The 70,732-nt window shown below is 49.3% G+C and overlaps 2 protein-coding genes across 3 annotated transcripts; both read left to right on the top strand.

The window, feature by feature from the left end:
- Positions 1–17,370: 17,370 nt before the first annotated feature.
- Positions 17,371–31,217, top strand: STC2 (stanniocalcin 2). Its single transcript, XM_080398559.1, has 4 exons — positions 17,371–18,930; positions 21,091–21,233; positions 23,736–23,947; positions 27,573–31,217. Exons 1-4 carry the CDS (start codon positions 18,780–18,782, stop codon positions 27,958–27,960), a joined length of 894 nt encoding a protein of 297 aa, XP_080254685.1. The 5' UTR covers positions 17,371–18,779; the 3' UTR covers positions 27,961–31,217.
- A 10,552-nt stretch (positions 31,218–41,769) lies between these two features.
- NKX2-5 (NK2 homeobox 5) lies at positions 41,770–63,802 on the top strand. 2 transcript variants are annotated; one of them, XM_080398558.1, is made up of 3 exons: positions 41,770–57,016; positions 57,863–61,676; positions 62,389–63,802. In XM_080398558.1, exons 2-3 carry the CDS (start codon positions 61,382–61,384, stop codon positions 62,994–62,996), a joined length of 903 nt encoding a protein of 300 aa, XP_080254684.1. In that variant the 5' UTR covers positions 41,770–57,016; positions 57,863–61,381; the 3' UTR covers positions 62,997–63,802. The 2 variants fall into 2 exon arrangements, with proteins under 2 accessions (XP_080254684.1, XP_080254683.1); XM_080398557.1 differs by having other exon boundaries at positions 41,770–61,676.
- Positions 63,803–70,732: the final 6,930 nt, after the last annotated feature.

Below are 70,732 nucleotides of genomic sequence, written 5' to 3'. Positions count from 1 at the left end.
AAAACACTTGCATCCCTCCCCAAGCTAAATATTTTCTGAAGTACCAACTGCCAACGCTGGCAGCCCCGCCACCCTTGTTAGGTGATAAATTAACGCTCACGCTCCATCGTGCGCCTTGCCAAGGCAGGCAGGGTTCAGCCAGCCAAAGCCTCGCTTTGTCCAAACTGCACCCACCCTCTAGTGGGATGAGGGAAAAGTGCTGCTCCAGACTGCCAGCCTCTCCCACACGTGCTTTATCCTGCAGCACAGGACGATGTGCCATAATAGCGAAAGAACAATCATACAGGATAAACACGCTAAGATTTTGCTTTCTTTGCTCCCCTCAGCCCTCCAGACACCTGCTAGGTACGCGTTAATAAGGCACGTGAGCTCTAAGACATGATTACAGCCCCAGTGAGTTTCACCAAAAAGCTTCAGGAGCAATCTTTTCTTTCCAGCTTTGCCTGGCATCTTTTTGAGTCAGTGCCATTTTAACTAGTTTCACAGGTGACTAAGCAGCGATGAGGCCAGTGAATTAGCGGCCATCATTATACCTTTCTTCTGCTATAAAAAAAAAAAACCACACACAATACAAAACCAAAAATGCTTAGAAAAAAATACACCCAGTCCATTTTCTTCTATGTACTAGACAGACCCATACAATTGACTGTAAAAAGTGGAAAAGTGGAATGTTGCTGCTAAACAAAGGAGTACTGCAGTTGTGGTACTATCTGTGCAAAAGCAGCAAAACTGTAAGCAGGTTTCAACCCATGACCTAGGTCAGCTGTACAAAAATACAGGCAATCCTTAAGGCAAACTGCTCTTGAAAGTGTTTGCAACAAAGAAGGCCAGATCTTGCTTCCCACAGCCCAGGAGGAGACAGAGCAAGATGCTCTGCAAGGGATAGACAAGCAGGACCAAGGGAGACAGCAGAGCAGCACCCCCAGCTAGGGATGCAGCCCCCCAGTACCTGGGCAAGAGCTGAGCGAGTCCAGTAGCCACAGCCAGGGTCAGCCACAGTCCAGAACCTCAGGTAAGCCCAACTCAAGCCAGAAGATGAAGGTGCAAGGCTAAGCACGAGAGCCCCACACCACCATTGGCTGAGCCTAAACACAGATGAGGACCAGCAGGCACAGGGTGTGTGGACAGGGCTCAGGTGGAGCTGCTTAGGGCAGCCAGAGCCTGCCAGCACCCCCTGAGGTCTGGCAAACCTATTTATAAACCCAAACTAACAATCCCCAGTGAATTTAGGTGAGTCACATTAGGTCCAAAAGAAAGAAGTAAAGATTTACAGTAAAGATGCAAAGTGAAAAGCCATTAATAAATAGATTCTATTCTCAAATACAAAGATGGAGCTTGCAAATAAATCCACTACCTTTAGCAGTAAACCTTGATGAAAGCTGGAGATAAAGACTTGACTCTACAAACAGCGATGCCTTTTACTAGCCTATTTTGTCCACTGCATGCACGATAGCAAGGTGAAGGACAGAAACAAAGCGGGCAAGGCCATAAAAAGAAACATAGGAACTGAAATCATTGAGCAGGACTGAGGAGAGCATGATCCCTTCCTCAACGTGATGCAATCAGCAGCCTACTAAGCAGGCTCGGATCTAGAATGGAAACAGCATGAAGCGCACCAGGGGGAGGATAAAAATGAAGCTATCGTTCACAGAGCACATGGTCCTACCAGGAAATACAGAAACCTCGGACTGGTCTGGCACTCTGTCTCTCCCTCCCTATGGGTCTTCTGCAGAAAGCATAGCCTGTGCGCCCACGAGGTGATGAAATCCCTAATGCTGTATGGCACATGGGGAATTCAGGGGATTGCAAAACAGGATGTTTCTTGGAGGAAATACAGTCGCAGCAAGCAAAAGCTTTGAGTACGGTACATCTCACAATGATGTAAGAGCTTGATTATGCATCTCACTTAAAGCCCAGCTTAGGGGTTTAGATCTAGTAGAACTAATAGGCAACACCTGCTGCGATGAAAACAATTTCCGCCCCCGAACTCTAGCAGAAGTGTTTATCTTTTGAGTTAGAAAATATTTCTCCAATGTCTGAACAAGACTCCAGGGACAGGAACATATGCCCAGAACTGATGTTTCTCCGTATTAGATAGCTTATAAAAATGAGAATTAGAAAAACCTGGTATCATCAGACATCTCGTCCAATAAAGTCATTAAATGGAAAGTACAGGAAGGTTCTGTTAGCGTTTCCCCTCCCTGCCACTGTAGTCCTAGTTGTTCTTTGTAGCGCAGAAACAGAGGCTACTGAAAAAGCTTGCCTGGGTAAATTCTGAGTTCAAAATTCAGGGCTTTTCCAGACCTGTCCCTCACAAAACTACCATGGGCTTCAGTGGAAGCTTTACCCAAATATCGGCCTCAGGACTTGGGCCTCTTGGTTTTAGTTACTAATTTGATTATTAAAGGTTAAACAGAGCTGTTGACAGTACAAACGATTTTCTTACGTAAGCAGTGAAAGGGAGAGTGTCAGATATACAAGATAAAACAATACTGCCAAGTCAAGGCAATATAGGTTACGGGTGAACGTCCTTTCACAGAACGTACTGCACCAAATCCCAAGTTTTGCCCTCTTCCTCCGGCAAAACTCCCATTTAAATCAACCGGAGCTCAGTGTGATCAAGAAGCAGAGTCAAGCCTAAGGACGGACCTCGGCGTTCAGCCATGGTCGTTACAAGGGCTTTAAGAGATGGTAGCTGTTGAAAACACAAAAGTTCTACATTTTTTGTTCTTACAGAACAAAACCTGTGAGCAGTGAAAGGTCGTCGAAAAACACATGCTCTGCTTTGCACTGAGAAAGGACAAGGCACAGGTCCCAGGCTTGACCAGCAAAGCTGCAGCGTGAAGCATTGCTTCATTTTTAACTTAGGTGGACTGTTTGTCCTAATAACGTCTTAGAATGGTAAGACCAACCTCCCCTGCAGACGTAACTGCTGCACAGATTCATTATCTAATTCCCACGAAATACCACAACTGCAAACGAAGTGCTTCAGCCTGTCAGTTATACACATACAACCCTTAACAATAAACCCCTCGGCGACAGGAATGTCAGGGAGGGCACATAGGGCTTTCCTCCCATACTTTCTGCTACGACATTCTTTATCTAAACCTTAGACACAAACCAGGGACTTTTTTTTTAATTCTTGACCAAAAATAATAACAGCAAATTATATTTTTAAATTATATAAGTGATACTTAAAAATAATAACGATCCAGTCGAAGGCAAACTGTTCTCGGTTCAGTCTAACAACATTTCATTAGTTTGGTGATTAAGTAACAAGCCAAAAGTTAACTTCCTGGAAAATCTACTGTTGTTATAATGAAATTGCACTGTCAGAGCCGTACTGTAGTTCTGTCTTTAATAACAATGCAACAGACATTGAGGGAAATTCCTGTGGTCGTCTGTCCTATTCAGATACAGTTATCATCCAATAGATCATCAGCTGTACAATAGTCAATGGTGTTGCAAAGTTTTTGACACAGTTAACACATTAACACATAAGACAAATGTCGGATTTGAGCCAATTCTCACCAAAGCCAATGGAAAACTCCAACAGAGTTGTACTGGGCACAGGGATGGTGTCACACGTATTGTCAATCACGTAGCAAACAAGACAATCACAGCAGCTCCCTTCTGACATCAGCGTCTGCCTCTACTCCGAGGCTTTGGCAGCGCCTCGTGAAGGACTGGCTCTCTTTCTCCTGCTTCTTTTTAACAGCCTGAGACTCACTGGGGCTTGGGTTTTTGGCATAGGGCACTCAAAAGCACATTGTCAGGGTTCACAGAACTGAAGTCTGAATTGTTTTTGTCTTTTCTTCATAAATATCATATACTTTTTAAAGTGTGATTTGATTTTTACCCTTATGCTTTACCCATATATATATATATTTTATTTTTTTTTTAAATAAAGAAGCAACAAGCCCTTGCTTTACTACCAACCCCACTTTCATAAATCACAGGCCAGCTCCAATCACGTACTACTGCAGCGTGGTCATGTCAGCAAACATGCCGGTATATCTAACAATGGAATGTATTTTCTGAACAAATGTTTCATAAAGCTCACATCATTCTCTGAGTTCATTGGGACTGATCTGCTCAGAAAAGGAATATCATGGATGGAAAGCACACTGTTCCTTCACAGTCACAGTACTAACACAGCAATAAACTATCTCAACTGACACATCAAGCTTAAAGCAACAAAATCATTGTGCAAATGGTACACAGAAATACCAAAACTCCCAGTTTAAAATAAAAGCTAAAAAATAACGGAAGAAAGATAGACTGTATGTTAATTGTTATGGCACTGATACCTGCTGGGTTGCAGATCCAAATGAATGAGTGGGCAAGAGAACCTGATCCTAGAAATACGCTCACGAAGACCTGAGTAGGAGTCTAAATCCAAGATAATTTTCCCTTTTTGTAAAATCAGGGCTTCAAGCAGAAGGAAACGTGTACATTTTCCTATTAATATGGGAAAATATTATCCCAGGGCTGAAGAGGCAGAGACAAAACAGATAATAGGTGTCAATGAGTTCCGAACGAAGCCTATCTCTCCCTTCCCCTCTGCTCTTTCCCATCCCTAACACCACCCAAATTTGCTGCTACCCAGGATTTCGTGTTTTAGCACATCTGCAGCAGCCCCTGCTGCAGGGACAAGGCTGGGAGGTGGGCACCCCAGCAGGGAGTTGCATGCCCTCCATCCCCACCCAGGAGCTCGGCAGAGGCCGGAGCTGTGCCGGCGGGGCAGCAGGTTGGCAGCTGAGCCTGTTTCCTGGTGCCGTGCCGCTCTGGCAGATGCGGTGCCGGAGGCAGGCTTGCTCCCGTGGAGGCTGTGCCCCATCCTCTCCTGCCGGGATCCAGGGGACTGTCCTAGCAGCGGGTGTAGTACGTGGGAACATGCTTCCCCTCTCCAGTGCGCTTCCCTCAGCAGACTCTTGCTGTGTTGCATCTGTTTCTGACAGAGATCCCAGCTTTTGGCCTAATGCAGTACTTCAACAGCGCTTGGTTAAGTTGCCCTGGGAATACAGCCCGTGCAAGCACTGACTGAAGGAGATTTCCAGTCTCCTGTCCCAGAGCTTTCAAAGGAAAAGTGTTAAAAAAAGATGATAAGCAGGTAAATGGCTACGACAACCCATCAGGATCAGCCACATAACACCAGCACCCATTATCAAACTTTGCCCAACATAATACCCTCAGCCCCAAAGTTTAAATCACTAAAATAATCTCTTTTAATCAGGTGGAAATGTATTGTGAGGGACTTCTTTTTATTGCCCTGCAAAGAACACAATCAACATTTTTTTTTTAGCTGAAATTCATAGAATACTGCCTGGTTTACATGGAGAAGTGGGAAGCGAAGACTCCCTGCAGTGTGCCTGCAGAGGGAAAGTACTTCTTAGAAAGGGCCAAGTTCAGGATTTCAGCCTGCACTTTAAGCAGGGGCTAAAAGTCCTGCCTGCTGGAATTGTGAAATCTCTGTAAAGCAAGTTTATAAGCAAGTATTAGCACAGCTGGCAAAGGCTTTCAGCTAGGACAACGTTTTTCTACTGGTGAAGACATGCAGGAGGGGGCAGATGAAGAAGTCTGCAAAAGCACATCGAATGGGGGGCTGTGTGGACCGGAGGGCTGCTGAGAAGCCATTGCCATGTTCATGAAGGATGTTAGGTCCTTATACCAAAATGCTTTAGCAACAGCTATTAGTAAAATATGTTTTTCTCTGTTCCCTGCATGGACTCGAGTTCTGCAGACAGCTACAATGATAGCCTTTTGGAATGCCAGACGGAGGAGATGGACCTGGCACACAACACACAATGGGGAGACTGGTTTGGTAGGTCCTGGTGGAGCACTTCAGCCCAGTGATGGACTGTGGAAGCAGCTTGTACTGAGCTGAACACAAAACTCGTAATGGGAAAAGATGCGTGCTCTTACAAGGGCTCCATTTCAAAAGCTTTTGTGAAAAGTCAGGTCATAAACAACTGAAAGAAGGAACTTCAAAATCTACTTTGGTGAAGAAAAAGCAGGTACGGAATGAACCTGGATTAGACAGATTCCCTCAGGGAAGGAGAAATAGGGGTCTCGTTAAAGCACCAGCTGTTAATTCCCATCTGTATGTAATTTCCATTCCTATAGCCCTTCCAAAAAGGATCATTAGTGAACTGGCTGAAAACTGGAGGAGACCCAAGTGCAAACTTGTGGTAGGTGTCCCACAGCTCGGAGGAGACCGTCTGTTTCCCATGTGGGTTTGAGGCCAGATGACATTTCTAGGCAGCGTAGAGGCAAAGGTCACCAGTGACAGCATTGCCCAAGTGTAGGGAAACCACACTGGGGAAAACGAGAAGCTGCTGAAGCAGCAGAGTCACCATCAGCAACTGTTCCCAAGGCCCAGGTGAAACGCTGGCTGCTGGGCTGCCGTTGAAGGCATGACATGGCTTGGAAGCCACATCGCTGATCAGAAATAACTGACCCATGGAAAACATGCACAGCTGAAGTACCTGGGAACTGCGAGAAGTAAATAAACGAATTATCAGCTGCATCAGGAGAAACCCATCTCTTAGTGAAGTTCATGTCTGTGTAAGGGGTGGATTTTTAATAAAATGATCATTATCTCTAGTGCTGTGGGGTTTTGAGTGACCTCCACGTCAGCCGCCTGTTGTCTTACCACTGTGAACTGCAGCTAAATTAGCTGAGTAAGGTGCTGTTTTGGAGTGAGTTCATTTGTCTGTTAACTCCGCTAATACATTTTCTCCTGAATATCTTTCAGACATTTCCAGTGGATGGGAATAAGAACAAGTGCTGACTTGGGGGGCAATTCATGGTTTCCCCACTGTTCATCCAGGGTGACAGAGATGAACGGAGTCCCCATGGGGACTCCAAGTACAATTGTGGTGAAGCCTCCTCATGAAACCCATCCATGACACAAAGGATTCTCCATGTGTTTATATAATTTCTAGTGACTGGTGGGAATTAGCTGTTCCCTGCTGGACCAGTTCGTGCTGGCCCAAAGACTGTACTCTGCAGCAGAATGACATGACCAAGTGGCAGGTGTCTGGTGGAAAGTTATGTCACAGGGAAAGAGTTCAGTGTACCTGGTGTCACAGGAGAAGAGGCTGGCTCTGAAATAGTTCAGTGAGCCAAAGACTGGCAGACGTGACAGCAGAAGGAAGAGAAACGATGTAGTGAGAAAAGCGGCTCTCACGAAATGCTAGTCCCTCCTCAGGAAATTAAGAAGTTAGAAACTAGCCCTTATCCAAAATCAGGCTGTGCTCAAACCAGAGAGAGCTCTACAGAAGCTCTGTCATCATCACACTGGTCAGATGGCAATGAAAGAGAAAAAAATCACATCCTGGAGCACAGCCAGAGGCAACTACCTTAACTGCCCTCAGCAGACCCAATTGCAGCAGTAAGAAATGCCAAGAGATAGTTAGGCATATGCATTGACTGTTGAAACCTTCATTTACAAACAAATCTACTGTTATCTCCACGTAGCAGACACCCAGGATAAAACACCAAGAGTGAAATATGTTTGCAGTTTAGATATGGTGCCAACAGACTAAAACAGTACCCAAATATCAAGGCAAAACAGCGATACCCTGCTCTACTGAATGTCATTCAAACCCATAAATGTTCAAGAGATAACGTCAGAGAATGACCCACAATCTAACCCAAGATTTGAGAAATGTAAACATCTTTGCTTAGATTATGTTGTTTGTGTCCTTAAAACACAGAGGGAACTTTTGGTAGGAGAGTAATGGACTCCAAATCATTTTAATGAGATAAAGTTTAAATGTGCAGGGACTAGACATCAATTTGAGAGAAATCACATCCTCCTGCTGGGACGTTTAGTCGTCTGTCTATTTCTGGAGAAACACCTTGGAACACTAAGGTGCTGGAGCTGTCTGTAGGCTCCAGGCAATTGTACAGGTTTGCTCAAAACTTCACAGAAGAGGCACAGAACTATTATGTCAGCTAATTAATAGAGATTTTTGACTGGAAAAAGGCATACTCCATGCTCTTTAGACAGTTAAAATTGCCTAAAGTCAATCCATTCTCATTTATCTTAATTCAGAGGACTTCAAAACCGAGCTGATCTCAAGTCCATCTAATCTCTCCCAAAATACCTTCAAGATGATGATGATCTGCATTTGAACCAGTTGAGATGACTGGTAGGCAGAGATTGTGCCACCTGAAGAATCTATAAAGATTTTGAGAGCAAAAATCCAGTATTCTGCTACTAAACTGCAAGACGTTCAATGTGAAGACCAGGAGTAAGTTTGGACTTGCCTGGGGTGTGCTATATTCCCTCTGCTTCCCCTGTTTTTTTCAGGATGAGTAACACGCCCAAACTGCTGAATTGAGCCTCCCAAGGCTGGGTCTCTGTTGTTAGGTTTGTTGATGCACAAAATACAACCCCGGCTCCCTGACTTGTTCTTGCGTAACACTGTCACAAGGCCAGTGAGAATCTGTTCTCACCGCTCTTTAGCCAGCTGAGGACATCTGCACTGAACGCTGCTTTCCAGGCACATGGGGAGGAATGTGTATACGTACAGTATGCATAGACATGTATACCCATACATCCAAGGGGTGCCCTGGATTGTTCTGTGTAAGGAGTGCTCTGCTGGGGGTACACTGTGGTTTCCATACCTAACAAATCGTACCCAGCAATGAAGGAACTGAACAGTCTATTTTTTTGCAAATGCAAACCCGAAGATTTTGGCCTGCTTAGTACACTGAGCCTGCCACACACATTCATTGAAAGAAAGGCAAATGCTGAGGGAACTCCTTAACCCTCCCAGACCGATGCAGAAAAGAATTTGGAAATACCCCAGTGTGTTCCAGCAGCCTATAGTGGGAGACTGGCTGTGGAAGAAGAATTGCTGGTATGATCTCAGGACTCAACCCACTGCAGTCAGACAGTCTGCCCACAATGCTGGGCCCAGCCAAGACAATACAAGCTCTATACTCACTGATAATCCAGACCCAAATACAAACAACATCCCCACGCCTGACTACACTACTCAAGTGGGCAGATGAACGTGGAAGCATAACATAGCTAGCAGGCTATCTGGTCTCCTAGTTTTAACACAAGAGAAATTTCTTTGCTGCTTTCAAAAACTCCTAATGGGGCCAGTTGAAATGATGGATGTAAACAGCTCCTCCAGCCACAGGCAGTGCTGGATATTCCCATGAGTACTAAGCTCCTGTGTGTATTACACGGCTGCCTCTATTCAGGAAGCTAAAAAGAAGTTCAGTCCTGCTTGTATATGCTGGAATCATTGCATACAGTGTTCCCATAAATCATATAAATGAGCAGTACTATGTCACTAGTTAGGACAGTTGCTGTTATTATTGAAAAACCTTCTGGCAATCCAATCCTAGTGCCATCCAAGCCGAGGCTGGCCTCAGTGCAATTTATACTGGTCTTAAGGCTGTGCCCTGCAAACAGTTTCCCAGAAAGACTCTGGCAGCTAGACAGTCAGTATTAAGGCTGTTGTGCCCGTTCTCCATCATATTCCCCAACACGAGGGTGAGACAGGTTGACACAGAGCCATGTTACCAGCCACGTACCACCGGGAGCTGTGTCCTCCTCCAGGCTGCTCGTGCTCTGCTCCCCTGGAGCAAGGTCTGCTCCATGACTGCTACACAGCTAAGCCAGAGACAGCCGGCCTGTTTTCCACATGGGATGAAGCACCTCATGTGCACAGTGAGACTGGGGAGAACCAACCCCGGCCTTCCTGCTGGGGCATCATACACACAGATGAATCTCAGCAGATGCTCTCAAGGCACCCAGCAAAGCACGCTGATGAAAGAAGACACAAAAGCACAGGCAGTATTTACCTTGGCTAGTGGGCCATCAATTATCAGAACAGAAACTTGACTAAACATGAAGAGCTGGAAAGGCAGAGCAGAGTCCTGGGAAGCAGCAGAAGACCATGGACACCCTGCCTGTGGTCTCGTTCTGCACATTCCACCCTCCAGTCAGCTCTGTCTGAACCGCTTACCCAGAGTCCAATTTATTCCTGTGGATTTTCAAGAAATATGAACCCTAAAACAAGATGTACTGAAAGTTCAGTACATGGTATTAAAGCTAGTATCTGTCATGTCAGTTCTGCCTCTCCACTTTATTCATTCTGCTTGTTATTATCATCTGACTATAATCTACTCATAAACTATTGTTATGATTTTTTCCATGCCTATTAATTTCCTCAGTTATTGACTTGGTTTCCTGAGGCTATCAAAAAATAAAATATTTATATAAACACATCTCTGTTTTAAAATGGTCCCTAACTACTTATAAATGCAATATGACATCAACCAAAAATCAAAGCATATTTAGCACTTGGGACCCACTACTTGCCATGAAAACAGCTGCAGCTGAAATAGTGCCAGGAAAGGACCCACCCAACCCATATACAGAACACATTTAAATAAATACAGGTTCAAGTCTTGGTCCATAGATGGGCAAAACTCTTAAGCAGGTGGGAGAAGAACCACCTGAACAATAGCACGGGGGGGACGTGCATGCACCAGCCAGATGTGCACATACAGCTGTACGGTACTGCAGCACCACAGCTTGTTTGTTGTTGGACTGGTGAAAGACTGGAAGAATTGCATTCACGAAGGCGTTTCCAGAATAAAATCTGATTACACTAGGATAGAGAAGATGGCAAATATTATCTCTGAGGATTTTTCTCACAGAAAACAGCAGTTCTTCCATTTTGGGTTATAGATTTAAAGTAATTTCAAATAAGGAGAAAAAAAACCTTCTGAAATAATCCCTTCACAGACATGAGAAACTACCATGTACGGTCCCATGCTGATGCGCCCAGCTATAATCCAATCTTTGCTTTCTGCTGACTAGCTGAACTCTCGTGGTTTATTATGTCAGTGGAACCCCTGAAAAGAATTATAGCCTTTTATTCAGCTCCGAACCACGTATTATTATGAATGCTAAACTGGTTCAAATAGTCTATTGGTCCTGTTATAACATTAGACAAAGTCTTAAGTAATTACCTATCTCTTCAAAGAATGTGTTTTCATTGGCATCAGATCCCGCTGAAAGCAGGCATGCATGCTTGTGGATTCACTGTGCACAACGTCCCTGGAGCAAGCACATGGCGATGTACAAACAACCGGACAGAGCTCCCACCACCACAGCACTGCAAAACAAAAGGCTTCCACAGCAAAGAAAACCCTCATCTTAATTAATCATAATAAAACCACATTAAATGATGTCAGAATAAATACAGATAAAAGTGATGCAGGCAACATGCACATCATAGTGGCAAACCGCATGTTACTTTGTGATAAATAATAATTGAAGGTATTAATAAACTTAATTTGAAAAAAGATGCTAGCATCAGCCCTGAAAAAAGAAAGGCTCAGGCAGATTCCTGCATCCAAGTAGTCCCACTGGAATCAGTAGACCACATGACAGCACCAGGACTTTAATTTGTATTTTAAAAGTCACCTGCTCCAGTATTGGTAACTGCTTGTGTCACACCCGCACACCCGCAAAGCAGCAGGACCGTGGACTCTGCTCGCTGCAGCGAGCCCTGGTTTTTCTACATGCTGCCTGCAAGTCCTGCAAAACTGAGGAAAAGACTTGGGGAATCTTTCTTTCTCAACTGTCTGGGCTTGATGATTAACTAAGCTTTTTTTTTTTTTTTTTTTTAACGTGGATTTCAATCCACAGCTCTCGTTATTCCACAGGAAGGACACAAACCCGTAAACCATGTCACGTAGGCCATGAACACCGGTGTCTCTAAGCCAAGGGGGTTTAGAGGCTGTGCTGTGCGTCAGAGCATCTGCCTAGACCCCGTACGGTGAAATGAGAGGATCCATCAAGCAACTGTCATTAGGCCACGGGAACAGATCTACAGGTTAGTTCTTGTTCTGGTCTGCACTGAGAAGTCCCAAAGCCGTGGGAAGACCGTCTACACACACAAAGTCAAACGTGGTTTATGAGAAGCTGATGAGAGCCCAAGATAGGACTGTCTCACTGCTCTTACCCGCTCTGCAGAATTGCATTCAAATGTGTTGGGTCCAATGTGAAAACAAAAGCTGAGCCTTAATTCCAGCATCAGCTGTTGGCTGAAGTGAGTCAGTGGAGAACAAGCACAGGAGAGGCAGGCAAACCATCCGTTCCATGTGTATTTGCTGGCATCTGCACGGCCATTCACAGGAGAAGCAGATTCACTTTCAATCTGAGGTCAATCCAACGGAGAGCCACGACTGGCGGGTAGGACAATTTAAGATCATTATATTGTTTAGACTCTGATTCTGGAATCATTGTACTCTGCAGAGAGTCGTACTTTGTGGGCGGTGACTACGGTGCTATAATTACCACTATAATTACACTGGCATGTTTCCTTCTTGGCGAGCCCCATGGAATTACAGTCCCGTTACCTGACCTGGGTTTCTGATAGTCCTAGCATGATGGGCTACAGCATATTTTTTTTTGGCCTAGCCACAAGCTGGTAGGATTAGTACAAATTGGAAGGCCAGGAATGCCAAGATAGTTTCTTCCAAAGCAAAACAAAAATGTTGCCAATGTCCACTTTGACTGCAAGTATCACTTGTGGCTCCTTGAGGAGGTGAGGTGGAGAAGGGAGGCGAGGTGAAGGAGGAACCAAGGAACCAGAACGTCAGAAGAATCTGGCATTGCAAAGGTGAAGGACACCCTAGGACTAGCAAATCTCACCCATCTTCAATTTCTGCCTCACGTAACTGAATCATAAACACACATAAGCTGGGTGTGTCTGATAAAAATGTCAGCTGTGACACTAAACTATTTGTGTTGGGCTTTGGCACTAATATTGCAGTGGTAATTCTCATCTCTCCTGCAGCTATTGCTTCAGGATTTGATAGGTTCAAAAACACAAAAGCATCTTGTGCTGCAGGAGGAAGCCCGTTCATCGCTGGTCTTGATCCTGCCCATAACGAAGTACATGTTAACCTTGAATCATGTAAAACGAAGAGGTTGCTTTATGTAGCAGGTGCTCTTCAGATGGGAGACCCAGATAACTCCTTTTTGCTTTGTATGAAAGCATGCTTTTCCCAAAATCAAACAGGATTTCTGCAGAAGAGCAGAGCTCCCATGCTCCTCCGAGCAGGATCTGACACCGCATCCCTCGGTCAGAAGACGGAGCTCGCTGTGTCCCAGCAAGCCAATGTCTGGATGAAACCAGAGACTCCACTGCAAATCTTTTGCAGATTCTTCTTTTCCATATAACATGCAGAGGGATTCGACTTGGGTGAATCCGCTGAAAAATTCTCTGAGTCAAAGCCTCTTCTCAAAACTCTTTTCTCTACTTTCTGATGTGTTTTTCTCCCTGCTGATTTGGAGCCCGACCTGGGGATCTGGGTGTTACAGGATGTTCAGCACTTCTCCACGTCAAGCCGCAGCTGACTGAGGTAGCCACTTCACTCAAGGAAATTATTTGAGGTTTTCTGAGAGCCTCTTGACAGTAGGTAAAGATTGTTTCAGCTTGTGGGAGTGCCAGCTAGAACCCTTTATAACCTGAATGACATATAATGTCATAAAAACTGCTGCTAAAACTCACTCTGTCCTTTCAAGATTGCAATTTTGATGTCAATGTCTGTCTTTTCAACCATCAGATAGCAGCTCATCTGGGTAAGAACCAGCAAGTCGGAGATTGCCTATAAGTATCTCCTAACAAGAGTCCCGTCCATGTATTATTTTAGTTAGGAATGTAACTCAGCATGCCTTGCAGATCTCTTCCCCATTCTCTCCAGGGGGAAAAATTGTACTTCTGTGAGAAAAGGGGAGAAATAGAAGCTTCTGGCCAACACTCTTATCTGGTGACTAAGCAGCCTGCAGTCTGATATGTCTCAATCTGAGCAGCCACATTTTGACGACCCTTTCACACATAATTGCCCACAGAGCTTCCAATTTTCTTTAGCTAGTGCAGTAGTCGGAGAAATCACGACTGTTTGGCACTGTCTGCCTTATATTAGTTGTAATCACATCACATTTTTGTTTATATCCACAAGTAATAAAAACCATGCATATCTTTAGTTTGACTTAAAGAATAAAGTAAATACATAATTCTGGCAAATTGTTTGGAATTATAGTTTAACATCTGGTTCGGATATTCTGTAGTAAATTGTTGGCACCAACTTTGCCACTTTTTTTTTTTTTATTGAACCAAAATGTTCTCAGAAACATGTGGTTTTTGTCCAACTTCCATGTAATCCATTTTATGAAGGCCACAAAGCTTACGAAGTTTGAAACTTAAGCTACCTGGGCAGAAGGGATTGTTTCTGGACACTCATTACACAGCTGATTAACTGAGGAATAAACAATTCTGGCATGCAACCTAGCGTGTCTGTTGTTTTGGCTTTTTGTCTCAAGGAGTTGTCTTTCTTGAAATACCTCCCCAGGTACAATGTGTACATTCCACCCTGTTTTGCTCACAAATTACATACCTGTCTTTTATGTCAAGTCCAATATAGCTGCATCAGGTTTTCTTATTCCACATAAAAAGTAACCAATTACTTGAGTAAATACCTGTTTTAAAAATATCACAGAGTGGTTTCCTGCTGTTCTAAATACTAAAACGTTTGGCAGGGTTTCTGACGATCATAAATCTTTCAAATTGTTCATATTTTATCAAAGAAGCCAGACCATCTTTAAACATGGTGCATTACGCATTGAGACCATTTCTCAGATACCTGATTTTTAGACAAGCTATCAGGAAAAAAATGGCTGTCTAATTTTTAATTTAATTAGCTCTGCCTTTTCTTGCATTTCATTCTCTATGCCTTTATTGTCGACTTCTGCTTGTTCATCATAAAAAACTACAGTTGCCAGAGATTCAGAAATACTAAATTGATGATGATGGAGGAAAAGTGGCTTAAAATACAACCCTTTGAAGCTTCCCAACAGACCTACATTTACTGAGCCTAACAGGTTCTCCAGTGTCAAATCCCATTTCAGTCACTGTCAGCAGCTTTATTCACACCATCCGAGAACCAACTTGTGGGAATTAAATCAACACGTTCCCAGAGCAGGTCCCACACCAGGAGGAACCAAGTCCAACAGGCAGCTTCCTCCGCTCTCCCAACCACTTTCCCAGCGATGCTTTGCAGCTCTGGGCTGGCTTCGTAATGATGTGTCATTTGCAAGTCAGCACCTTGCACTAAGCCCCGAGGTGGGGAAATTACCCAGGAGAAGAGGCAACAATAAATTCCCCTGTCTTGCTTTTCTCGAGTCTGATGAAATCCCATTGTGCTGCTGGGGCTGCACAGCACAGCTGACTTTAACTCTACTGTGAAATGCGTTTAGTCACAGATAAAAAACCCATAATCCAGACCTCGGCACACCTTCCCCACAGCATCCTCTTCCCTTTTGAAGTCATCAGCCTCTCCGTCCTTCATAACTGGGTGTGCTCGCCCTCTCCCTGTGTGCTGGAGCCTTTTGCACAGCATTCCTAAGCCTTCACCTGCCTGCAACGGCCTCGCAGGGACAAAGCCCTGCTAATAATCATGAAAGTAGCTCATCTCCCCTAAAAACCCCAAACAACTGAAGGCTTCCCATTTAAAGACAGTTGCAAAATGCTCGGACTACTGCTTGATCATGTAAAGTTTTAATCAAAATATGAAACACTCTCAAAAAGTAAAACCTAGGTATGTTGGCTAAAGGGAACTCAAAAGTGTATTCCTAAAAGCCAACAGTTGTTCAAAACTGCTGGAAATATTTGTGATCCTCTCTGAAGTGTTACTCCTCAAACACGTCATCAAACGCCTGGCAATCGGACACCATCCTGCGATCAGGCGCCTGCGTCCACGCAAGCTCCCTGCCGCTGGAGCAAAGCTGCAGGCTCAGTGCCTCAGGATTCAGGCATCCCAAGTCTCCTGGAAACCAGCCTCTAAATCACTGGAATTGGTAACTATTCTATGAAATTACCTGGCACTCGAACGGGCAGTCAATCGTACTGCCAGGGAGCGAGTTACACCGGGCTCCAAAAGATGCCAAATTTGCTAGAGCATGACTCGCCTATCATGTGCATTTTTCCTGACTGTGCTCACCTTTAAAATGCAGGCGCAGCTTCTTGCCTTGCCAAGGAAGGGCTGAGTGGGACCAGATTCTCTAATCCCAGAAGCACCCTGATGGGTGACCTCGGGAGAGAAAAGCAGGGAAAAATCCTACAGCCGTGAGTGCCACCCGCCGCCCAGCAATGCCTGCCGAGCAGGGGACGGGGAACGCTCAACGCGCTGGCAGCCGGCACATTTCTTCACCAAACAGTGACACGAGGGGGTGCTATTTTCGGCACGGTTTTGGTAAAGAAAAGATGTGAAAATAACCTTGAATGGAGCAATTAATGCAATACGGGCTGAAGTGGAGGACGAGCCGCGCTAGGGCACCCAAGGCAGCGTGCTTCGAGGGCGCGCTCTGAGAAATGATGAGCCCTGGCTGGAGAAGTCAGCCAGAGGGAGCAGCACGGGGTCTGGCGCGCAAAGGATGTGCAGAATTCCTTTAAGTTGAAAGGGCAGAACCCATCCGAAAATTGTGACTTTAAAAAGAGGTAGAAAGATCGACGAAGAATGGTTGCAGGAGAGCATCTGACCTAAAGCAGCAGGGAAAAGGCATGAGGAGAAAGCGCAATCTGTGAGGCACAAGAGAAAGATGAAAATAGATAATGTGTTATATTAGTACATGGTGTATATACATATACAATATATATAATACGTGTATGAAACTTGCTGGTTAGGAACAGTACATTGGCTCTTACTTCCTCCCACGGAGGAGAAACTGCTCTCCCCTTAAATTCTGCCGTCCGTTACTCCCTTCTGTGCTGCTCCTGACTTCATTCAGTTCCCGGTCTTTGAACACTGGAGCTGAGAACTGTTAAAGTCAAGCTAGTTAGACCTTAGCAAAGGCAATTAAATAGCAAAACTCTTCAGCAGTATAAATAGTAAGAGAACAAGGACAAACGAAGGGCCACCAGGCACTCAGGGTGAGGTACAAATGAAGAAGAAAAACCTATTCCTTTAATAGCCCTGTTGTCAAAAAGGGCAGAGCCCATCCCAGGGGCACAGGGGCTTTGCAGACATCGGCGCTGGCACAGCAGGCTGCTCAGGGGGAAGCTGCAAGTTGCAGTTCACAAGGCAGCAGCATCCTGATAAAAGGGAATTTCCACCTGAGCTTGGCTCCACCGTGAAGAATTTCAATCTTAAAGAAGATGTTTCAAAGTCAAACCCTAAAGAATTATAAACTTCACACCACTCAGACCCAGCAAACAAACCTCCTGGCCTGGGACAAAATCAGGGAAGGCCCCGGGGCGGGAGGGGGGGGTGGGGGGGTGGAGAACCGACGGGGGTGTCTCGGGGGGCTGCAAGGGGGGTGTCAAAACGCGCCGGCTGGTGCACAGCCCTGGAGCCATGGTCCTGCAGCACGGTGTCACGTCCCGCCGAGGAGACCCTTGCTCGGGGAGGTGTGAGTGGATTTCCTCAAGTGCATTTTGACAGCTGTGAGGAAGCGGGCGGCAGCAGCAGCTGGAGACATTCCTGGCTGCGCCCACCCCCCCACCCCCCCCCCGGCGGGACCCCCCGCCCCCCGCACGGCCCAGCGCGCCCCGGGGCTCGGGGGCTGCTGGGGGGGGCAGAAGCCGCGTGGGGCCTGCGGGGTCTGATGAAACATCTGATGTGCATTACGGCAGGGCGAGGGGGGACACGCACGCCCCCTCCCCAGCGAGCGCGGCACTTCTCATCACCTGCTAGAGATTTCCCTACACACACCCCCCGCGCCACGCTCCCAGCTACCGGACAAAGGGGAGCAGCCAGAGCTGGCTGCGGGTTTGCTTCGCGGGGGGGAGGGGGGAGGGGCGGTGTTGCAAGGGCGATGCTCTCTCTCCCCGAGGGCGGCTGTTGGGGGAGGGGGGTGCCGAGGAAGGCTCACCCGGCCGGGTCCGCACTCGGGTACCACGTCCCCCTCCCAGCCCCCCCAGATGATGGATTTGGCCCAAGTCCCCTAGGAGCTCGCAGGGTACAAAATCCGGGGGGGGGGGGGGGGGGGGGGGGGCGGAGGGAGTGGAGGATTTCCAAGAAAGTCAGTGCAATTGCTCCTTCGGAGAGCGGCTGATTTTTACCTTTTTTTTTTTCTGTTTTAAATCAAGTCTCGCAATGAGACATCAGTGCCGCAGGGCAGCCGGCGCGGGCGGCCCGGCACGGGCACCCCCGCTGCTCCCGGCGCAAGGGCACCGGCGGCGCCTGGGGCGCCCCGAAGTTGCTTTCCCAGTCCCGGGGGGGCCGGCCTCCCGGTGCTGCCTCCCCCCTCCAAAGCAGCCCGCTCCTCCAAATCATCACAATCCCGCTTTTTCACCTTTTTTTTTTTTTCTCCCCCCCCCCCCCCCCGCCCATACCGCCGGGGGAAGGCACCTTCGCACCCCCTGGCCGCCGCCCGGGGCGCAGTCCCTGCCCGCTGCCCCCCGCACGCCCATCCCCCGCGGGGCGGGGGGGCCGGGGGGGCGGGCGGCTGCAACCTGCCGGCGGGGCAGGGCCGGCCCCCGGCGGGCGGGCGGAGCGGGGCGGCGGCTGCCATTGGCCGCGGCGCGGAGCGACACCTGCTCGGCTTCCTCATGCGAGTGACACCGGGGCTCGGCGGGGATATTTGAGGCACCCTCCGGCACCGCCGTCGCCACTCCGCGCTCGCCGCCGCGCCGGGCACATGCGGTTCGCGGGGCCGCGGCGAGGAGCGCGCTGGGCCCGGGTGCGGCACCCCGCGGGGGAGGACGCGGCGGCGGCGGGGGGAAGGCGCGACCATGTGCGCGGAGCTCCGCGGCAAGCTGCTGGCCCTGGCCCTGCTGCTCGCCAGCGCCCGGGCGGCGGCGGGCACTGAGGCCACGCACCCGCCGGAGGGGCCGCAGGACAGGACCCCGCAGCAGAAGGGGCGTCTGTCCCTGCAGAACACAGGTACGGGGGGCAGGGGGGTCCGTGCGTGTGTCCCCGGCGCTCCAGATGCACCGGGGGAATAGCCGCGTTGAGTTATGACAGGCGCTTTATTTCGGTGTCCGACTGTCAGGCATAAATCATCAGAGGAAATAAGAGCTGGCTGCTAATTACCTGTAAAGCCCGGCTTTGCCAAGCACGTGTTGCCCTTGCAACAGCCGCGGCAGCGCTCCGGGCCAAGCGGCTCCGCAGCCGCGCCGGGCACGCTACGTCGGTGCGGGGCGGGAGCGGGGCCGGGGGCGGCGGGAGCCCCGCCGAGGTGCCGGGCTGGGGAGGAGAAAGTTTCTCGGCGCAGCGTTTGAAACCGGGTCGAGGGGGGGGGGGACGGGGCGGGGGGGACGGGGACGGACGGGAGGGAAGGGGAAGCGGCTGGGAATGACTGGTGCTTTGCCTCCTCCATAGGGAGTCGTGCAATGATGCAACGGACCGGGGGTTTCTCTCCTCCTCTCCCGCCCCCTGCGCTCCCTCCTCCGGGTATTATCTGCCTAGAAAAAGAGAGCTGAGGCGTGCACTTTGCTGGATCGCTTCCCAGCCGTGCAAAGGGAGCGCGCGGGATCCAGACGCTTCCCTTCCCCACCCCCCACCCCCCCTTCCCCCTTTTTTTTTTTTTTTTTTTTGTTAACACTCTCAGTGCTGCGAGACGTGTTTAAACACACACGAGCAGGAATGCACGAATGCCCATTAGGGACTGCCACATGTGAATCACGGCACTGTGCAGTTCTCAGCACGCTGGAGCCAGGACATGTGATCCGGCAAAGGGTTTGCATCCGGATGCCAACACAAGCACCACAGCTGAGCTCCCGGCCCCCGAGCAGCCCGGCTCCGCGCTCCGCAGCGCTCCACAAAGAGCTCCATTTTCCCCCCCGCCCCCCCCCCTCGGTGCGCGCCTGTTTGCGCAGCTCTCCGCCTGGGGCTGAGCATCCCCGGGAGCCGACCCCGGGGCTCCCGCGTCCCACCCCCAGACACACCTCGGGGCAGGTAGAAGGGGGGGGGGGGGTGAAGGCAGCTGTAGTAATTCCGTTTTGAGCGGAGGGGGGGGGGGGGGCGGTTCGTGTGAACTCTGCATTTACACCCGCGGCTCCTCTCTGCCTTGCAGCGGCTTGAAATTAGACCGAAAGTTGCTGTAAAGACTTGCAAATGGACCGCATGGCGAAGGGGGAGGCTGGGGATGTCTGAGACACGCTGCGGTTCGAAGGGGGATTAGGCTGGCTCCCAAGGGCGAGCTTTAATTAAAGGTACCACTAGGGCACAGAGTACAGGAATTCTTAGCATCCTCAGTTCTGGTCTAAAAGCTGCCCCTGTTTAACTTTATCCCCGGGCTTTTTCAGCAACCACCTTCCCTCTGGCCATACTACTACATCCATATTTTTTTTAAAGGACCAGAAGCTGTCTTGTTAAGAATTAGGTTTTTTGGGGGTTGGGTTGTTGGTGGGTTTTTTTGGTGAGTATTAGACAGCTTTTTTTTACAGTATTGCATAACATCTGAAAGGACAGAATAAACACATATGTAATGGCTAGCTCCAGGAGATGTACTTTATGTACTACATGTATAAATACATATTTTTCAATTGATTTTTGCATAGGTGAGGACATAGTTTCGGCTTTATGCAACCCTCAGTGCAAAGGACACTACCAGTGGGAGTTTTACTATTAACTTCATAGACATCACAACTGGAAGCCCAGTAGTCTGTAAAAATTATCGTCCTAAATCACCAGAAACCAGCTCAAAGTACCAGAAACAAGAACTTTTAGCTGGCTGGGTCCTGGGCTTCTCCTTTTGGCACTCGGAGTTGACAGGGGGGCTTTGTACAAGTTGGACAGCAAAAATCATGCCTGTCCTTTGCTCCTGAGGAATGCAAAAGCATTAGACAGTTCTCAAGTGAAATAGCTTGACGTAAGCATAGTGGATTTGGCATTTACTTCTTGGATATTACTTTCATAACATAGTACACCCAAGTTTAGGCCTAATTTCTGCAAAAAGTGGGCATGCTGTGGGTACCAAAGCTTGTCATGTATCTTTTCTTGTGAACTGATAATGTTAGCAAAATAACTCCCTCTTTCCCTACTCACCACCAGCTCCTATGAACAGTTCTTCAAATTAACTGTAATCGATGCTCATTTTAGCTGAAATCCAGCACTGCCTGGTTAATGCTGGCGATGTGGGATGTGGAGTCTTTGAATGCTTTGAAAACAATTCTTGCGAGATCCGAGGCTTACACGAGATCTGCATGACATTCCTGCACAACGCTGGAAAATTCGATGCCCAGGTAACATGGTGAAATGTCCTACATGTCTGCTAGCTTATAATAATACACTTGGCATGTATTTTAGTTCCTTAACGCATCTTTGAAAAAAAAAAAAGTTACTGCTACTTAACAAATCTACTTTTGCACATGACCAGCTTCACTAAGAATTTTTCTGTCGATGGGACCAATTGAAACCCCAGAGTGGTAATAGAGCAGCAGTGTGTAACCTGTCATGGGAGACAGGCTGTCTCTAGCGATCCCTGGATCACTTCCACCTACTGTACCCAGGATCACTAAATCAGAACACTAACGTAGCTGGACACGGTTTTCAGAAACACTAGGCAGCTTCGGCTTCTGCCTTGTGTTTGTTCAAAGCTGATTCTCAAATGCAGCTTGGGCTCCCAGTCCATTTAGATGTATCAGAGTATTTCCCAACGTACAGTTACTAGAGTTGGTTCTAGAGACTTGCACACAACCAGTACAGGCAACCTCCTAAAACTGCTGTATCCAAACAAGTCTTTGGTTCAAGCACCAGCGTTAAAATACGTTGCTTAGATGGTATGTGGCATTAAGTTTGTCTCCTTCATTTTCTCCCCAGATCATTTATGTATCATTGAGACATCCTGTTATTATGTCTTCTAAACCTACTCTCACATTTCAATGTGGAGGGAAGAGAACATTACGACAGGCCAGTGGCATTTGGCTTGACCATGCAGTTTACAGTATAACTTGACTAAAAGCACCAGCTACATGGCACTGTTGAAAGCATGGTATGAAGTAGAGCTGTCTTTGGGATGCAGCCTGTTCCATCAGAGATGGTGGGACCACCCAGCAAGAAACACTTTTGAAGTGCTGGAGTTGTAGGGTCAAGTTGTCAAAGATGTTGGAAGGGTCTAGCTAGCCATTAAAACAGGAATCATTTCATCTATGGGTATGTGAAAACCTTCAACTTAATTTCCGAGTGGCTTCCAGAAGATACTCATTTATTCTTGTACAACGTTCTGTCAGTGAACAGAGTTGACCGAAGGAGTAAGCCCTGTTGGGAGGGGGGGAAGAGTGCCTGTGAGGGCTGAGCGTAGCCATCGCTGCCTGCTCCCTGGGATCCCCAGATATTGCCAATCAAATACAGCACATGCCACACCCAGGCTGCCTCCATCGCACTGCAGAGGTATTAAACCCCTGGAGCTTTATTGAATGTGGAGGTGACTTTAGCCTCTGCTACAACATGGCTTTTCATGGCTCATTTCTGTATTATCTGCAGTTATTTCAGGCTGTGTTAAATGACAAGACTAACACTGGCCAGGTTCTGTTCTCTGCTTTCTGCTCTTCTCTCTTTCTGAAACCTGACAGTTGATGTCAGATTTGGTTTATATAAGAATTTTTTTTATCCTTATTTGCCTACTGTGATGTGCATGTTCATTACTTAAGGGAAGGGCATGTAAGTGCCTTTAGTATGGGGAATAGAAAGGGATGACAACTGAAGCGGTTCTTTGATTGGCAAGAAATATTTCTGACTTGAAACAATCTGGGGACAACGTTTGCTTGCAGGTCTGGGTGAATCTTAATGTCAGTGGAGCTGTCCCAGTGTGCCCTTTGGATAAAGGATTACAAGAATTCGGTTTTCATGAAGCGCTTGTGTAAAATAATCTGAAGTTAATGAAGAGATGGAGGCAATGCAGGATGCTCAGCAAAGTAAAGGGAGCCTGAGCAGAGCTGTCAGACTGCACCAGATGCACCATGTGTTGCAGTTAGTGTCAGATAGCAGAGAGAAAAGGAAGGGATGGGTTTGATGCCCACTAAGCGAAAGAATGAAAGAATCAGAAACAGCAGTTAAAGAGATGCTGCTAAAGCAGCTTTCCTGTGACTTTTTAGTTTCTTGCTCTGATTTGCTTAATCTCACTTACAATTTCTTGCAGTAAACAGGCATCAAGACAGTGTAGCATTATCACTAGTGCTGATTTGAGTCCCTCTCTGAGGAAGCAGTAGAGAAAATACAGACAGCTGGGGAATGGGACAGGTGCCTATAGATGGTGCATTCCTGTCTATGAGTTTGCAAACGGGTTTTAAAATTAAAAGAAACCCTACTTTGCAGTTACTGAACGGGCATCTGCTTGTGGTCCTGGGGACCTCAGCCATGGCAGGATGTCCTCACCTTTGTGCAAACTTGCTGTGCTGCCACCTCAGAAGTGAATGAAGCCAGTAACTCAAGCACTGAATGATTTCTAGGTGCTTACTTTTGTGCTTTCCTTTGCTGGGCGTTCAGCTCTTGGAGCAGAGGAGACCCCAAAATACCAGTGAGGAAGCCCTGTGTGTTCAGCTCCACTGGGATAGCAAAGCCAGGTAACTTGGTGTGGCCTTTAAGGGCAGAGAAACAAAAAGAGAGGGGAAAAGCCTTTAAGTGATACCCTTAGCAATGTAATAATCCTTGACATTGTCCAACAGAGGAGCAGCTGGCTGGGCATAAATCAGCTGCTGTGCTTAATGGACAGAAATATAGACCTACTCCATTTCTTTTCTTCTCAGGGAAAATCTTTCATTAAAGACGCTCTGAAGTGTAAGGCTCATGCCTTGAGGCATAAATTCAGCTGCATCAGCCGTAAGTGCCCTGCCATTAAAGAGATGGTGTTCCAGTTACAGCGGGAGTGCTACCTGAAGCATGACCTCTGCTCCGCTGCCAAGGAGAACGTCCAGGTCATTGTGGAGATGATTCACTTCAAAGACCTGCTGCAGCATGAGTAAGTGCCTCCGTGCTAGTGCAGTCAGAGGCGTGGGAGCTCCTTCCAGGAGCGCAGTGGTGCCAATGGGCTGTGCACCTGCCCAAGAGCTGTTTCACCTCCTTCTGGCCTTAAGCGCATCTTGTTTTCCCATGTACAAGACCAAGGTAATGCTTTCTTCACAGGGCCCTTGAAGACTAGTTTGTTCAGAGGGTTAGATGTGGCTGTGGAAGGAGATGAAATGGGTTGAAGTTGGATCTGGCTCTTTATGTATGTATGACTCCTTGGTCCTGCTGTATGACTCCTTGGTCCTGCTGTTTCCAGAGGCATCTTGCAATGTCTCTGTGCTTTCTGAGCTCAAAGGCACCATTCCTGACCTCAGTATCCTGTTAAAGATGACAGCTAGAGGAGAAGGGGGAAGAAAGTCTATGTAAAGTTGTCAGCAAGATGATAATTTCTTCTTTAAATACATACTTTCAAATGTCTTGTAGTTAATTGTCCCTGAAAGAGCTGCAGTCCCCCAGGTAATCTCCCATTCATCTTACTCTTTATTAATCTCAGATGCTTTTTAACAAAACATAAAGGTGTACAAAATGAAGGCACAAGTCAGATTTTGAGGAGTTCATCCCTCTGACTGGGAACACAGCTGCCCCCTGAGGAATGGCAGGCACAAACCCTGTTTGGAATTGATCAAAGCTACTACATGACAGCAACAAACCAGTCACAAGCCATTTGTAACAACTCTTTGCACAAATGCAAAAATCGGAGCCTGTTTTTCTTGCAGATGAACATCTTGCTCTCAAACAAGAAGGCTGAGCCACAGCCTGGCAAGAGCCTTTACCTTGGAGCATCTTCCTACCACGCCTCTCTGCCTTTTTATCCGTAGCAGATATTGGCATAGAAACTCCAAATCCCATCAATCGTGACAGATAAATGGTTTTTACAGAATAATTTCTTTTGGACCTTTAGCCTTACATTTGCATTGGTGCTTAGATTCCCTTACTTTGTGTTGAAAACACACCCCTAATACTTAAGCTGCAGTTGCAGAGAGACAGCAGTTTACTCTCAAGTGCAGAATAGTCTGCTGTGGTTTGTACAAGCTGGACATGGTGGCCTGAAAGCAAGGTCTTTTCCATGGATATAGTTGAGGCTGGGATCAAAGGCATGGCTGGTGGCAGGACCTGGCCTCAGCAGGGCTGCTGGCTGTGCCCAGGGCGAAGGGCAGCATCACGCTGGCTGGGGGAGAGGGGAAGCAGGGCTCCATCCTGCACAGCAGCACCTCTCTGCAGGTGCTGCTCAGGCTGCATTGGTAGGCTGTAAACTGGGTACCTGGCACCAATTAACACACACAAACCCCTCCCCCCATCATTTGGGGATGAGGAGAACTATGAGAATCAAAAGCCTCTCCAAAGAGGATTAAGTTATCCTTATTTTACGAATACACTAAAGCTGGACTGGCTCAAAGGCAGCTGCTTATTTCTGGGGAGCTTAACTGGGGGGTTCTCAGTTTGAGAAGAGACGGGTCATTCAGCTGAACACCTATAATTTGCACAAATTCATTTAGAGCTTCCTACGCTTCAGCATCTCGCAGAGTCAGAGCTTAGCTCTCCTGTGCAGGACTCCCCAAATAGAAGCCAGCCAGCCTCCTCCCCTCCCCTAAATTTAGAGGCCATCTACCGAAGCTCTTGAACTAGGGAACTTGTTCAAGATCAATGGGCAAGTGTGGCAGAGCTGGAAATAAAATCACGTCTGCTGACTTGCAGCCTTGTGCTCAGTTCAGGTACTATGGTCAGGCCAGCTGAAATGCAGAAAGTAAAACAGCAAAGGAGAAATGGGCCAGTATTAATCCACAGGGCTCTGGCAGGCTCTGAATACCTGAAATATTTGGCAGCTAAGCCACTTTTTAGTCATACCAGCAATGTTTTTCTTACAAAGATTTTTTGCAAAGGTTATGCCCAATTTCAACAACTTTCCTTTTTTTTTTTTTTTTTTTTTTTCCCCTCCTTCCTGCTGCTGGATCACTTTGTATGCAATGTGCTCGGTTCTCTCTCATCTTCTAGTTCACATTTAAAGCAAAAGCTAAGAGCGGAGAAGCAAGTGGCAGCTCTCAGATTTATTCTCTGACTCTTCTCCCGACGAGTGTTGAGGAAGGCAATCGGGGCAGCGAAGTCTCCTCCTGAGTCAGCTGCGGTGGGGTGGGGGTCAGGCCGATTTGCTATGGTGGAAGTGGTGACAGGCTCTGGCAGATCGGTCGCATTCCAAGTAATTTTTATTTTTTTTAAACGGCAGAAACAATCCAAACATGGGAAATATTTTGAGATAGGGGGGGAAGTAGGTGGCTGTCCAAGATTAGTCATTGCAAATGAGTTGAAGCAGTTGGGCAGAGTAAAATCAGGGCAGTGGCAGACACTGATCATTATCTGTTGGTTTTCCTTGTCTCTTCAGACTTAGTTTGTGGGAAGAGATTTAGACTTGTCCGCAGCCACCAGAGCTGGCGGCGTGTGCCCAGGCGCAACCCCCCCCACCCCATACAACCACGACTGCTGACCCCAGACCGTTCTGCACTTGCATGGTGGATGGCTCCCACCATGGAAGACTTTAAAGCATGTCCTCCTGGGCCCGCTAGCAGCTGAGCGGTTGCGTCAGTAAACAACATCAATATTGACCCACAAAAACTGGCGACCGCAACTATTTTAAAATTGCTGCACTCAGTGACCTGTGGCTGAGGAAGCCGGAGTGCCTGCGCTGGGGCTGCGAGTGCTGGGGGAGCACAGGGGAACAGATGGGAAGCAGGAACGGTGTTTGGCCATGGTGCATTTGAAGTCCTTCTTTGGCTGGGAAAAGGTATATGCTGAAAGCTGTGCTCTGTAAGGAAATAAAGGGGGGGAAAAAAATTATCTTGGTGTGGGAGGAAAAAATGCCACCAAAGTGGATTTCTGTGTGAGCTCCGTGCAGTGAGATCCTGAGTCCAGACAGGATCTTGCTTGTGGTGGAGATCAACACCTGGTGCTTCAGGGAAAGCTAAAGACGATGAGAAAAGCCAGAGAACCTCCAGCGGAGTTGCTGTTGCTTTTCACAGAGGTGAGGAAATGCCTCCCTCTCGCAGACCAGTGATGGCTGTACGCTCTGTACCAGCCGTGCGCCGGGATGTAGCAAGCTGCTTGACGGAGCTGATGGCTCTGGACCCAAGCAGGTTTCCTTTGTCGTGTATCCTGACTAGTAAAGGTGAAGGGGCTCGGACAGAGAGAGATGTGGGAGGTGTGAGACAGCAGTTCTTCCCTTCGACAGCCTGGTTTGCCAAGCCTGTAGACCTCTTATTCCTCGGGTGAACATTACAGTTCTCCCAGAGCATCTCCGGTGGGGGAGCAATCAAGGCAGATCCAGCACTTGAGCGAAGCTTCATTTGACAGGATGCCGTCATACACGTTTCTTACAGCATTGTGGCCAATTGGAATAGAATACATCGTGTAATAAACATACGGTGCAGAATTGGTCTGCAAGGCTGCCGGGTCAGCGGGTAGCGGGGGGCTAACACTGCTGAACTGCGTGGTGCACAGGGGAGGGTAAGCCGGGGGGGGGCTGTTCCACGTGTTTGCTGACTCACATCTTTTTTTGACTCCCCTTTCACTGTTTCCTTTACCTCTAGGCCATATGTTGACCTCGTGAATATCCTGCTCACCTGTGGCGAGGAGGTGAAAAAGGCAATAACAAGAAGCGTCCAGGCCCAGTGTGAACAGAACTGGGGAAGTCTCTGTTCCATCCTGAGCTTCTGCACCTCGGCTGTGCATGGTGACACCATCCTGGGTCCCGAGAAGAAGCCGGGTGAAGCCAGCAAAGGCGCTGCTGGCCGAGGGGACATGCTGGCCGACTCTGACCACCGGGAGAGCTCGCGAGCATCTAAGGCAGAGAGAGGTACTAAGGGCCACTTGAACGCCCATGCCCGGGTGAAAGCTGGGGGCCACGGTCCCAAAGGGCCACATGGGATCATGGACCGGGCAGACGAACTGTCCGACTTCTCTGACATCCGGAGGTGAAAAAGACACCAACTCCCCGTTCCCCCCATGCTCCCCCTCCACTGGAAACTTCCTCCGTTGAGTCCCATCTTCCCGTCTATGGACATTCCAAAGCATTTCCCATTCAGAGGTCAAGCACAGGGCATTGCAAGATATATATGGACCTCGGCAACCGTGTATATAGTAGCAAAGGGAGAGCAGTGGCAATGGGTTAACGATCCAGCAAACTCAACACTTGAGCAGCCACCAAGCGTGGCAAAATGTCTCTGACTAAATTCTTTTCCCCTTTTTTATGAAACGGACATCAGCTGAAATTTAGGATCTTGTTTGGGGGGTTGTTGGGTTGTTTTAGGGGTTTGTGGTGTTTGGGTTTTTTTTCTTGGTCCCCTTGGCTGGGGAGAAGGTTCCAAGAGGGCTCTGCCAGATTGCATGTGGCTGCTTGTGGCTTAGCACCTCCAAAGGTTTAGGGCACAGCCTTACAGCAGATGGCTGAATTCCAGGGGGATTTGGTTTCTGCCTGTGGCTGAGAATGCAAGAGCTCAAGGCTCTCTATGTGACGCTCTCTAATGAAATAGCTACCCTGTCTCTTGCACAGGAGCTGTGCGGTCCAGAGCTCCACCGCTTTCTGTTAACTAACTTCTGAGCCATTGTTCCCATCTGGGTGATGCTGCCTAGTTGAAGTGCCCCCTGTTTGTTTTTTAACCACTGCATAACTCGACACTTGCTAATCCAGTCACTTCAGCACGTCAAAGGTGAGTAGTCAGCTTCCAGACAGGGCAATGTGACTGTTATGACTTGCACAGTATAGAGGACCCCCCAAGAGTATGCTCGTGGACTTGTAAAAACCCTGTGCATATTCTCTGCTTACACCTGCCCACTCAGTGATACAGGTCCTCCACCCTGAAGGACAGCCCGAGCTTAAAAGGATGGGCACAGGCTCAGGCAGCGAAGGACCCCACGTACTTAGTTCTTCTGTAGGGCTGGGTTGAAGGCCCATTGGAAATCTGTCTGTCCTTAGCAGTAGCGTGGTGTGGTTTGCTGGGGTGCGGAGCCCCGCTCTAACCTACCTATCAGCTGTGGTTTAACCAAATGCCAAAGATAAGGAGAGGGGGTTGGCTTGGGGTTTTTCTTTTTAAATGACCACCGTTCTCTGCAGAATGAGTTACTAAAGATGAAGAGTGTCAAGAGCGTGTTGTTTCTAAGCAGTTGTAAGCGTGAATGAGGTGTTTGGGCACATCTCTCCTACCCCCTATGCAATTGTAATTCTCAGGTTGCAGATCTGCAGTCCTATATCCCCAGATACTGTACTGGAAATGGAGGTTACAGCATCCACGGGGACAGAAGGGCGAGCTCTTTTAGCTTCCTCTGGAGAAAAAGCGAGTTTTCTTAGAAAGTGGGAATCACACCAGGGATTTGAGCCTTCTCATTTAGAAAGTTTGGGAGGAAAGCTGTGGGGGCAGGAAGGCAGTTCAGTAGAGACAGAACGTACCCAGTGAACCAACGTACGCCTTGTCGCATGGTGGGAAGGAGCTGTATAAACAGTAGAGGGTGTTGGAATTTGGCTACAATTTCCAACTCGAGATTTTTGTTACTGCTAAGTGAACACAGCTCCTAATAGCTATATTCAGGGTTTAATGCATGTATCCACCCGCAGACGTTATAGGCATTGCTTTTAATAGAAGCCACGTAGGAAGCAAGAGAGGACCATTAAGTTGAAAAGGTGTGTCTCTATGTGATCACCAGGTCTTTGAAGACATGATCTTGATCCTGCCTGGTTTTAGCTAAGTTCTGTGACAAAATTGTCATTTGACTCCATTGGGAAGAGGTGGGATCTGGCCAGGTACTGTAGCAGCAAAGCCCATGCTGACCAGAGGAGCGGAGCTCCTGGCACAGAGTGCCGGCTGCCCGGCTGGGGTGATGGTACAGCTCTCCCACGGATGGGGCACCCTGGCTGTCCTACAGAGGAACTTGCCAAGGTGGGCTCGGGCCCCTGACGGCCAGCTCCTCTGCTCCAAACCCCCAGTGGCTGCTGGTGGTACCCTAAGAAGGTTTCTAGCGTGCCTCCATGGGTTTCCTGCGAGCGTCCTCTCCCCTTTGGCGGCATACAGCCACCACAAAGAACAAGCTCAAACCAAAAAGACAATCCAAGCATTTTAGCAAAAAAAAAAAAAAAAAAAAAAAAAAAAAAAAAAAAAAAAAACCACCACACAGAAACAACTCACTACCAATGTAATGGTCTTGCTTTGGACTAAAATGAGACCCCTCTCTCATTAGAGGTCTGATTCATCAATGGGAACCAAACATAAATCTACATCCTTGAATGTCTCAGTCAACATATCACCTCAGCATGCATACAGTTTTATTTGTATTCAGTTGTTCTGTGGGGGAAATTGTATACTCCCCTTCTTTAGTCAATGAAAATTTGGGGGCGGGGGAGGGCAAGCTGTGGGTGGGAGGGAATTTTGTATAAGGCATAATTTTTTTTTTTTCCTCTGTGTGTGAAGATTTTATGTGTTCATCTACTGATTCCACATATGCTATTATTGTAAATATTTAACATTTCTATTTATTATAGTGTCCCCATTTAAAAAAGAACACTGCTGGCTATGATAATTTAAACGTACGTCATGACCTGTGTTGTATATATTCATGCCACTAGTATGGTTTTTTTATGTTTAAAGCTGCGTAAATATAGTTTTATACAGTTCCATAATGTTATTGACAGCATAAATCATTTATTTATTGTTAAACCTTCTTTCATATCTAACAAATAGGGTGCGTTTTACCTGAGATTATTTTATTGTGACATCTACATAGCCTTAATTCTTTATAAAAAAGACAAAAAATCTCCATTTAGATACTGTATGATGCTTTAATTAACATTCCTTATGAACTTGCTGTTCATGAAGGAGGTTTAGCTTAAAAGCCAAGGTATGAATGTTTCCTTTATGCTTTGCATCTGGAATGAGCCTTGTTCTGGAATGAAAATACTGGGAGAAGTAAAATGCCTACTGGAAAAGATAGCAGTAAACCCTGGAAAATGCTGTCCTAACTTAGAAGTGCTGAACTAAGGAAAAAAAAAAAAAGGAGAAAAAAAAAAAAAAGACAAACTGTCCTTAATTCCAAAATCTCTGGGAGAAAAACATACTAGTTTTGTCTCATGTAGAAGTTGCAGCCAAATAAGCTTGTAAAAAGAGAAAATGCATATGGCTTTAGACAAAGCTCTGTACCTTTCACACTATTATTTTCCTTAAACACTAATAAATGTTTTGAATAAGTCTGTGGCTGGGTTCTGTTTAGCTGGAATTTCAGCTGCTGCTGTAGGGGGTAAGAAAATCTCCCTGAACCTGGGCCAGCAGCTTCAGCTGAGGGGGACAGAGGTACCCTGGCTGCTCGCCCCCCAGGGTCGTTCCCCCCCCCGCAGCAGGGCCCTGGCTGGGGCTGGGGTGGGATGCGGGGATGGAGCCAGCCCTTCCTCTGTACGGGGAGAGCCGGTGCAGGGGCAGAGACCTCGTCACCACTGTGGCATTCCCTGGGAAAGGGAGACCTTGCTGGCTGCTTAGCTGGGACCTGGCAGCTTGGTTTGAGGGGAAAGGGAGGTGGGGAACAAGCTAGAGGATGAAAAAACATGCGGAGCAGAAGCTCGTGCCCTTATCAGGCTCAGAAAAAGCCCCTGCTTGTTTCAGGAGGGTTTTTTCCCCTAGCAGGAGCCATGGATCGGGTTCATTGCAGCATGTCGAGAGCCACCTCATCTGCTTTGAATTAGTCAGTGTTCAGGTTGGGAAGGGAGTACAGGGATGCAGATGCTTATGGGTTTCTTCTCCCTATCCAGATGATCTTGGATTACAAAAGTCCCTTGGGAGGTGGCACGCTGTGCTCAGCCAGGTTGGCTATGGGTGCAGCTCGGCATCCCATAAGGGCTGGGAAGGGGATCTGTGGCTGACCACAGCACCCACCCGTGGGCAAGGTGTCAGCAGCCCCCAGTGCAGGACCAAAGCTCCAAGCACTGGATTTCAGCTAGACCCATGAACAACAGTGATGCTTTCTAAAAGCTGTAATATCTGGTAAGATTTGTCCTGCATCTATAAAAGACCTAGTCCATGTAACAGCAAGAGTTACCCTTTCAAGGTTGTACCTTAAAAACAGAGGACATCCATTTGGCTCTCCACTGTCAGCTATTATCAATAAGTACCAGGCAGTGGCTCTGTACGGGGATGTAAACAGGCACATACAGTAGCTGTAATCCTCTCTCCCATCATCCCATCACCATCCCAAAGACCAGGTATCAAAATCTTAAATGCTTACTGGAGTTTCAGCAAAGGAGAAAAGCAAAATCCTAAGATTTACAAAAAGCAAGCTGCAGAAACAGCACTTTTGTGTTGTCTCTGAAGTCATTTTCGTACAGCATCGGGGTGTAGGCAGCAAGGGGATGGGGAAATTATGAGAAAGCACCTCAGAGCATAAAGCACAGATTTTTTTTAAGGCTGCTTGCATGAAAAAGCACATTTTTAACACTCCTTCTGTGGGGTTTAAAAATAACTAATCCAGTTGAAGCCTTTGGATGAGATGGGCTTCACAAACCTAAATGTGATTTGCAGCAATCTAGGACCTGTAGCATTTCTTTGCCTTTAAGTGCAACAGCTCTTCATAATCCTGCCATGGACTGTCATCAGACACCAACGGGAAAGTGCCTCTTGCCAGCAGAGATGTGACAGAGTTTGGTGGGATGTGATCTCAGACCCGCCTGCAGTCAGGCTACAGCCAAGGAATAGCTTGTACTGCTGTTGGACCACTCGCTAGCATTAAAGATCCCGTTGCATTTTTTTTGCAGAAGCTGGTCCACACACTGTGGCTGTGATGCAGCTAAGGTAACTGCATCCGCCCTTTACCATCCTCCTGACAAATTCAAGTAGAAAAGTTGTTTTTCATGTCCTGGTGCATAAAGTGGTGAGACTACATTCAGCTCCAAAACGCAGCGATGGAGAAGTGACCCTTGCCTTCCCTTAGGGCATCACGTCTCACAAAATAGCACAGCAAATAACAGAGCAATGACATTAAAAAGTACAGAAGCACGGAGAGAAAAAGAAGCCCTAAAACAGACTGCAGAGCAGGGATTCTGCATTGCACAACCGAGAAGTGTATAACTTAAAACACATTTAATACCAGCATACAAGTATGCTTCAAGACTGGAGTGATCTTAGTTCAATTTGGTCTGAATCACTTTACAAGTGAGTAAGGAAAACCAAACCAAGGCAATTCAAACTGCAAATCCACGTCCATACACAGGTCTGATCCAACCGAACAAATCCCACCGAGATTCATACATGTGGTCCATTTGGATTTATTCTCCTACGGGCTCCCTGTCTAGGCTCCCAAAAGAACAAAATTAATTCCAGATATTGGCTTGCTCAGGCATACCAAAACATTTACAAATGTATATGGCAATTTACATATGTCAGCCCACATAGTGAGCTGAGTCAAACCTCCTGCCAGTGCTTCTGCGTTTGTCTTTGCCGGTTCCCAGCTACTGCCCTTCACTCTGCTCCCTGAGCCCACGCCGGGAGATGCCAGGAGAGCTGCTGCTGCAGCTCCGGAGCAGCTCTCTGCTGCGTCACGCCTGATGAACTCATCACAGTGATTGTCCCAGGTGAGGCAATAGTTAAAGCTTTCTGGGAAGCCTCTCAGCAGCGTTTTTAAAGCTATTTCCTGACATCTCACCAGAAACACAAATCCCACTCAGTTTTCGCTGCTAGTTCTGTTCGTGTTTCCATGCTCTCCTCGCAGGCTCTCGCAGGAGAGGCTTCTCTCACGCCTGCTGAAGTCAGAAAGTGCTGCATGCCTCCCCAGCCACAGCAGAGCTCCAGCCTCAAGCAGCACCAAGCAGCCTGCATCACCCGGCCCCATCACCGGCACCTGCCCTGTGGCCAAGCAAAATTGTGTTGGGGGGATGCAAGGGGGTGCAGCTGGACCACCCCCGAGGCAGGAGCTCCACTTGATGCCTTGCAAGGTCCCTTCCAGGTCTGTCCCTGCGGTCCCAGCACTAACAGGTCCTGGCACAGGGCTGGGGCTCAGCATAACCATATTATTAGTGAAATCCTAACAATTTTTGTTTCTGTACATTTTCTTTAGGGAATAACTTCCCAGCCGGTGGAGCATTTCATTTTGAAATCAAAACCTCATGTCTTTCTTGATCGAGAATGTAAAATGGGGACTTGAGGGTTTAAAGACATGACAAATTATGGGAAGCTGCAGGGGCTGAGAATTCCTATCTCCAAGGGTGCTGACTGTTATAGCCTTGACCTTTTCTGCAAATACCATCCTCCCTTATTAAAATGTGGCTTGGAGTTTATTTAAAAATTCTTTTAAAATAAGAAGTCATCTTTGGAGAGTCTGCTGTGAGGTTCTCCACGTAGGTGGGGGGTATAGCTTTTTTTAAGGGTGTTCCTCCACTGCTGTGAAGTAGTGCCCTAGGGGCAGTGTCACCGTAGGGAGCGTGCTGGCTGTGCTGCCGTGCATCTCGGTGGCTCTGGTGACACCACAGAGATCAGCTCTGAGGTGTGGTTCTGCAAGGAGAACCTCAGCAGCGTTGGAACAAGCCTGGGTCAGCTAACACAGTGCAAGAACATGCCTCTGTGGTACAGACAGTGCCAGTTTCATGGTGTCGTTGGAAAGAGCAGCTTATGGAAAGGCTAAAACCAGGCTGCATTTTAACACAGCATAGGATCAGCCCCCTGCTATCTAAGACATTATGGCACGTAATCCCCTCTATAAACCCCGCTTCCATTTCTCAGATTTTCTGCAGTTTGTATCTGCTTTTCTCTATCCCACAATCACACGGGGCTACATTTGTCACCCATGAATAATCCCACTTGCATTGCAGAGTCTCTTCCTACCCTGGAGAAAAATGCAGTGGGAGGTGTGGGGAAGCTCAGTGAAAGCTGACAGCCAGGAGAGACTGGGAAAGGCCTACAGAGCGCCTTATTTAGATGTCCTATTTTAAGATAAAATTAAAAGGAACTATGCACATTCAGCATTTTGTTAAACTGATATGAAATCAAGCCACTATGAAATCAGTTTGAAGAAGGGTGCAGTGCACATGCTTGAAGCCTTCCTGAAATAATAATAATAATATTGTTATTATTATTATCATCATTATTTTCAATTGCAGTAGCTCCTGACTGTCAGCAAGTCCCAACCTTGGGGCTACCGATACATACATCACAGGAGAGAGTCCTGGTGAAAGAGTTTCATCGCCACTGGTAGAAGGAAACGTTGTCCTTTGCCTCCACATGCAGAAAACAGAATAGTGTCTACCTGGGCACTGAGCGTTAACTCACTGCACAAGATGCTTCTGAACAGTAATCGTAGGAATTACATGTTTTTCTCTCGGATCTACCACCTACACTCGCTTGTCCAACGCCTAGCACTAGCTGATGATGAGTCTGCAGAAGCCCATTAAAAGCATTTTGGCCTGGACAGGCCAAGGGAGATACAGCAGCCAGGATGCCTTGGGAGGGGCAGGGGGTGCCAGGGAAGCTGGAACTGCTCTGCAGCAAGAAAGGGCTCCCAAGGGTCCGGGCAACCCACGGCAGCAGCCGGCTGACTCTGCAGATTCCTGGGAGAGATGTGTTTTGTGGCTATCTGCCTGACATGGACTAGTGAAAGCTGGCCACAGCTGACAATCCAGGACCAGGGAATGAGTCGCGGATAATAATTAAAAGCCCAATCCTGGGTTCACCAAAGCCTCTGCTAAAACATCTTATTGATAATAGTAAGACATTAAGATTAAGCTCTTGCTGGAGCTGGGAATCACTGAAGCTTTCCTGACTATATAAGCTAATCAGGAATAGTCTTAACAAAATCAGAAAATAGATGAGGCTGAAAATAATCTGTTCTCAAACATCCCACATGCAGAAATGCCTGGATCTGAGGCACGGGGTTTTTTTGCAGCACTCCCTAAGCACAGACCATTTGCAAACTGTAGAAGAGCAGGCAATCCATAGCATCTTTCAACAGCATCCAGAATTGTACGACAAAGATAAGACCTGAATGCAGCTTTTAAAAACCTGAAATTAAATTTAGTAGGCTATATGACATTATATACCATACTGCTCAAATTTTGGCCATCCTACACCTAATGGCCTCTCTCTTTCCTTCTGTTGGTCCTGTGGCATAGCTTTAATACAGCATGGGAAAGGAGAGAGAACCAGCTATACCCTCCCAATCAAAATGGTAGCAGGATGATACCATTTATTTGAGAAAACACAGCAATTATTCTGAGCAACAGCATAGAAGTCAAAACCTTGAAAGGGTGGAGTGAAAAGGACCAGGAGACAGTACTGAGAAGATGTGATGGTGCCATTTGAGCACATAAACTCCTTTAGGAGCTTGCTTGGAACAAGCTGTTCTTACAGTATTGCCAGACTGACCAGAAACCAGAGCAGCATTAAAAGGTCCAATTGACCAATAAGTTGGTCAAACCCTCTCTTATGAGACTGCCAGCCAAATTTGTAAACATTGCGGGTCAGATAAACATACAAATGTTGCAACTTATTGGATTCACATTCCTCTGGCAATTACCTATGTTTTCTTCTGTCAGGACGAAGGGTTCAAGTGGATGGTGGGCAGCTGACGGGAGGATCGTGTTCTCTACCAGCATGAGGCACAGGCAGGACAGAGAGGGCAGAGGCTGCCACGGGAAGCTTAAGCTTCACAGGAAAAAGAAATCCCAGTCCCCAAAGTAACACCTATCCTTATCTTTGAAAGAAAAATGCGTGTGAATTCCGAACATTGCAATTCCCTCAAGGATGAGAAAATGACTGAATTTAAAAAGCTTTAGAGGCCGTAAAACCTACCAAGCATCATAAACCAGGTACTACTACTGCAGGATTGCTTTGGAGCAACATCAGCAGGAAGGGGGGCCCTGTCCTGAGAGGTGGCTCCCCTGCAGCAGGCGCAGCGTGTGCCCAGCAGCCTGCAAGCAGCAATGACGGCGTGCGGCACGGCGTTGTTGGAAGGCATGAAAGGCACACACCAGTCTAATTCAGCAGACTCCCCCTAGTCCTCCCCCCTGCACGCAGACCGCCTGAGGCACGTTTGTGGCAGCGAGCACGTTCTGGTTCTGTCCTTAGGGCTGTAACCAGCAAAGCCCCACACTGCCGCAGCTGCTGTGAGATCCAGTGTTGTCCCCTGGCTGCGACTGCAGCGCCGCAGGTGTAGCTGCACCCTGGTACACCCATGGTACACCCCTAGCGACGCTTATGCAACCCCGGCTGTAATATGTTCGATGACACACACACACACCCCCAAACACAGCTCACTCCTCTGGCAGAAATACAGTGGGGCCACTCTCATCCAGGATCCTCCTATGGGACTGGCAGCTCCGTGGCCGCATTACACCAGGGCTGGTGCCCCCCATTATGGTATCTGGTGTTGGAGAAATTAAAAATAATTCTGACTGCAACCTCACAACCAACCGAAAACCTTGCTAAAGCATAAATCTGGCTCCAAACTGTGCGCTCCTGCTGAGCAAAATAGAAGCACGTTGATGTGGTGCATCTCCATATACGTTACCGAGCAATCTGGCAGTGCCCAGAGACAGCAGGGTCTGTGATACCCATGGCATCAGCTCACAGGTTACAGTAACAGAGCATGCAATTAGCTGAAATGCTGCTACTGGCAGTAATAGTACCACAGGCCCCGACTCCGGCTGTGATACCCTCGGTCCTTCATACAAAAATGTCAAAAAAAGGACATAGAGTCCGATCAGGCCAGAGGAAAAGGTGGGGAAGGAAAAATAAAGACAAAAACATCAGTTCTTATCTGTAGATTGTGCTGATTCCCATTCAATACTGTCTGAAAATGGAGCAAATCTGTAGCAAACCCAAAGAGGGAAAGAGAGGAGAGACAAAATACATGAACAGTCATCCCTGCACCCATCCTGACGGCTGGCTTTAGTAAATAAGTGGTCAGTGAGGCACCAATTCCTTGCAAGTCTAGGTTTTCTCTTCCAAGTATGACCAAGTGCCATTAGCTTAACTTCAGTATCTCTATAGGTAATATCTGACTGCAACCCAACAGATCTCTAACAACAGCAACTGTGTCTCTGAGGTATCGAAAAGCAAAAGAGAAAGAAGATACACAAGTAAGAAGGCCATCTCTGCTACGCGTGGCACTGCTGCTAAGCTTGTGCTGCAGTTCAGATGCTTTCAAGCTCCAGAAAGGTAAGGAGGTAAGGAATTAAGTTTCATTCCTGTTGCAGAGCTGTATCTATAAGGCAAATAGAAAGAAAGATATCAAAAGAAAGGGGGGGATGCAAAGCAGGGACTGGATTAGTTGCCTTTAACTGCTTTGGTCTCTTTTTATCAGATAGGTGGAATTGCCACCAAAACAAAGGCCAGGAAGGATAACGCTGCTGTGTCCAGACACAAGAAACAGTTGCTAAAGCCCATCCATGGTGGAAAAACATGCTGTGGGAGCACTTGCCAACATCTTCACATGGCTAGTCAGGAACTGCGCAATCAGCCAGGAGGAGGGTGGGTGGATCAGCCCAACATTAACAAGCCCAGCTGGCTCTGCCTTGCACCCTTCTCAACAGTTTCCCAAGACAGGGCAACTATTTACCATAAAGAGGCCCTGGGGCACTGATGCATTATTTTATTTCTGGCTTTGAACTTCAGAAGCATCCAGGATTCATGGATGTGTGCCGTTGCTCACCCCAGGTGAATTTACCCGGGGTCTCTTTCAGCCGTACAACCATTGGAAAGCTTCGGTGCCTGCTTTCCATCTGACAGCAGCACAGCTGAACAAGAGAGATGCAAAACTAATCGTACGCAGAAGGGAGCCAAAAAGAGATTCCAGCAACATGAAAACCAGAGGGAAATGCCAGAGTCATGCTATCTGCGATCAGTATCTGTGACCCTTCATTTTCCAAGAAGTAGCAATGATAAGGCAGCTCTGTCCAGGTGAAAGATATCAGCAGGGCTAATTGTAGCCGAGCAGACTGATTCTCATGGCAATGCTGTTATCTCCCTGGATTCCAGCTCCCAGCAGCTGCTGTCACTGCTCATAATATCCAGCAGCAAGAGACAGAGAAAGGAAGGGAAAGGCGGAGAAAGGAGAGAGAAAAAATGAAGACAAAAGGAGCAGAGAGAGAAATAACAAACAGAAGGAAAAGCGCAAGAATAGTCAAATGAGAAAGGGAAGGAACAGAGAAGATATGGAAAGAAGTGAAGGCAAAAGGCACCCCTTAGCTGCTCCATGATTTCCTCTTACAGGAGTTTCAAGAGAATGGATCTGACAGCAGAAACTGCTCACTGTGTGTGGATGGCAAGAGGCAAACTCAACTCATCCCTTCCCTGAGGAGGTACGTCTTCTGCAAGGAGAGACCAGGCACAGAGGTGGAAGGCACAGAGAGTAAAGAAATTACTCCAGAGAGATTACCTCTTCACTGACTCTGCTGGCTGCTTGCTGCCTGTAGAAGACTCAAGAAGTTTAAAAAAATGAAATAAAAAAGAGAAGAGTACTACTGACGAGGCTTAGCCTGTGCACACAGCACAGCACAGAAGGGAGGCTGCTCTGACCCCTGAAAACTGTGCCCCGACAGCAAAGGGATGTGCTTGTCCAGCAGGAAGGGAAGGGAAAGCCAAAACACTGATAACTTTGTGCCCACTACCACCACATCCCCTGCTAGTCCTGTACCCATCCACTAAATTTCTGGTCCTCCCTGCCTGGCTGTTGCAGTGTCCCACTCAGTTTCCAGATTTTGCACAGCCCCAGCTTCAGATGGGCACGAGTTCTGGGCAAGCTGCCCTGTGCGGTCCCTGAGCTCCCTGCGCACACCGGGAGCTGCTGCGCACGTGCACGGCCAGCTGGACCTGTCAGACCTGCTGTGGTTGGCAGCTGGGCCTGGGCCGCATGATTATTACGCTTGTTATTCCTCCTCAGATCCAGGTAAATACATGGTAGGAGACTCCATGGACCAAGGAGATGACGCTCAAAACAGCCACAGCAAAGGATGAAAGGAACAGTGAGAAGCGACTTGCTCAAGAGTGTGCAGCAGAACAACAGCAACGTCTAGTGCAAGATGGAAGGGGCTTGTTGCCAAAATATAGGTGTCAGGAGCCAGCTGATATGTGCTAGGCTATCCAAGACATCCACCTGGGGCTGGCAGGTATGACCCAGGACCTTCTGGAGACCAGCAGCCTTCTGGAGCAGCAGTTGGAGGCCAAGTAGGACACCTATGTTTGCAAAATTGACTACAGGCTTATTCTAAGAGTAGCGCCTGATGCCCCAGGCCAGGCAGCCTCCCCACACAAGGATCTGACGCTCTGTGCTGGGGAAACACCTCCAGCCGGTATTTGGAAGCAGAGTCATGTGAGCTCTGAGGAAAAAGGTCCAAACCCCTCACAGCTACTCTTAGGGACGTGTGCTTTAGGAATAAATGTCATGAAGATGAGAACAGAAAATAAGACATCATACCCAGCCAAAGGCAATGCCATCGGCAAAACCAGGGTCAGCCTAAAAGCAGCCTCCTGGGTTATAAATAGACAACCAGTGGGTGCCCTCAATGTAGATAAAACATAAATTTATTCTTACTAAATTTTATTTTTTCATTTCACCCACACATACTTTAAATTACATGAGAAATAGAGTCAAACTTATACCATAATCCATTTAAATCCTTTGCACTATGGAGAAAAACTGCACAAACCATACGTGATGACAGCATTTTAAAGGAAAGTCAAACTGTTGGAATGGTGGAAGACACAGCCCACAAGCAGCACATGTCAAAAAGCTCAACAACCTTTGGATGAAAATAACTTTTACCGCAAGTATGCAAAAAAAAACAATCGGAATCATTTGTTCTGATTTCTTCAATCGGTTTGGTTGAGGTACTTTATCATTCAGGTGTTAATGACCTGGAAAGTAGGGAAGTTTGCTTTCCTCTTCTAGCCATGAAAAAGTATTTCAGGATGCGTTCTGCTAGTAGTAAAACCCTGCAGACCCTGACCAGGAAAAATACCTCCTTTAACTCCCTACTTCGAGAATACCTTAGTACATCAGCTTTACACACAGAACAGGCCTCTATATACTTACTTGGTTTTTCATATGTATTTAATACATTAGACAGTTTCATTTAGATAATAATTTTTCTCATTATTTCTTTTCTGAATCCCCATTTCAATCCTGATAAATTTTAAGATAAATCACAAAAGAAATCTGAACAAACATAGGATAAGTTCTATAACTGTGTGAGTCAATGTGTACAGGTATAGCAAAAACCAGAACAAATGTAGTGCAAGGGTTGTATTTAGGGCTCTGACCTACATCCTCTGGTCAACCACAGCAGACCAGTTTAAGACGCCCAAAGGATTTTGCTGTGGCTTGCTGATGGTTACCACTCCTGGAGTAAAACCGACATCATGGGATACACACCTCCATTTCGGGAGTTCCAGAGAGGAGTTTGTTACACCAGCTTAAGCCATCAACAAAGGTCGGTTTGCCCCTGAGAAAACAAGCTGTCAGGCTGGAGAACTGGAAGTTCGGCTCATCCCGGCCCACAAGAACACAAAATGGGGAACTGAGGAGTATCTGAAGCTGCTGCCACTAGATTCACCGGAGCACATTAGCCAGAAAGTCAGACCGCAAACAGTCCCAACAAGTGTGAACCAGGATTTCTGCAAGGAAATAACTGCAACCGACATCAGTCCAGGGCAGGACTGCGATTCACGACCTGAACGTCTTGATGTAAAGCACTATAATGTCAGTGACCTTAATCACTCTGATAAACACATACCCACCATGCTCAAGCCAAAGCTGCCCGCAGAGGCAGGTAAAGAATTTCCACCCACCTTGGCCTGACACCCCTGTATCTGCGGCGCAGGCAGGAGATGGAGGGATCACCACTTGGTTACTTTGCCCTGGGCAGGAGGAACGGGAGCAGGTTAGATGCAGCCCACAGCCCACACCAGCGCCGCAGGGGCTCGCCAGCCCCCCTTCGCCCTGCCCCACCCGGTCCCCCCACGCTGCCAGCAGCTCCCACACCTCCCACAGCCACAAGCACAGACCCTGCAGGGAAGCCCTGACCTCCAGCAGCAATGCCTACTGCACACTGGTCCCAGAGCCAGCCGCTCTCCCGGAGCCACATTTCCCTATTCTGCAGCACCATCTTGCAGCAAGAGGGAGGAAAGCACCTTTCGCTGACAACAGCATGGAGAGGTGGACCTGAAGGACACAGCACTCTGGACTGCAGCTGTTTGCAGGAGCAAAACAGGGAATCGATGGAAGATTTTGATTTGGGATGGATGGCCGTTAGTTATGGCCTCCAGCATCCCAGGCGAACCCCAGCATCAGCGCTGGGGTTCGACTGAACTTTGGAATAGTTTGAAGGATTCAGTATTTTATTGTTAAACTGCTCTGCCCTCACAGACCCTTTTCTGCCTACCTTCCTTGCTGATGGCTGCTTCCCACCCAGCTAAAACCAAGACGCCTGCTAAACTCTCTGCCTGAACCTCCCCATGGGCATTGCTCCCAGCACAGCCCTCCAGCAGCCACCAGTCTGCCCCGCACCAGCACAGCCACATCCATGACGGGAAGGAAACAAGCGTGACTCGTCCACACAAACGCAGCAGCAGAAGTCTAAAAAGTCTGCTATGTCCCCACAACCTCTACAGTGCTGTCCCTCAGTCCCAGATTTTCCACACTCCCTCCCACGCAGTTTGGGAGCATCAGGGAGACCGAATCCATAGCAGCAAGAGCAAAAAGACCCTTTACACCCTTTTGCCTCCCACTTCTTAGGCAATAGCAGGCGTGGTGAGAATGGGGAGAGGACCCAGAGCACACAGAGTTGTTTGCTTGAGGTTTTCAGTTTATTTGATAGCACGCTCAGTTATGTCTCCTCTCTTCTGGAGAAGAACTCAGCTTTCTCCTGTCAGTAGCTAGATTTCTCAGGAAACTCTGAGAATGACAACAGAGGTGCAAGTAATTAAAATAGGAATATTTAGAACCACCAAAAAATAGCCAATGGGCTTTGAAACAGTGGGAACTTGATATTAACTTTAAGTAGGCCTTAAGTGATTATTTCAAGAGCCTTTTTAGTAAAAGAAATTGAAATTTAAGAAGGCTATTTTCAGGAAAGTTACACTCAGACCATTTGTGCCATTAGTTTTAAAGCTGGTTGCATTTTTTAATGAGAAAAATAATCCAAATAGACCCAAATAACCTATCACCAAGACATCAGATTTTTTAATTTTCCAGTTAAAGGGAGTGGTGGCAGCTGGGAAACAGGGCAAAGCCCATCCTCCTGCACACCGCAGGCTGCATTTTCCCTTTGTGTCAGTCAGTGTGAATGCACATAAAAACTTGTTTCTATAAAAGAAAACCCCCAAGATCTTAACCAGAGGAGGGCTGAGAACAGCCACCACATTGTGTGTTGACTCTTGAAGGCAAAGCTTCGCCTCCTTTTGGCAACGCCAACTTTTCCCACAAAGCCACAGCTCAGATTTGTACACAGCAGTGGGAAAGGAGTATGAGCTGTTTCTAAACTCAGTAGGTTGTACGGGCCACAGATTATGGTCAGGATTACCAAAGTTATGTACATTTTCTCAAATTATTGGGGGGTTTTGTTGTTGTTGTTCCCATGTCTTTTTTATTCTCAGACGCTCTTGTGCTCTGAACCGCAGAGCTCTAGCTGGGAGTGCAGCTCTCAGATGTGCACCAGTCTTTCCTGGTATCCATAGTCCTCATCCTCCCCTCCCTGCAGTACCTTTCTGTTTTCACTTGAAGGCAACCTTGTGCCACACAAATCTATAAAAAGAACTAGGCTGGGAAAGCACAGCAGCTGCTTCACCCAGCAGATACCCCACCTTGCAGGTGGAAAGAGCCTGAGCTCCAAGTGCAGAGGAGAAAAAGCTTAATTGTTCCTTTAAGGTTTGATCCATCAATATTTGCACACTTCTGACCTTTCATTTAGCGCCTCTAAACGTGATTTCACCGCTCCCTGATCAAAGCCTTGTGAAGTGCAAGGAAAGAGACCATCTGCAGCTGCCCCAGGAGCACACACGTCCCTGGGTGATGCCTCAGTGCTCACCGCCTCTTTTGGCTCTTTGCAGCAAAAGCATCAACAGCGGCCACAATTAATAGCAGAGACAGAGCGGAAGCTTAATTTTGAGCAGGGACAGAACAAGCTGGAAAGTATGTAGATAAGAACGATATTTCCTAATCAGCTGTCCCCGAGGAATTTCATCTTTGGATATTTGGGGAGCCAGTTATCTCAGCCATTAGTGAACTTGTGAGGGACAGGTGAGATACCAGCAGACGGGCAAAGGGCAAAGGTAGCATCTCTCTTCAAAAGCAGGAGATGGGAGGAACCAGGCAATTATAGACCTGTCTGCTTAACTGTGATGCCAGGAAAAATACAGGGGGAAATAAGTACCTGAAAAAAAACCCAAGATGAATAGCAGGACCCCTGGGCTGGTCAATAGTGAGTGGTACAACATGGTAATCTGGTTTATGCAGAGAAGAAGAATACAAGGAGATGCAATATAGAAAAATTTAAGAGTCCGGGGCTCTAAACATGTCTTTTCCATTCAAGGGAACAGACACATTGATAAATGATATACATCCACCTCTTGACACTACTTTGAAAAGAACAACCAATAACATTACTGTCCATTAAGCTGCATTTATGAAACTGCTCTTCAAAGCAGAGCAGTATTTAACATTTTCTTCTTTTCCTTCTGCTTAAAATGACCATCTGGCAACAGATTTTCTGGATTGGAGCCTTTTCTCTGGTTTCTGTTTGGGGACAAATCTGTGCCAACTTCCAGCAGTTCATGTGATTTAGGGATGCAGAATATAGTTCTCTTCTGCAACGTACGTGGGCTTGAAGTCAAATTCAGATACTGAAAAGATCTGGTGTGAAGCAAGCTGTGGGTTACAATACAGTTTTCTCTATGTGCATGCAATACGTCAAACTAGAAAGATGTACATCCCTTTCCACACAGTCTGAAGCTAAGCGGTACAACCTGTATATCATCCACAGTTACTTTACTTGCCCTAACCCCATCAAACCCATCTGAAGTTTCATTGAAAACTTCTAGGAGCTTTCATTTGAAACCTTAGGATGCAAGGTCCTCCTCAGAGACATCAGGCACAATTATGGTCAATTAACTTTTCTTTAAAAACAAAAACACCACAAATTCAAACTGCAAGAAGCTAAGAGGTCTCAGGGGCAAAAACTCTCATTTCAGGAGGATGTGGAAATCTGGGAAGACAACGTAGGCTACCCCTAAAGGAAGAACGATTCTCCCTGTGCATCAGCCTGTGTTGGTTTTATAAAGTTTTAAGCATTAGAGTGCTGTGCATATGCTTAGCCATCGCTGCATACACAGGGCCTTGGAAACAGACAGGGGGAAAAAAACCAAAAAAAATGTCTCATCTAGTGACCCACACTGCCTGTGTAACTGTCTGGTCCCAGTTCCACCTGGTCTACAGGCAGAAAATAGGAAATGAAATCTAAGACCCCGCTCGGAAACTTCAGGCCAGGTTTCTGATCTTTTTTCCAAATGTCCCAGCACACTGGTGACGGAGCTTTGAAACCTGGCCACGTCCATCTGGGGCACAGGAGCAGGCAAGGAGCAGCACAGCCAGTGCTGGGAGAGCATCAGCAGGCTGAGGCTCCTCCGAGGATTAAGCAGAGAACAGAGGTGGCTCCCTGGGGAATGCCAGCAGCCTCACGTTATTTCTCAGGAAAGTCTCCAGGAAACTGCTAATGAAGAAACGTTCTTCCTTAAAGATCTCATCTTTCTGGGCCTAAAATTGAGGAGGACAGTCTTAGGATATGTTATAAATGGGTTAAAAATATCTTGACTTTCATTGCTTGGGGATAAAATGTGGCTAAACAGTATTTCCAAGGAAAGAGGTTAGTGTCTAAGTAGAGGAAAAGATGGAGGCAATCTCTTTGCCTTTGGGAACAGGAAGAAATGCAAAAATAAACATCAAAACCCAGGAGAAAGTCATTACTTCTTAAAATACCTTTCAGCTATACCAGTCCCAGATTTTATTTCCATTTATTAGATCTACTAAAGTAGGAGGACCAAGGAATTAGTCCAAGGAATTTAAAAAAGGATTTTAAAATCATCAAATCATGTTGCTTCTTTTCCAACAGCCCAGAAAGCAACCCACAATTTTCACTGAAGTTTTTAACTACGCTTCACCTTTCCCGTCAGGAAATGACCACCCTAGAAGGCAGCCTAAAATAAAAAATAAATGTCTGCCAAAAACCTGAAAATAACGTTGCAAAGTATTTGCATTGGTATTTGGGTGGGGGGTGTTAACAAAAACTGTTACAACAGGTCACAGTCCAATCCAGACTGTGCTGGTGTGTAAGTGCTCACAAACACACACTACAAGACAGATGATGCTTCAAGGACCTTCCCATCCACAACAAGGAGATGGTCAGGGTCGTATCCTCATTTTGCAGGTGAAGCAGAGTCAAATTTGGATCCCACGGCGAGGCAGCCGCCTAGCTGGTACAGTTGGGAAGGCTCAGAGCTCCGTAGAGGCACTGGGAGCACCGCTCTGGAGCTGCACCACGCGGAACCAGCCCTATCACCTAAATCCGACCCCTCGATGGGTTGGCTGTACAGAGCATGGGCCAAGCCTGCAGAAGACCATGGAGCAGAACTAGATATTCTGGAAACCATTCTGGGGTTTAAAATACAAGCTGAGCTTTCCTTGTAATGACAGAAGAGAAAATTTTGTGTCATTTTCAGTAACCCCACAGGACTTTTTGCAATGGCTCTTGGTAGGTGGTGAGCTGACACCTCCCCCTTGCGTATCCTCCTGTTTGTGGAAGGTCTGTCAGAGCTTTGGATTTTTTAGCAGCCAACTGAGCAAGCTGCACCCAGCAGATAGGTGTTTCCCAGAGGCGGGGCGTTATGCTGTGAGAATGTAGTAGCTCTATTGAGATAACAACAGCATCGGAAGGACATGGCTCTCAAATACGGGACAGCCACTCGATCTGCTCTAACGAGCTAATGTCATTGGCAAAGTGGAGCAAGTATACAGTCTCCTGGCTGACTCACCTTCAAAGGGTTGTATATCTTCATGGTGAACCTTCCTCCCTGATTTCCACTTTTCCTTCTGGGAAAGTCACTAAAGTTTTAAATATCTCCATTCACACAAGACCCACCTTAATTCCTGTACACCTACATCCCTGTGATGTATACGTGCACGGCTTCTAGACCCAGTAGGGCGCTGAACTGGCTTTTTGACCACTTCTCAACTGCTTCCTGCTGCCTACAGTTGCAGACATGACTGCCATCTGCCAAACAGTAAATGAAGGCTATTGTCTGCTCTGAAATTAATAGCAGCTTGGTTTGGCCCCCTGCCAGACAGGCTGTAATCTAACTGCATACCCTGTAGCTTTACCTGGCCGTTGCTTTTCCTTGGATTGTCACATCACATCGCATCAGGGATTCCTCAGCACCCACCGTAGGTGCCTTGGGCTGGGACTTGCTCCGCAGCACTGCCTGAGGCAGCCTTCCTTACCATCTGCAGAGGCTGGAATGAGGACAACAGGGTGCTGGGGGTGCTGGGTCACAAACTTTAACACAGGGTTACCCAACTGCAAAGCCAAGGGATGTCACTTGCCAGGAAAACTTGATACTGGGTTTTCGTTTCTCCCAAGCAAGCAATAGCTCTAGCCCAGCTGTGCCTGTTGAGCAGGAGCACATGGGTGCTTGGCTGCTCACAGCCTACAGACCTCCCCGCTGCGGATGCATGCTGCTTATAGGGGACTCCTGCTGGCAGAGCTCACAGCTATTTTTAACATATACAAAAGCCAAATGGCAGAGGAAAGGAACTACAGCAAGACGTTCATATGAAACAGATAGAGGAAGACAGACCAAATACGATAGTTCAAGCTGAAAAGCAAGGAAATAGAGGAGAGCAGCACAGAGGGGATGGACCTGGAGTTTATGGAAAGGTTAGCTAGTTGTGCTATCTTGGTTCAATCTGGGAGAAGACAATACAGTTAGCTTATCCAGCCAACAAGCTGGAAGGGAATCCTGGACAAACACCCAGGAGATGTAGGCCAGTGCGTGTTTGTGGGTGTCCCTGGTATCACATGAACTGCATCACTTCTCCAGGAGAGGTAGAAGCAGCAAAGTCACACGGCAAGCAGCCAGCCTGGGGTTGCTAACTGTTCAGAGCAAGATCTGCTGCAGGCCTTGCTTTCAAATAAGCAGGCACACTCATATCTAGATGCATCCTAGACTTGGACATACAGGCACATGAGCATGAGGGGCTTACCAGAGCAGAGCCAAGGTCAGCTCCTCCAAGTGCTTTGACAAAGGAGCAGGGCAGGCACAGATAGAGGTTACTCCTCTCAGGACCTTCACAGTCCTATCATTTCCTAGACTACTGTTGTATACATGCTCAAAAAGAAAACAAAAAGCAGCACCTACTCTCCTGACCCCCCTAAACCTGGCCACAGGGAATATGCTCCAAGCACTGGTGCCTGCCATAGAAACCAGTTCACCAACCCTTCCTCTGACATCCTGGCCCCAAACAGCCCCCATCTCTCTGGGGACCTTACCCAGCAGTAACATTTTGCCCTTCTGCTCAGACTACCTCTCTAATTAGCTTTGTTCTGACATCACTGTTCACCCTTTGGATCCACTAAATCCAAAGTAGTGTTGGAGAAGCCAAATAAGAGAAAGTAATGAACCTCCCTTCCTCAGAGAACCTGCCCAGGCTGTATTTCACCTGATTTAAACAGGGTAAGTCCCAGGTCCGTGTACGTGGACACAGGTAACAGAGCACATTACCTGCTAAAATCAGGCAGGAGCACAAAATGCATTAAAAAAGGAAAGAAGCTCTGAGTTTGCTCTGCAGACAACTGTCAGCTCCTCGGACCTGCCAGCTGTGCTTTGGGCACACCCAGGCTACAATCTACCGCCTGTGTCAAATGTCCCGTTTCCCCAAGTCTGCAGAGCTCAGAGAAAAGAGGATCCAGACAGTGCTTTATCTTGGTGACAACTTTCTTTTCTGCAATCAGTGCGGAACAACATGTTCAGCTATTGCCAAAAAAGATCACCAACAGCTATTGGCATCATCAGCCCTTGGTTACGCGGTTTCCGAAGCGGCACAAGGGATGACAGATTCATATTAATTCCAGTCAGCAAATGGATTATAAATACTCCCCCAGCCAGTTGCCACCTGATAGGACTGTCCTTGAGTCCTCCAATTGTGGAAGGGAGTTGTCAACTCTAAATTTACCCACCAGCACGTATTGTATAAAGCATACTGCTCTGTGATCCTTGGTAGACACTTGTGCTGTAGCCCAGCATGGATTAGACCAGAAACTGCTGGTTCCATCAACCAGCCAGACATCTCACTATTGCTTATCTCAAGACTCCGATGGCAGGAAGGAGAAAGGGATGGGTTTGACAGGATGCGTTGGTGTATCGGTCATGCAATTGCTACAGCAGTCCCATCAAGTCTGACTTAATAAAGTGATCAAAAGCTAGGCCCACCTTTCTGATGAGGTAACAGCTTCTGTTCCTAAGGATAGACATTCCCATCAGAAAAATGTACCACCATGACCGATAGAAGTAAACTCACTCCAAGGATGGAGTGTCCAAAACCAGATAGAGCTGATACAAAGCAGACCAAGACAGTATTCCCTGTAAAAAGCAGTAGGCAGGGTGCTAAAAGTTTGTACAAATGGACTATTCACTTAAACAATTGTAATTAGATGGATTTAACTTTTACAAAAGAGAAAGTAAAAAAAAAAAAAAAAGCAAGCGAGGAGCTTCACTTTTTTCTAGCTTTAGAAAGGTCCTAGTATCTGCAAACTGGGCAGATGCACATGCTGGCAGCACCTGTCTGCAGTAGATTGTCTCACCCAAAAAAAAAAGGGTCTGCCTGAGTGGGAGGACAGTTTGTAAAGGATCAGTTCAGGGCACTTTACCTAAAGAAAGCCCCTTTTTTCGCTTGTTGCTTCTTCATGCACAAAAGCTGTCCACACTCATCAGCTGGAGACAGTACCTCATCATTTTATCTGGCTCGATGGCCACAGATAAAATCTGTCCTCAGTTAGACAAATACATGGGAGTCACATGGCTGTTGAGGGCTGCAAGACATTTTGCTCCACTTTGGGTTTTTTCTGAATTCATGCCCCAGATTATTCTCTAGGGCTGTTCTTCAGGGCCCCTGAGGACACCCAGCCCCTGGGGCAGCAGCCGGAGCCTTCTGCTCACCATCCACACCCACAGCCTGGGTGCCCCCTTCCCCCAGACCCTGCAAGCCCCCAGCAGGGCTGCAGGTCCCACAAGATGGGATTCGGCCCCAGAGTGAGGGGCAGCAGCCCAACAACCCAGTGACTGCTTCTAGACAGAGCAGGCTCTCCCGCCTGAGGGAGGCTTGCTCCATATTTCCATTATTTCTACCTGCTGAGCACTTTTTAGCAGTTGGGCCAAAATGGTACCTGCCAACTTTCTGGAAAACCTGAGGGGAAAGGAACAGGGCTGTAAAATGATGCATCACAGAAATCCTGGTGATCTTTGCTTTGAGAAACTGTAGCACATCTCTGCATTTAGGAAAAGATTTAACCTTGTGCCTTTGCACCAGGAACAGGCATTTTTGTCATGTATGTGAGAATCACCCTAAACGTAGCCAAGTTGTACACTTTGCTAAATAGCAGATTCTCCGTGCTTTCTACATACGTGGAATATTATAGCATCTTTTACCATCAAAAATACTTTTAACTCACACTGCAACTATCTCACACGGGGTACCCCAAATCAACGGATGCTTTTAGCCTCAAACTCTGCCCCTTAAATTCTTTCTGCAGTAGGGGTAAAGCTCCTGGATTATTTCATCCCTACATACAGGACAGGCAAAGGTAGAACCACTCGTACCATCAAAGCACGTGGACACGCCTGAAAAGAAAGAGGAACTGAAAAGCTCCATCTCTGTGGTTTAGCAGTTTGCTGTGGAGCAAGGCCTGGAGCTCAACAGGACAGATGAAAACTAATAGAACGGCTGCTTGTTGCACAAGCACCATGCATCCTGTGCTCTTTGTGAGGCAGAGGGTTTAGGAAAAAAGCAAAGCTGAAATAAAACCAAAAGCCTGATGGAAAATGTATACAACAGAGTCACATCCTGAGTGCCAAGTGCCTGACTGCAGCTCACACAGCATCTCCTTTGCCTCATTTTTGCTCACGTGTGATACATATAAAAAGTAGCTCAAAGTGACTTCAGTCATACAACAGCTTTTTTCAAAATGCAGATTTAGTCCAGGGCTGCTGGAGCTTGTCATAAAAAGGTACACAGAGCCAACATCATTTACACACATCAAAACGTAGAGTAGAAATCTGTACTGCAGGACATTTTATCCTACTGGAACTTTAATCCAGCTAATGCTAACAAGTCCAGAGAGAGTCAACTAAGCAAATGGATCTGCTCTATTTCCATTAGATCTCCACCACAGAGTTACACCAGCAGTGATGAGACCGTTGCCTCCTCCTGCCCAACACCTAAAATCTCAGCACTACACAGCCAAGGATCCAGAGGTTTCACATCCCTGATGAAATTTAATTTCCCAAGACAAGAGATCCATAGTCATTTTCCATTCCGTTTTGCCACAGCTTCCATCACCTACAGTGCAGGGCACTGCCTGAATGTGAACTACTGGATCAGGTTCATATTTTGTAAATATTAGTGTTACTTTATGAACTTTGCCATCAACGAGAGCAAAGCTAGAGAGGCTGGAATATGACACAATGGTTTTGAGCTTGGCTGCTATTTGTCCATTTTTTAAAAAGCAGGGAGGGAGAAGGAAAAGGATAGTTTAGAATTGTGGTTAAACACATTTTTTTTCTCTAGAGGCATTTTGGGTTTTGCCTTTGCTTTGTTTATTCTTCTTTGGGGCTAAGTAAAGCCATATTTTTTAAACATAGGACATCCCCCTTTTCTTTTTAAATTCTGAAATTCTAAGATTCACCCTAGACTCAGGCTGCTCTGACTGTTGGCAGACAAATGCATCTTTCAGAGTGTTTTCTTGTGACCTAAGAAAGATTTATTTTTTCAGTCATTCCAGTTGGATGTACCTTTGTTCACTTTCCAGGAGTGGTTCAGTTTTGTGATTTTTTTCCTTTTAAATTACAGTATGTAATAGAGTTCCTAGTCTGGGTCTCAGTTCTGTTATGATACTTCAAGCACATGAGTGATCCTGGTAACTCAGATATTTAAAATTTGACCAGCACTTTGGGACCTTACTGAATCAGGGCTTACATGTTTCTTTATTCCGTTTTAAGGGTTTTACCGTCTTTTTCCTCTTCTTCAAAATGGACACATAATGTGGCTCAAATACACACAAAACTGAGAGCACATTTTTACCAAAGCGTGTTTTGACAGCAGGAGCAGTGAAGATCAGAGCTAGGGCTTCTACCCCTTCTTTTCAGGATGGACTCTGCCAAACAGGAGGGCTGGAAGCCATGGGGCACCTCATCCTGAACTACACAGGAGGCAGTGGGTGAAACAACTTGCGCTGGACACAGCGAAGGGAAAAACCTCAGAAAATACTTCAGGATAGAGATTTCCACCTCCACAGGCTGGCTGTGCCTAAAATCTGTTTCCAAACCCGAGGAGCCACAGTGAGGATCCCAGAGGTTTAAAATCCATTTCCAAACCCAAGGAGCCACAGTGAGGATCCCAGAGGTTTCAGTCCTCCTGTGCGGACGTGGAGTATTCCCCAGCTGGAGCTGGAGGTGGGGAGTGCGTGTCCCAGGAGAGCGCCCTGGGCACGGAAGGGCTGCGCTGGGGCGGCCGGAGGGTTGGAGTGGAAAAGGCATCTGGGAAGAAGCAATGCAGAGCCTGACAGCTCGGAGACGGCCAGATGTTTTCATCATTATGGAAAAAATCTGTTGGTGCCTCTTTGCCCAGAGAAACACTGGAGAAGGAAATATCCTCTTGAGCTCTGATCAGGGCTGTATATTAAAATGGCGATGAGCCAGGGTCAAAAAACAAGAGAAATGGGAGGAAGGGATCTTTTCTGACTCCGGCTCTGACATGCAATGTGAAGGTGCCCCAAAAGGCTGCACTGCCTCCCCAGGGATCTTTTCCCAAATCACTGCCTCAGAGAGCTGGAGAGACAGGGCCTGGAAGATGGGCCTTAGAGATGTTTCTTCAGCACCCCCCCAGTGCTCCCTCATCCCTCCAGCTGCAGCAGGTGCTGCCCCAGGGACGTGCAGCCCCGGGGACATGTAACCCTGGAGCTGCAGAGCTGTGGAAACACACAGCCCTGAGGCTGCAAGGAGACTGAGCGCAGCAATAACACTCCCAGGGGCTGGGAACCCTGTCCCAGCTTACAAAATCAGCACTGAAGGAAGCCCGCTGCCCGCCTGGCCCCAGACACCCCTGTCTGCCCCAAGCCCCAGGCTTAGGGATATAACCAAGACCAGGAGACACCGAAGGGTGAGACCCAGGGCTGGGTTTTCCAGCTGCAGGGGTAACCGGTTCCAGGTCTCCCCTTCTCTCCCCGCATCCCCTGCAGCCGCCGGTGCCCCTCAGCCAGAGCATCCCGACGGGCTGCAGGACGCCAGGATACGGCCAGCCCCTTCCCCCGGGGCAGCTCCTCGGGATTCATCCCTCCCCACGGATCCCCCCTTCCCCAAAGCGCCGCGGCCCCGGCCCCCGCCGGCTCCTCTCACTAATTTTAGCCTGCCGGCACGCACGGTACGGTGCAATCGAAACCCAAAAGTAACCCCCGAGGACCGCCCGGGAGCAAAGCGCGCAAAACGGTAAGAAAACGCCAAGAGCCGAGCGAAAATCCCTCCGATTCCTATAAGAAATAAATCCTATCCGCAAAATAAAAGGGCGTTTAACGTTTCGTGCATTTCACTTGGATTTTTTTGTTCTTTAATTGACAAGTAGAAAAGGCGCCTGGGCTTGGAAGGGGACGGCAAAGCGCGCAGACCTGGCAGGGAGAAAGGCAGGCACCAAGGGGAACTCTCCCTCCTTTCCTCCCTTTCTTCTTTTCACAGTATAACTGGAGTTCAAAAAAAAAAAAAAAAAAAAAAAAAAAAAAAAAAAAAGCTGCCGTTTAAATGATACTTTTCCCTCTACCGCTGAAAAACGGGCTGATTAATTAACGCAGAAATTGGGGGAGAAAAAAAGCAGATCTGGTTTTATTTATATGACCTTCCTTTGAAAATTAGAGAGACTTATGCAGATATAAAAAACTTGGAAATTTTACCCAGGGGGCGAGGGGGAAGAGTAAAAATCTAAAAGAACTTTTAGAAGATTTTCGTTTCTTTCCACCCCTTTTTTTCTTGACATACACTTGAAATACATCACATTGTATGTTCAGTGAATTGTATATTCATCAGGGTGATGCAAACTCTTTCTCGCGCGTGTATTCACCAGTTTCTCTCACACGTATATTTTAATTTCGCACCGATTTCTTCGCAACCGATTTTTCTCTCTGCAAAACAAACCGCGGGAGCACGCGGGGTTTTAGTTTTAGGGAGAGGATGCAGGAACGGGACCCTTCGGAGAAACCAACTCGTTCCCCATCAGGCCGCCACAAACACGGACGGATCATTTCCCCGCTTCGAGAAAACGAACGGCTGAGCAGCCTGGCCCTGCTGCGGGGATGGAGCCGTGGGGAGCCCCGGGGGGGCGGGCAGCCCCCCAGCCCCCGCTCCTGGCGCCTCCGATCCGGCTCCGCCAAACCCGCGCGTCTCGGGGCAGAACTGGAAGCGGGTCTGAGCATCCCCGGCTAGGGGAGGGTATTCCTTTTTTTTTTTTTTTTCTTTTTCCTTTTCTTTTCTTATTTGTTGGGTTTTGTTGAGTTGGGGGCTTTTTTTGGTTGCTGGTTTGTTTGGTGTTTGGTTTTGGGTTTGTTTTTTTTTTTTTGGGGGGGGGGGGGATTGCTGTGGGGTTTTTTAAATATTTGTTAATAATAAATACCGGAAGACTCCCGGCGCTCCCGCTAGGAGCGGCAGCCACCCTGGGGGCGGGCATTTTGCAGGACGGGGGTGAGACCCGGGCCGGCTCGCCCGTACCCCCCCACCCCAGGTAGCCCAGCTGCATCGCGGCAAGTGCGGGAGAAGAAGCGGGGCCGCCCCGGGAAGGCACCTTCCTTCTGCAGGGGGGCGAGGAAGGGCAGAGCCACCCACCCTGCGGAGGCCCCGCGGGAGCGGAGGGGGCAGCTGGGTGGGACAGGGGACCCCCGACCCGCGGCTTGCCCTGGGGGCAGCCGATTTCATGCCTCTCCGGCGGTGGGTCACAGGCTGGGCCCTCGCCGGAGCAGAGGTGGGGGTCAGGGCTCTGTAACTCTACTCGCCCCGGTTCATCCTCCTGCCCGTCTCGGCGGAGCCGGTGCCGTCAGGAAGGGGCTTTCCCCGAGCGTCCGAGCTGAGTCCCGCTGCTGGGACCCCCGGGGCCAGACCTGCCGCAGCCCGGAGGCGCTGAGAGCCGGCACCCCCGGGCAGGGCGGTGGCTGGGAATGCTGTCGGTCCCGCATCTCCGCGGGGACAGGGGGAATCATTTTTGAGACACATCAAGCCCAGACACCGTCTCTTGTTAAATATGGTCCACCACCCCTATCGTCACCCCCGCCCCGACGTGCGCCTGCAGGCTGCGCCCCCCTGCCCCGCGCTGCGCGGCCGAGGGCAGAGCCGGCTCCGGGGGGGGAGCAGGGTCCCCCCGGCCCGGCGGGACCCCCGGGCAGCGCATAACGCGCACGGTGGCATCGCAAGACGGATCGCATTTGCACGGCCAGCGGGAAGTATCCGAGAAGCCACACCTTTACATCCTTCGGAAAGCACCGTGCGGACAGACAAGCTGCAACCCCCCGAAACCCCGCAGCGGCTCCAGCCCCCTCCCCGAGCCCGCTCCCATCCCCGCCGGAGCCGGCGGCACCTTCCCCCGTGGGAGGTAAATGGTGCCAAAGCTCCGAGGGAGAAGGCAGGGCAGACCTTCGAAACACTCCACGCCTCACAGTGCCTGGAAGGTATTTCGGTTTTTAAACAGTTGTCTTGACCATCGCTCCACACCGGTGCGTCCTGGCGACTGGACCTGCGTGTCAAACCGTTGTTGCACTTACTAAACGTGAAACTCTCTTCGGTCGTTTAATTTTCCCGTCCCTAAAACAACCGTATTGCTTCTGCCCTGTGCGCGCTCTCCTTGGAAACATAACGAACAAACACTTCTGTAATTAACTGGCCGCGTTAAAAAGCTTTTACTCGAGCGCGGAGAAGCGGTGGGCGCTGGAGCCAGCGTTAATAGCGGGGGGTGCTGCAACGCCCGGGTGCTGGGAGAGGGGCGCTGGGAAGGGCGACGACAGCCCAGATGGCGAGTACAGCACAGGTACCGGCAGAAAAAGTGACAGGCAGGGTAAAATTAAAACTTTTCATTTATCTGACCAGCTTCCAACTTTCGCTTCAGTCGCGGGGTAGAGGGGAAAACCCACTTCCAGCGCCCGAGGTGCAAAAGCCAGCTTCATTGCCAGATTCCAGGCACGGAGCCCAGGACAGGAGGGGAAAATCCGCGGTGGCATTTGCTATCCAAGCCCCCATGCCCAGGTCACCCCGTCCCGGTCACCGGCGGAGGCGGAAAGCGGCGACCGAGCTATGCCCCGGGCGGCCCCCCGTGCTGCCCGAAAAGGGGGGATGTGGGGGGTGTACCAAACCCGAAACAACACGGGACAGTCTTATTCCGGGCTTTGCATAAATTGTCCTGAAATAAAGGGAAGACACTTCGGCGCTTTCGAGCTGCTGCATTCGAGTGCTGTGCCCTGGCACCAGCCTGCCCGGCTGCGGCGGCGCCGCCAGCCGCTCTGTCGGGGGGCAAGGGCTCGGTGGTCCCCGAAGGGCCCGGCAGGGACGAGCCGGGACCCCCCTGCGGCGGGCAGAAGTCCCGGAGGCCGAGCAGCGGGGATGGCACCGGAGAGGCCGCCCAGCACCTGCCCCGCCGCCGAAGAGCGGGGCCGTCCCGGAGGAGCCCCCCCGGCCCAGGGCGCAGCAGCCGCGACCACCGGGCAGAGGCGAGGCCCCTCGCCAAGGTCAAACCGCTCTTTTTCTTGCGCAATGGCCGGGGAAGGGCGGCCAGGGCCGCGGAGCGGGGGTGCTGTCCCCGCCGGCAGCCCCGGCGCCGGAGGCAGAGCGGGGTGGGTGGGAAAGGCGGGCTGCTCGGGAGCACTGGGGGGAAAAATAAAAAGATGGAAAAGAAAAGGGGGGGGGGGGAGGGAAGAAAGAAAAAGAGGCGGGGAGGAGGAATTAAAAAAAAAGGGAGCAAGAAAAGGAGAAGGCTTTAGCTGCAGCAGAGTGGAGCGCCTGGACAGCTCCAAAGCCCTTTTCCTCTGCAAAAATCCAGAGGGGTGAAAGCAAACCCTCCCCCAGCCCCAACCGCCCCCCGCAGCCCCCAGGCCCCCTCCGGGACCCCCGGGGGGACCCCGCCACGGCAGACGCGCACCGCAGACCAGCTATCACGCCGGAAGGATTTATTCGACCAAGGCTGGCCGTTTGGTAGCATCCTTTTCCAATCGTTTGCAAAATAGCAACTGGCCAAAAGCCCTTGGGGAGCCCTCGGGGACCCCTCAGGGATCCCGAGATTCCAGCGGCTCCCGCCGCCCACGATGGGAACCGGGAGATTGGCGCAAGTTCTCGCAAGGAAATCCTAATAGGCTATTTCTGGACTACTGGCTCTTAACAAATCTATAGCACCTGAAGTGTTAGCACTCAATTAGTGACAAGGTTTCAAACCCCGGCGTTTACTGGTGAGGTATAAACAGAGTCCTCGGGAGATAGCCGGGAATTAGGGCGGGAGGGGGCCCTGGGCATTTTAACCGACTGGGATTAAGAGGAAAACTTTTTTAAAAGGCTCCATCTCTCTCTCTCTCACTAAACAGTCCGAGGTGTCGAAAGCTCTGGAGGAAGAGAGGATGTGCTCGCCGGAGCTAATTGCGGGCTTGGGTGTTTCGGGGTTTTTTTTGTTTGTTTGTTTGTTTTCAGCAAGAAAAGTTAAAAAAAAACCCACCCACCTCCGAATATACCCCAAAAAAAGAAGAAAACTAAACCCAAACGAACCGCATTTAGCAATCCCGAGGAGAAGCAACGAGCGGGTGTGGGAGACAACTCTCACCCGCCAGGGGCTTTTCTGGGTGCGGGGGCCCGGCTCGGTTCCGAAGGGGCAGCAAGAGCGACCTGCAGCTGGCGGGAGGGGTCGGGGCACCCCCTGCCTTCCCCTCACGGCCAGGAAGACAGCACCGGCTTTGCTCACCCCGTCTCCCCCACGTACACCCACGGGGCCTGGGTGTAGGATGGGTTGGCTGGAGAGGGTGTTTTGGGGCGCTCCTCCGGGGTCCTGTCTCCCTTTACTCCTTTTTGGGTGATATTTAAACGCGATTCTAATGTCGTACCCACTAGCCTGCAATCGAGAGCGACCACACAGAGGGTAAAAGCGGTGTAGGAGAGCTTGGAGTGCGGGGGGTGCCTCCCCTCCAGCCCTGCAAGCCGGGTCCGGAGCGGGGTGAACCGATCGCCTTTGTCCCCTCTGCTCGCCTGCCCTCGGCTGAGACGCCGTTTGCAGTCGGAGCCTGGCTTCAGCGGGCTGCTGGAGAGCATCGGGCAAGGGAGAAGGCCGAGAGGGGTGGGGGGTGGTTGGGAAATGGGTGCTGAGCCCCGACCCGGAAAGTCCGTGAGCTGCTGTATGTCAGTAACTTACTCATCAATCAGCCGGACACAGAGCAGACCTGGCCTCTCTTTGCGGAGTGTTTGCTTTTTCACCAATTATTGCGGCCCTGCAGCTCTTTTTGTTGATACAGTAGTTCTAAAAAGTGCTAATGTTCATTTATCAGGGGGCCGAGCCCGGGACTCCCACTAGTTGTGATCCTTCCAAAAATATAAACACGAAGAGAAGGGCTAGGGCTAAAGCCCCCATTTGTTTCTAAACCGCAGTATTAAAAGTGATGCATTGTTGAAGATAAAGCGGAGATAACGCTGTCTGTCTCCAATGAATGTCTCCCCGACGCATTAATGACATTCCAAATGATAGCTCCGGCTTATCGTTCAATTAATCACTTCCACCCTCTGCAGCCGGGCCCACATCGATCGGGAGCCGCCGTGTGACTGGGGGTCTGGAGGAAACCCGTCAGTCCTCGCTTCACAGCGGTTCGCGGGGCGGCAGCTCTCCCGGCCGCGGGGCCGCCGTCGGGGATGCTCTGCGGGCCCTTTCCCCGCCGGGTTCAGCGGGCAGAGGGGCACCGCCGGGCGGCCGCTGCCCTGCGAGCTCCCCTGGGCTGGGGAGGGCGTTTGGGCCCAGGGTGGAGGAAGGGAGCACCGGAGCCCGTTTCTCCCGTCCCGAGGGAGGTGGATGGTACCAAGGCAGGCGAACCTGCGGCCGCGGGTTTGGATTTGCCGGGGATGTGTGAGATCGGGATCACTCCGTTATTGTAGTGTTGATCCAACTTATCCCGATTAGCTTGTAATAAAACGGAGGCACCAAGGTTAGAAAGACCACCGGGCGCTGCATAGGGCAGATAACCCGACAAAGTCCCGCCGTAGGCCCCTCTCCCGAGCCGGGCTGCCGAGGCTGCCTCCACCTTCCTCGGGCGCTTCATCCCTTCCCCTGCAACCGGGGAAAAGCCCCTCCGAGCTGTTTCCCAGGGAAGGCTGCAGGGAGCTCAACCGCTTGGCCGCCCCCCTCCCCTCGTTAAACAGCGGTATTTCAGGCCTCCCCGCGTACAGCAACCGCTCCAACCGCCATCGCAAGATGCGGATCTGGTTTGCGAACAAACCGCTCCCCGGGCACCAGCGGGCGGCTGCGGCGAGGGACTGCGAGCGGCGGGGCTGCTGCTGCGGCTGCAGCGGCCAGCGGTCCCTGGGGAGCGGGACCGAAGGCACGGCACCGCCCGCAAAAGCATCCTCACCTTAGCCAGCTTCCCCAGAAATGAGCCCGAGGGTGCCGAGACACTAAATCTCGGGGGGGGGGGGGGGGGGGGGGGGGAGGGACAGCAGCAGGTACCCCACGGGAAGCAGGGCAGCTGGGGCAGGTGTCCGCCTTTTCACCCGCCCCGCAGCGTTTCCTCCGTTTGCGGGAAGATTCGGAAAAAACTCGCCCTGCGAACCCCGCGGCCTCCCCGGGCAGGGCCCGCCCGAGGGACCCCCTCTAACTCACCGCATCCCCGCAGGGCTTCTCCGCTCGGCTCCCCGGCCCCTGCCTTATCTTCCACCGTCCCCGGCTCGGCGGGGACGAGCCGGTGCCCGTGCCCCCGGAGCCGGGCCGTCGAGCGCCGCAGGAGGCTTCCTCCTTTACTATTATTACTCCCCACCTCGCCCCCCGAAGCCAGAAAGCGCCGTAACGCCCCTCCTCAACCTGCGACTTTGCCGCTAAGGTTTATTTTAGCAACTCCAAGCGCGTTAAATTAACCGGCTCCCGCTTCTACCGGTGAATGGCGAGGCCCGGGGGCAGCCGCCCGCCCGCCGGGGCTGCGGGGACCCGGCCAGCCCGGAGGTCGCCCCCGCCTCCCAAAGCCCAGCGCCCGGCTGCTCTGCCTTGCTCCTCTCCTGCCCCCAGAAGCCCTGTATATTTTGCAACGCCTTCAACCCGCGGGTTTTGGGGTTATTTTGGGGGGGGTTGGGGTTTTTTTCCTCGACAACGCTGTTTTTTTGTGGGAAAGCTTTACAAAACAGGCGGGGGACACACATCCAACCGGCATTTCCCCCTCCAAAGCCAGGCAGGGGCTGTTTAGGGGGTCTCTGCTATCAGCTGGACTTTGCGGGCATTGTGCTGCTTCAGAATATCTGTATAAACCTTAAGCGCAGATTTCCCCCTGAGAGAGCTTCACACAACAGTGAATTCCCGTTCTCTGGTTCCTGCGATCAGATACTGCAGAATACTAAAACCGAAACCTCCGTTTCCTCACTTTAAAAAAAAAAAAAAAAATGAAATCAGCACATATTTGGTTGATGGTTTCCTCCCGGCCTGTTTATTTAATCTGACTGTATGATAGATGGCATCAGATAGCGGCTTTGTACACATTAGGCCATTCTGCATTTTTTTTTTGTTTTTAATGGATCAACAAACTCAGCGGGGAAAAGCTGGATAAATACAGTGCCGCCCCTTTAAATGAGTGGAGATGTTTTTGAGATGTATTACTATATTAGGTGACATGGAACTTTGCATCTCTCATACCATCACTGCAATGTTGGCCAATAGAAAGCTAAAGTCACCCAAAAACTGCCTAGTCCCTCCTTCCCTTCCCTTATGGTCTGGTCCTACCTGCCTCCAGTGCACAAGTCAAGGCTACTCGCGGGAATGCTATGTGCCCCCTCCATGAGCCCACGCTCCACCACTGCTCCAGGTTGGCTGCTCCTCACCTACTTTTCCATGACCCTGGCCTCCGGCCGCTGCCCCGCTCACCGCCGCAATGTTTCCTAGCCCTGTGACAACGACACCCTTCTCGGTCAAGGATATTTTGAACCTGGAACAGCATCAGAGTGGCCTGGCCTCCATGGAGCTCTCCTCGCTGTCCTCCCCATCCTGCATGCTGGCCACCTTCAAGCAGGAGACGTACAGCGCCGAGCCCCCGGCCCTGCCCGACCTGCGGGAGGAGCTGCCCGAGGCACCCCCGGCCAAGGCTGCCACCACCTTCCCTGGCTCCTACTACGTGAAAAGCTACGTGGAAATGGACTCGGCCAAGGACACCAAGGTGGACAAGAAAGGTAAAGCCGGCGAGTAACGGTGGTGCTGCCTGGGGCTCACCGCTGGGCTCCAAACCCAGGGAAAGGGAGGGCAGGGGGAAGGTGACCCCCGGCTCAGGGGTGGCGGGAGGGGGCCACCGCGTCGGACCTCGGCCCCCACCTGCCCCCAGCCTCGGGGCCCGGGGGAGGAAGAGCATGGGGAGCAAAAGCGCCTTTATCCCCTCCCAGACCCCGCGGTGCAGCAGTGGGACAGACCCACCGTGGGGAGCGTCCCGCTGACCCCGGTCCAGAGACCCCCACGGCTGCCCCAGTGGGACCAGGGCCACGGCCTTGAGCTTGCCCAGAAATCAGGCGATAAATCGAATTTCCAACTCGCTGTGCTGAGTGTGTACGCCCAACGGGGTCGGGGTGGGATTTGGTGCAAAGGCTGCAGGTGATGAATCCACACCATGGCACAGGCGGTCGCAACTCAAATCAGTGCACGCAGTACCCTTGGTTTTAAATAAAGAAAGAAAGAAACAAAAAAAGACTCGATGGAAAATTGAGTACAAAAGAGGTACTTATGGAGCAGGGCAGGGCCGGGCCCACTACCGCAGGAGTGGGTCGCTGCAGTGGCCTGTGGGGCCGAGGCCAGGGAACAGTCGGGGCTTGCGGTTTATCGAACATTACTTTACTTTTTTGCACATTTTTTTGTTCCTCCCCTTTTTTCTTCTGCCCACTTATTTTGCTGCAGAACTGTGTTCCCTGCACAAGAGCCTGGAGCAGGAGAAGAGAGACCTTGAAGATCCCGAGCGCCCCAGACAGAGGAAAAGGAGAAAACCTCGCGTCCTCTTTTCTCAAGCCCAAGTCTACGAACTGGAGAGAAGGTTCAAGCAGCAGAAATACCTCTCTGCTCCCGAGAGAGACCATCTAGCCAACGTCCTAAAGCTCACCTCCACCCAGGTGAAAATTTGGTTCCAGAATCGAAGGTATAAATGCAAAAGGCAGAGACAGGATCAGACCCTCGAAATGGTGGGCATCCCCCCACCACGGCGGATAGCGGTGCCGGTACTGGTGCGCGATGGGAAGCCCTGCCTGGGGGAGTCTTCTCCCTACAGTTCACCGTACAATGTCAGCATTAACCCCTATAGCTATAACGCCTACCCCGCGTACACTAACTACAACAGCCCCGCCTGCAACGCCAACTACAACTGCAACTACCCGTCCATGCAGACCATGCAGCCCTCGGCGGCCGGCAACAACTTCATGAACTTCAGCGTAGGGGACTTGAATTCAGTGCAGACGCCCATCCCGCAGGGGAACGCGGGGATCTCCACGTTGCACGGGATCCGAGCCTGGTAGAGCCGCCCCCGCACCCAGCCCGCTCCCCTCCGTGGACCGCGGCCACCGGCGAGACCCCGGCGCCGGGGATGGAGGGGCTTCGGCCGCGCCTGCGAGCCGGTCTCGGGACATTTTCAGGCTGCCGGGGGGATGAGGACAGTTCCATGTAGCATCCCGGCAGAGTTCACTGGCGTGGCGGCCGGGGAGGTGTCCGGTGGTTGGTGCGGTGGCCGCGGTCCGTGCGGGGCCAAGTGGGCACCGCACCGGGGGACTCGGCGCTTCCCGACCCCCCGCACTCCCCCTTCACCCTGGGGTCTTCGCCCCGCTGATTCCGCTCCTTCCTTCCTACGAAGCAAGCGGACATTTCGCTTGACTAGCTCCCAACAACAGCTAGCCAAGCCCTGCAACTTTTTTTTCCCTTTTCTTTTCTTTTTTGCTCTATACTAATTATTATTAAGATCCACATTTAATTTTTGCACTTCCCGTAACGGTCCCCGCTGTCCGGCCGGTTCAGCACCTCGCCAACCCCCAGGTCCCCCCTTGCGAGGCCGCTAACGCCGGCCCCGGCTGAGCGGCCGGTGCCGGGGCGGGAGCGGGGCGGGCGGCGGCTCCCCCCCCAGTCGGGATGAGGACAGACCCCCCACCACCCCAGCCGAGGAATACAGACACCCGACCCGCCAGGTCCCCGTAGGGTTATGCACTAAACCGTGAGTTAGTACTGAAATGCACTGTCCGCCCCTCGCCCGCCGCCCCGTCCGCGTTCCCCTTTGCTGTACGAGCTGACGGAGATCAGCGAGTTGTCATTAAAGAAGAGTGGCTGAACCTGGCGCGTCCCTGGCGTTCCTTGTCCGGCCCGGGCCCCCCGCACCCGCCGGCGACAGCCCCCAGCTTGCCCTGCCGCCTCCCCGGCTTTGCGTGGTCCTCCCGTAATTTCAGCAATTCCCGGCTTGAGGTTTGCAAACCGTGCTTGTATCTAAAGGTCTTTCAAAAATAATTTAAAAGCTGCTTTTTGAGCTCACAGCCCGGGCAGGATCAATATGCACACCAGCCGTGTCCCGTCCCCTCCCTTGGGCTGGGGTCGGGGCTGGCACCGCGTGTCCTGTCCCCCCCGCCCCGACGTGACCCCAACGCTCCCGAGTGTCCGGGCGCGGGGGACGAGCGTTTCTCCCCCACACAGAAAAACAATGCAAGGGGGGTACAGACACCCCAAGCCATACACCAAGGGGAGCTGGCTCCGCCGGAGGGGAGCTTCCCCGCAGCGCACCCGCGGGAGGTTTCCGCGGCTCCTCCGCACCCCATCCCCATGGGGGAGAAGGGCCAAGGACCCCCGCCTGCCCCCCAGACTGCTCCGGGGCTGCGAGCAGGGCTCCCCACCGCCCGGCTCCCCACCTCTGCATCAGCCCCAGCCTCCCGGCCGCTTTTACAGTAGTCGCTATCAAATGTCAATTATTGAGAGTGAGAAACAACAAACATTGTAATTCAGCGCAGTCAAAACATCCTCTGAGCGTCTGGGATCGTCCGGCCCGGTGACAGGGCGATTAGGGGAACCTGCAACCTCTCCTGCCTCGGCCATATCGGCCCCATCAGTAAACAGGGATGGAGACAGGGTGGCTGTGGCCCTGGGACACAGGATGAAAGGCTGTCGGTGAATGGAAGCTGCCTGCAGCCTCTCTCTCTCTCCTTGCCATGGGGACCAACCTCACACACCCACACACACCTCCCCGAGGCAGGATTGCACAGATAAGGAGCTCCGACCTCCTTCCTATCCTTGCAAATGGAAGAGGAGCCCTAGGTGCTGCTCACCAAGCCCCTAAGGCAGCCTGGAGTGTAGGCACCTGTCTGAAGCTCAGGGCTGTGCAAAGGGTGGCCTTCTGCCACCACCCACACACACCCCCCACCCCCACCCCCCGGCACAGGCTGCCTCAGGGACACCTACCCCAAAGAGGCAGAGGGACATTGGGTCTGTTCCAGCCTGAAGCAGGGACACAGGGCTGCCTGCCCCTAAGCACGAAGGAGCTGGGGCCAGCCCCAGAGCTGTGCAGCCCAGGAGCAGCAAAGGCTGCCTCCCCGCCTCATTCGGAACATCTCCAGTCCTGGTACCACTGGCTGCACGGGGAGTTTTGCCTTGTTCCTACACAGGCTTTGCACTGGAAGGACACACAGCAGATGGTAAAGGCTGCAGGTTAGCTAGAAAATACTCTGCTCTTAGAGGGCCAAGGGTGTCCACCTTCCTGAGAGCCCCAGGCAAAGAGCATGGGAGGGGGCAGGGGAAAGCTGGGTTTAAACCCTGCCGCTGTTGGATGCTGGGGGGGAGTTGCTGGTTTGTGCCTCAGTTTGCCTGATCTGTAAAATGGGCACAATGTAGCCATCCCACTCTGTGATGCTGGTGCCTGGCAGCCAGAAGCTGCCACTGCAGGGCTTGGCCAGGCTCAGAGCTCACAGAGAGCCCTCAGGAGACAGGACAAATCCTGCACTAACGTGAGGGAAAGCACTAAGATGAGCTAAAACTTGAACCACTGCTTTCAGAAGCTGGCTCTGAGTTGGGCCTTTTACGAAGGGGTCTACCAAGATGGACTGCACTGAGACTCCAGGAAAAGCCACAGGGAAAAGTAACTCCACAAACCACCACAGCACCCCTCTCCACGTTCTCCAAACATCCTTTCCCTTTCTCAGATCCCTTTATTTCTTCAGATGCGTTTATTTTCCTTTTGTAGTATCTCAGAGCTACAGCTATCCGACTGTCCAGTGGGATTTAGCCTGCTGCTGCTCTGCAGAGGCTGTTCTGGGCACCAGCCTCCGGTCTGATTTCTAGGGCTGCCCCGTGCTTGCTCTCAGCAGGGATGGATGGATGGATGTACTGCAGCCCCTGCCCACACCACTGCTCACATGCTTGCCTCCTCCCCACGCTTCCCCATTCCTGCGGGAATTGCATCACGAGCAGATGCATGGCAGGATAAAACAGAGGCTTGGAACAGCAGCCGGAGCCTTGGAGCCGGCTCAGAAAGTAATTTAGGCCGAGGACACAACCACAGCTGGCTGAGGCACAGCAGCCGCAGAGCGAGGCATGGTTGAAGACCTTTCATTATTAGCTGGATTAAGGGGAAGTGCAAGAGAGATGCACAGCAGGAATGAACCCCCAGCACACTGATTTTGGCCGAGGGGGGCTCACCGTCACATGCAGAAGCACCCCAGTGCTGCTAGCCCAGGTCTGCCTCCTCTCTGGCTGCAGCCCCCCAGCAAGAGCAGCGTCCGCAGCAGCAGGGTAAGGCAGTGGTAAAAGGTCTCCCTGGGACTTGTGAGGGCACAGGGCTTGTCAGCACACAGCACCGCAGCGGGATGTGCTCTCCTAAGTCCAGTCCTCTCACAGGTTGAGAAAAACTGAACGCATCAAACCTGACACGTTCCTCCACCTGAGCCTAAAGTGTTTCACACTGATAGAGCCAAATGAAAAGCCTGTGCTTGGAAAACATTATTCCAGAGGGAAGCACAGGATCCTGGTGTTTCCCCAGGGAACCTGAAATCAGAGATCCTGTCAGGGTTTGGGGACATGCTAAGGGGTGTAGGAAAGAGGCTTTAAGAAGTTTTGTACTTGGGTTTGATCTCCCTGTCCTTTCCTCAGTTCGTTTTGGATTACACAGCCTGGCACTCATTTCCCTGTTTTAGACCAGCTTTTCAAGAAGAATTTAGTGCCCCAGCTCCACCTGAAGGTAACAGCACAAGTGCAGCTCAGTACCACTTGTCTTCTTGAGACAAACTACATATGGTAGGTGTATACAAACTATTTGGAATTCACACAGTTCGTACAGGAACAAGTTGTCAGCTGTAAGGGACTGATACCAAATCCCTTAGCCTTTAGCAGCTTTGTAGGAACTGAAGTAATTGTTTTTCCCAAATAACACCCCTGCAGTTCCTAAAGTGCATCTGGCCAGAATTTTATTCCTTAAGTTCAAGGAGTTTTCACAAAGGAAGTTATTCTCTAGAAACAAGGAGATATGGTCCTGGCAGGATAATTCCTAATGGGCAATGTTTCCACGTTCCTGAGAAGCCTAGCAGGAAAACAACAGATCAACAACTCCCCTCCCCAGCCCCCTGCACCTAATTCATCTCACTGACAACAGTTTAGATCAATATCAGCAGTAAGTGATTTCTTGTTAATGGGGATTATTAAGAAGAATCAACACCTTTAAAATGCTGCTCCACGTTGTCTCCAAAAGGGATAAGCTTTCAGGCTGGAGCCTGTTTTCATTCCTGAGTGGTCCGCGACTGACTGAGCACAACAGGAACTTAATGCTACATTTTGATGCAGAAAGAGAGGGAAGTGGAGATTTCTCCTATCCCAAGATCAAGCACTGGCAATATGTTTGTGAAAGTTCATCAATAAATGTTTAGCAAAACAACGTGGAATAAGTCACTTGAAAATAACTGTCTCTTGCACTCGTTTTAAACCCTGCCACTCCAGAGCATCATTCAGTAAGAAAGTCCCATTTAGCCCAAGATCATCCTCAGAGCAGTCCATCAGCCACAGGCCTTCCCTAACCTCTCCTTAGTTGACTTCCACACCAAAGGGAATTCCAGTGGTTTTTTTCCACTGGCTTTTCCTCTCTCAAAACAGCTTGCTTTATTATTTCAGTACAAACTCCAATCCAGCCTCAACAGAGGTCTCATCCTTACTGCTTCCTCCACTTCACAGGTAGTGCACTGATCCACAGGTATTTCCTTCTAGGTACCAACAAAGGATCTTTAAGGACCTCAAACTCCCCTCTTCCCACTTCAGCCCTCAGACTACACAGAGCAAAAGCACCAACTGAACTAGATTGTTGCTGCTGCTTCTAGCTACAGTGAACGTTACACTGCTGTGCCATAGGCAACAGACCAGTTTTAAAGCATCTCTACCATTTCTGTCGTATTGCACAGACTGTTGCTTGAAATGGCTACTGGAACCACTGGGCTGGCTGAGATGCATAAAAATAGGCAAGTTTCTCTGTCTTTGTTGTAAAGGAGTTACTGGAACTGCAAATCACATAGGAGCTGTTTCAATGGAGTCTGGATGAATACACCAAAAGGCAGGATAAGACAGAAAACAAACTGTTTCCCAGAAACTGAGCAAGAAGAAAAGCTGACAGAAGTCCAGGAAGAGAGATGGAAATTTAGAAAAGCAAAGCAGGGCATTTTTAAACCAGCTCTGTGTTCTGAGCAATTGATGAAATGACTCTATTGAGACTGTAACACATTTGTTAAGCCATCCCTGCTTAAAGTAACATTTTTTTAGCGTCAACAAAGACGCATGGGTGAACGGCTAAACCACAGGTCTGTAAGTCAGGAGATCTGGGCACTTTCCCCATTAGAGAGGGGCGTCATGTCTGCAGTGGGGTCGGCAGAGGCAGACCCTCACTCCTGCTCAGCTGTAAGCAGGGGCCATGCAAGTGCAGGGGTTCACCAACATGACTTGCGGAGATCACTCAATACTTGCTTTGTTTGATGTGCTGGAAAAAGAAGTTGTCCAAAAGAAAAAATAATTTGCAAAGGGGCAGAATCTTTTAGTGGCCAAAATAATTTTATTTCTTAGGGTTGGGTGAAATTAATTGGTCTTGGGGAGACATTCTGGAATTAAGTTACTGTTCATGGAGATGGGTAAGCTGAAGGAGAAACAAACATGAATGACAGTACTGTACAGTGGGTAAGGTCAGGAGTTAACAGGCTCAAGCAGGAAAAGAAAAGCAAATTTGTCAAGTATTTTAAATTCTGTGAACTGCTCTAACTACTACTTAGTAAGAAACATAACAAATATAATTTAGAAAGGCATTTTAGTCCTAGAACAAACCTATCTGTTTATTGAACAAACCATTAACCTGCACTGTTAAAAACATCTACTCTCAGAAACGTTTTCTAGGTGTTGTGAATATTGGGAACAGGATTTGGTGCACTCTGCTGCTGCAAGAATATACTATAGTTTATTTAGGAAATATCTGCTGTGCTAAAATAGATTGCATTGTCCTCCAGCATAAGCTTTGAATAAGTCACAGTACTGGCTCCTAGAAATTGCCCCCACATCCCATCTTCCTCGCCAGGATTTTTTTGTACTCCTTACTATCTGTGAAAAATGAAAGCTGCTTTCAGAGCAGTCGCTGCAGTCAGTGGAGGCACAGCGTAGACATGTGCACAGTGCTGGCTGGCTGTCATCAAGAGAAGCCGTTAAAAAACAGGTCACAAAAAAAAAAAACCAAACCAAAAAATCCAAACCCATTTCAGTCAAGTAAGTAAGTTTCTTATATTTTTAAGTACCAAGACATTAGAATGAAGTCCTGTTTCCTGGCTTCAGCAAGTCAGTTCTAATGATATCAAGGAGATGATTTGTGCTATTTCAGGGAAGGAAAATATAAATCTTGGTTGACTTGAGGTTTCGTGTACTGCTTTATGCATTGTGCAGCGTCAGCTGCTGCTTCCCTCTCCGCCGCATACCCACAGAGACAGGTCCAGATCCACCCCGCAATTACACACACTTCACTTTACGGACATGGTTAATCCCACTGAAGATTCTCATACCGACACGGGCAGCGTATGAGGGCTCAGAGTGGAAGTAGACAGACATGCTGACACCCAGCTACATTGCTGGCATCCTCTCATGCTGAGGCTCTAGTATGCTTCTGCTATTTATTGCTGGTTATGAGGGCTAGAGGAGTTTTTAATACTTGTTCTGGGTTACAACATACACCTGAGTTTTTCTTTCCAATTAAATGCCCAGAAAGTAATTCAGACCCTGTGCATCAGCGGGGATTGCAAGAGTCCCCATCCTATAGCTACTAAACATAGAGATGCCATGTGTGCAGCCATGCTCAGATGCAGGTTCCTCACTGGCATCTTTCTAGATAGCCCTTTTCAAGCAATGCCAAAAAAATTGTTTTACTTAACCCTACTTCTGAAGACATGAAAGTGAAATTGCTACTATAAAAAGAGATGTTCTGCCATATCTCTCATCCAACACTCACAGGCATCCAGCGTGCCCGTCTGGGACCTCAGGCTAATTTCTCCTTCCAGATGCACCAAAAAAAGAAAAAATAATTAGTGAGAGCTGCTGGCCATCAGCACCTCCAAAAGCCAGGCCTGAGGCGACCGCATTTGTCTGGTTAGACACCAATTTAGAGCCCACCAGTATTCCACCCAGAGAACTTAAGCCTAAATGCTTTATTATACAATGAGGCATTAGAACTAGAAAACAGGTTTCTCTATTTAGTCTCAGTGGTAACATTATCTATAGCATTTCATTTTTATACACACAAAGATTATTTCCCATATAACAAGATGAAAGTAATCACTTCATCACTTGATATTTCCCCAACAGCACCAAAAAAAAAAACCCCAAAAAACCCCTAAGAGCACACAAGAGAATCGCCCCTGGTGCAGCACACTGAACGACAGGGACAGTTGCAGGTTAATTTCCCAATACCCTCTTCACTTTTCTTTCTTTCCTAACCACGATTCCAGTCCTATTGGTCTCGATATTCTGGTTGTGAAAACACCGTGCTCTGCCCCTTTGATCAGCTAGTGAAAAGCCCTTTCATGTCTTGCTGTCTTCATTACCTTACATTTTAATTGCTGGCCTTGCATGGGACAGACAGGTGGTGCAAGGTCATAACGGGAGATGACGGATGGCTTTTGGCAGTCTGTGTCCAGATTACACATGCTGAAATCAACCTGTGCGGCAGTAACCCATCCCGCACTGGGGGATCAGCGGGGCATGCCCAGCATCCGATGGCCAC

The sequence above is a fragment of the Falco punctatus genome (genome assembly GCF_963210335.1).
Source record: "Falco punctatus genome assembly, chromosome: 8".
In the NCBI taxonomy this organism is placed as follows: Eukaryota; Metazoa; Chordata; class Aves; order Falconiformes; family Falconidae; genus Falco; species Falco punctatus.
The sequence above is the reverse complement of the archived record's forward strand: the minus strand, read 5'-3'. Positions and strand labels throughout refer to the sequence as shown.

Coding starts and splice junctions, on each gene's coding strand:
- STC2 (XM_080398559.1), top strand. CDS start 18,780: ATGTGCGCGGAGCTCCGCGGCAAGCTGCTGGCCCTGGCCCTGCTGCTC. Junction 18,931..21,090: donor TCTGTCCCTGCAGAACACAG/GTACGGGGGGCA, acceptor TGCTCATTTTAG/CTGAAATCCAGCACTGCCTG. Junction 21,234..23,735: donor CTGGAAAATTCGATGCCCAG/GTAACATGGTGA, acceptor TTTTCTTCTCAG/GGAAAATCTTTCATTAAAGA.
- NKX2-5 (XM_080398558.1), top strand. CDS start 61,382: ATGTTTCCTAGCCCTGTGACAACGACACCCTTCTCGGTCAAGGATATT. Junction 61,677..62,388: donor CACCAAGGTGGACAAGAAAG/GTAAAGCCGGCG, acceptor ATTTTGCTGCAG/AACTGTGTTCCCTGCACAAG.